General features: G+C 52.1%; 3 protein-coding genes and 1 long non-coding RNA gene across 14 annotated transcripts; 1 reads left to right on the top strand and 3 right to left on the bottom strand.

Annotated features, from left to right (window-relative positions):
• Positions 1–976: 976 nt before the first annotated feature.
• LOC309636028 (annexin A8) lies at positions 977–17,996 on the bottom strand. 8 transcript variants are annotated; one of them, XM_082408027.1, is made up of 13 exons: positions 17,835–17,993; positions 13,243–13,333; positions 12,099–12,193; positions 10,658–10,771; positions 8,516–8,606; positions 7,664–7,743; positions 7,160–7,219; positions 6,506–6,599; positions 6,154–6,249; positions 4,115–4,191; positions 2,816–2,938; positions 1,792–1,884; positions 977–1,366 (listed from the first exon to the last, which is right to left on the bottom strand). In XM_082408027.1, exons 1-12 carry the CDS (start codon positions 17,853–17,855, stop codon positions 1,825–1,827), a joined length of 1,002 nt encoding a protein of 333 aa, XP_082264153.1. In that variant the 5' UTR covers positions 17,856–17,993; the 3' UTR covers positions 977–1,366; positions 1,792–1,824. The 8 variants fall into 8 exon arrangements, 7 of the variants coding, with proteins under 7 accessions (XP_082264153.1, XP_082264152.1, XP_082264155.1 ...); XM_082408026.1 differs by having other exon boundaries at positions 977–1,504; XM_082408029.1 differs by having other exon boundaries at positions 977–1,884; positions 17,865–17,996.
• A 2,983-nt stretch (positions 17,997–20,979) lies between these two features.
• LOC309636305 lies at positions 20,980–35,907 on the top strand. 4 transcript variants are annotated; one of them, XR_014249390.1, is made up of 6 exons: positions 20,980–21,444; positions 27,680–27,822; positions 29,089–29,118; positions 29,201–30,347; positions 33,282–33,444; positions 33,954–35,664. It is a non-coding gene; the product is annotated as an uncharacterized lncRNA (long non-coding RNA). The 4 variants fall into 4 exon arrangements; XR_014249391.1 differs by having other exon boundaries at positions 30,041–30,347; positions 33,954–35,647; XR_014249389.1 differs by having other exon boundaries at positions 29,089–30,347; positions 33,954–35,665.
• Positions 35,908–36,459: 552 nt separating this feature from the next.
• On the bottom strand, positions 36,460–44,060 carry LOC309636303 (uncharacterized protein). Its single transcript, XM_082408705.1, has 4 exons — positions 42,628–44,060; positions 38,479–38,548; positions 37,811–37,901; positions 36,460–36,815 (listed from the first exon to the last, which is right to left on the bottom strand). The coding sequence occupies exons 1-4, from the start codon at positions 42,710–42,712 to the stop codon at positions 36,519–36,521; spliced, it is 543 nt and encodes a 180-aa protein (XP_082264831.1). The 5' UTR covers positions 42,713–44,060; the 3' UTR covers positions 36,460–36,518.
• A 104-nt stretch (positions 44,061–44,164) lies between these two features.
• Positions 44,165–55,761, bottom strand: LOC309636304 (anthrax toxin receptor 1-like). Its single transcript, XM_082408706.1, has 7 exons — positions 55,749–55,761; positions 53,850–53,921; positions 52,458–52,529; positions 50,069–50,150; positions 49,930–49,963; positions 48,917–48,996; positions 44,165–48,840 (listed from the first exon to the last, which is right to left on the bottom strand). Exons 2-7 carry the CDS (start codon positions 53,894–53,896, stop codon positions 48,754–48,756), a joined length of 402 nt encoding a protein of 133 aa, XP_082264832.1. The 5' UTR covers positions 53,897–53,921; positions 55,749–55,761; the 3' UTR covers positions 44,165–48,753.
• Positions 55,762–59,705: the final 3,944 nt, after the last annotated feature.

The following is a 59,705-nucleotide window of genomic DNA, read 5'->3' on the forward strand; positions in this document are numbered from 1 at the left end:
AGCTGAGCCCAGCCTTCCAGCCATCTCACCAGCACCCAGCATGTGAGTGAAGAAGCCTCCAGATGATTCCAGCATCTGCCCTAGAGTTCTCTTGACATTTGGGTCTTCTTGACAGAGTCTCCAGACTTGCTGGAGCAGAGACAAGTTATCCGCACTGGGCAACAGGTCTGAATTCCTGACCTACAGAACCCAGGAGCATCATAAAATGATAGTTTTCTACCACTACCTTTGAGGTGGTTTGAAAACAGCAACTGCAGCAGGGTTTCCACCCCTGCAGTTAAAGGTAAGGAATCTGAGGCTCAGACACACACACACACACACACACACACACACACACACACACACAAAGTGATTAGGTCAGAGTCACAAGAGCCAGTGCAGCGCAGAGCCAGAATCTACCTCTCCTCTGTGTGAGCTCAAAGCCCCACTGATCTGCCTCACTCTTTGCTCCCAGGTATTTCCTCCCCAAAGCTGCATATTAATCTGCCCTTTAATAAAGCATCATTGTTATGTGATGACCTGCATGGGGAAAGCCTGGTCCTGCCCTACAGACCCCTGGCAGGCGCTGTGATGAGATGCTTGTAAATGAATTGAAGTCCCACCAATGTGGCGTGACACCTGGACCTGACATGGACATGTATAAACATATCGTCTAGCCCTGAAAACAAACAAATGATTCTCAGGGCTGCACTCTATAAAAGTTTCTAGTTTGCAAACTAGAAAATGTTTGGAGGAGTTGACCCCAAACCGGGCTTTAAGAGGGACAGTTGAAGGGACTGGGGACACTTAGCTTTGACAGAAGAAGTCTTGGCAGAATATGTGGGCTGTCTTCAGAGATCAGAAATGTTGTTAATGGGAAAGGATAAGCTTTGTGGCCCTAGATGGCATAGTCTGGAGAGTAGGCTCTACGGGGTAGAATTTGGCTAATCAAAGTGGTCCTACTGTGGTCACCTCTAAAAATCCAAAGACACTTACGTTCCAGTGTACAAATCTTTATTGTTCTGGAAAGCACAACACAGGTATCTCAGCTTCTCCTGTAACCAGTTCCCATTGCCATTTGGCCAGGATTTAGAGATTCTCCAGGCTTGCGTCATGGGAGGAAGGAGCAGCTAATTTGATCAAGGACTAGAGAAGCCCAAGCCTCTTAGAACACAGTGTCCTTGTGTCAGGCCATTAATTTTCAGCTTTCTCTGTTGGTAGGATGATGAGAGAATTTTTCTTCTACTTACAGCCTAGTATTTTAAAATGAAGCTGGTGAATGAATGTTGGTGATAGCCCACTTGGCCTGGATATATGTGTTCCTTTCTCAGCTGCCCACAAGCATGTGATCAGAAACAAACAGGCTCTCATGGCCTTCTCTGGTTGCCTGAAAGAGAAGCATATCAGCTGAGACACTTATTAAAATTCCATATTGTCTGGTCTATTCTCTGCAGATCTCAGATTAGTAGTTGGGAGTGGGCTGAGAGCCTAGGGGACTCTGTGACCAGTCAGGCTTGGGAAGCTCCTGTGTAGGGAGAAAGAAATCATCACGAGCCCCTGTAGACCCCTTCATGCTGAGGTTATTTGTCAGATCAGATATATGCTAAGGTTGGCAATGTGCTCACACCTGAAAATGACTTGGGAAGACAGTGGAAGTAGGAGCCCCAGGCTGATCCTTACTTCTGGGTCAGAGAAAGTGGCTGGAAAGCACTGGAAGCTGGGAGATAGAGGACTGAAAGCTGTGCTGTGGCTCCCCCCACCCCCATCCCCATCCATGGCCAAGGTTGAGCAAGCAGGACCCAGTGGCTCCACCTTCTTGGCCTTTGCTCTTGTCCTTCTGAGCCTTCAGGGGTCACTGCCCACCAGGTTCAGCAGGGCATTCTTGTAGTCGCTGCTTGTGTCTTCCTGAGGACAGGAGGGACATGAGAATTAGAAGGGGGGTGGTTTGTGACATGGGCTTGACTTGGAGTCACCTCCATCAGGAGCAGCTGCTCTTATTACTAGGAGTTGTGCTTCTCTGGGGGAGACCTGGCACATTCCTCTACAGGTTCCTATGCCACAGGCCCCTCACTGTCACCCATCTTTCTTTGTTTTCCATTTCAGGCTGTTTCTATTGCCACCCCCAATCCCCCACCACCTACTGCCCCATTCTGAAACATCTTAAAGCAGAAATGTCTTTTTAACATATTGTAAGCTATGTGTGTCTTGGAAAGTGTAGTGAACAACAGGCGCTTGTAGAATAACTAGAGGCTTGACTTAATAGCCAGTGAAGACTTAGGGATATATTTCTCATGACTTGACTTCTGTTAATGAAGCTGTCAAGGCCTCATTTGGTATTAATGGCTAGAAGAGCTATTTCTCTTGAAGTTATAGCAGTGTGATAATCACTGTGTTTTCTCAGCTCTAGAACGTTCACTAATTGGAATCAGGTTAGGCAGCCCACTGGAGCTCATATGATTTACGTCCTTAAATTTTTGCTGTCAGGACTACCTATATCTGTATTTGAATGCTACGCCTCGACTCCTACTAAACTATTTACTCTCACTGACTCTTCAGATATGGTTCCTTCTGCAAGAATTCGGTGTGTCATTTTCAAAGGGGCAACCATAACTCAAATGCAAAGCTAACTTTCTGGGTGAAACATACAGGGGCCTCCACTAGCTACACCGACCTCCTTGCTGATCCCTGTACATAGCACACAGCAATGAATGCATGAGTGTGATACCCACTGAGGAGGGACGGACACGTGTGACTTATGACATTGGTCACAGCATTCAGGTTTCCCAGTAAGGTCTCTGTTTAAAACTGGGGTTAGAAATGGGAACTCATGGCTCACCATGATCATGCTGCTGAGGGTCTTGCCGTACATCTCCTTGAACTGACATTTGATGAAATTTAAGTCAATCTCACTCCTCGAAACGATGTTTCTTATCAGGGTCCCATCGTGAGTTCCTGCTCCCTGGATAAGACACAGCAGTCAACCATCACTTCTTGCCTTCCTAGTCCATCTCTGTGATAATGGACAAATCTATGTTGGGTTCAGGGGGGCTTTCGTAGGGGATGGAGGTACAGGAATGAGCCTCCGCTTTAGCAGTGAAGCACTGAGAGGGATGCGCTAAGGGATCCCTTGATCTCTTCTCACTCACTGCTCATGTTTGTCTCTTATTAGACGCCAAATGCCCCAGATTGCAGTGTGTGTTTGCTACATCAGATTCTAGAAACAAAATGTTCACTGCTCCAGGAATAAGGCCTCTTCCTAGAGCAGCAACATCATGAAATCAGCTTAACTGGCCAATTCACATGCAGGACCCTCCTGCTCGCTTTCATCCTTGATCACTCTCATGTCAGAGGGAGCCACATGACCAAGGGAATCCCATGCCCTCTCTCATTTCCTGGCCAGATGTAGCCAGAGAGCTTGGGGTTCTTGCTTCAGGTGATGTTAGCAACCATCAATCAGAGAAGGTGGGCTGACTTTAATCTCCAGGAATTATTTTCACTATCTATCTTCCAGTGTGGTTCCAGATACCAGAGCCTCCCCTGATATGAGTGTCTTGAACATCTGAGTCGCCAGTGCCGCCTTTTGGACAACAGGCAAACCCAGACGGGCACCCTGGCACATGCAGGGTTGTTGAACTGCTGTGTGTGGCAACCTCCCTCTTAAACATGCCCGTTCAAAGGATGCCTTGACCTCCTGGCAATCCTGACCTGTGCTTTGTCAAGGAGGTCACGTGGCCAATGATGCATAAATAAAATCATGAATAAAAAAGACAATTGCACTGGCTTGGACTCAGATCAACACTTTGCCACCTACTAGCTGTGTGACCTTGACCACAAGCCTTGGTTTCACCCCCTCTGGGAGGGCAGATTACTACATAAGTTTCACAGGATTGTGGTGAAAGTTCAGTACCATGAACACCTGTTGAATGCATCTACTCAAATTCAGCCTTCAGGAGCTGTGGCTTCTCTTCCCTAGCTTGGTTTGCGCTCTGAGAACTAAAGCCATTCTGGTCCACAAGAGGCTGGGATAAGAGGAGACCCAAGTGTCGAAGACTTGGGTGGTGGCTCTGAGCTCCTTGGCTTTGCAGTTGTGCCGTGCAGGACTGAGGGTCAGGCGCACAGAAGACAGAACAGTTACCTTCATAGCATAGTAAAGGCGCTCTGCAAAGTAGCTGTGGAGGTTCCGGGTGCATTTCACTGGCAAACAGGAAAGTTCTGTTAGCAACCAGAGGTTGTAGGCGACATTGTATACATGTTTATTTATTTATGTCTTGCTTTGGGTCTTAAGGGTTAGTGTTGTGCAAGTCTTGGCCTATTTATCTGTGCTCTGCCTAGTCCTAAAATGAGAGGCTTTGTGTCAGGAGGGGTGGGGCAGGGAAGGAAGCCCAGGGCACTGGGCACAGGTGCAAAGGCCGAGAGTAGGCAGACAAAAGGGCGAGGTGTGAAATGCACTGGGACCCACAGGGCTGGTCTGGCACATCAGAGCACAGCTCCATCAAGGGAGTCCCTGGGCTCTTACATTCCAGACACAGCTTCACCAAGAATCCAGCCACACAGTTCCATGGAGGAGCCACCGTTGTGGTGACCACTGGCCTCTGAGTGCCTGCTTTACATGTCACTTCTCAGAGGGCCCCTGCAGATTGAATTCCCCTGTGACAGGTGGGTTTTGGACCCAGAGCAAGAAGGCACCCAGGGCATCTGGCCCTATCCTCACTTTCATGGATGCTGTTTCAGAGACTTGGTGTCTGGGTGGGGAGGTTGGTGTTTTAATCCAAGGTGGCAGAAAGAGCGAGGGCTTTGAGGGAGGTAGGCATGAGTTTGAACCCTGCTTGATGGCACCAGGTGCCTAGTGACTTGATCTCCCTGCCTTGCACCATCCTCACGTGTGAAGTGAGTGATGTGAGTCTTCAAGGATAAGCAAACAGGAAGTGCCCAGCACACCAGGACCTGGCATAGCCTTGCTTTTCCCTGCCTGTAGATTTTATTCAGGAGTTGTTTAAATCGGATCCAGGGGCTGCCTTTGGAAGCTGAGACCGGAGCAGGAGGCATGCTTAGATGCTCCAACATAGATTGGATTTATCACAGCAGTCAAAGGCAGCTGGGAGTGTCAGATGCCCCAGTTTACCCCTGGGGACCAGGACACACTGTGTAGCCCCCCTGGCTGCTCGGCACCCAATGGGCACAGCCTGGTGTGGAGGTGACCTCCTTCCCTCATGGGAGGGAGGAGGGAAGTCCCTCTGCCCTGGGCCTCAGTTCTTCACTCTGCAATGACTCCTCTCCCTGTCACTTTGACTCTGGACCCCAGGATGTGCTCTGGAACCTGTCCTCCTACATGAATCTGACCTCATGCTTGGTGGAAGGTTCTCAGTGTTCCCCTAGTGTCAGACCACCGATCACTCAGTTTGGATTCCAACTACACATCATCATTTCTTCAATCAGCAACTGAGGCAGGGACCAAACCCCTGGCTAAAGCCCAGCTAGGTGATTTCTTCAGGGCTTCACAGTCAGAACCAGAATGTTCCTTGTGTGGCTGCTGTGGGTGAGCACAGGCCCTGGGTCCGGCACAATCCTGCAAATGTGTGCATACACACACACGCACACACTCACACCCACAACTCTTGTGCACAACTCTTGCGCACACACTCACCCGCACACACTCTCGCGCGTGCACACGCACACACTCACACTTACACGTGCACACACGCACACACACTCACGTGCATACACACTCACGCGCACACACACGCACACACACTCTCACATGCGCACACACGCACCCACTCGCGCATGCACATGCACTTGCACGCATGCACACCCTCACACTCACACGCAAGCGCACACACTCGTGCACACACTCATGCGCGCACACTCATGCACACACACATACATCATGACACACTCACATGGCACTGGGCACTCTGTGGCAGCACAGAGAACAATCTCTGGCAGGACACAGCACATTGAGGACACGAGGGTCTCCCCTAGTAGCTCCAGTGTCCTGGGTGAAGGGTACATGCTGAGAGTGGGGGCTGGTGTGGAGATTGGCTTTGAAGGTGAACATAGGGACCCAGCACTTGCTATTGCACCCTGGGCCCTTCGCCCTTTGGTGCTGCCCCACTTCTGAGCCCCAGGGCCAGCGGACACACATGAGCCTGAGCACGGAGCTCCGTCTCTTACCCACTGTGAGCATGGCCTCCTCCAGTGAGCCGTGGGTCTCACTCTTGATGCTGTCCTCAATGCTCTTGCTGGCGATTTTCTCATATTCCTCAAACACTGTGGAGAGAGGCCTTTTCTTAGGGGACACGCGCATCTCAGCATGACGCCCCCCAGCATCTCAGATAGGAGACTGCACATCAGTGCACCACCCCTGGCCTCCACTTGGTTGCTGGGGAAAGGGTCCAGGGCTCCCTGGCTCTTTCCCCAAGTCCATGATTTGACAAGGCCACACTCTGGGTATTCAGCGTGAAGGGAGAAGACCTAGAGCCAGGGTGCCTCCCTGTCCCCCAGGACCTCCCTACCTCCCCGTTACCTCTCATCAGGTGTGTGGCACTGCGCGTGCACAGGATGGTGATGAATTTCATCTCATCAGTCCCACAAATCTTCTCACCCGCTGTGTATAGATCCTGGCATTGGGACACCCATGACAACCAGTGAAGGCGAGCAAGGGGGGTGAAGAACAGTCCCCCATTCACCCTGCCAGGTCGGCATTCTCCTCTGCTTGATCATCTTTTTGACTGGGAGCCTGCTATCTCCGTGGTTAAATTCTCTTCTCGATACCGGGCTGCTCTAGGAACTGTCCCGCCTCCCCTCTGGGGCTTTGCTCTGCCTCTGGGCACCTTCAAGCGCTCTGCCAGCAGGCAGATCTATAGCGAGCTGAATGCACACATCTGGGCCTCGGAGGCCCAGCATCCCCGGGTTCGTAGGCTGTTCCTGCCCGGGCAGAGCTTCAGTGAACCCCACCCAAATCAGTCTCCTTCCTCCCCTCCACCCTCACTTCTCTCTGCAGACACCAGAGGGTAAAGGCCTGCAGAGAACTGAGCCCGGTCCCAGCCTAGCATCAGAGAAAACCCCCGCGGGCAGAGGGGCTGGGTGAGGCTTTTAGGCTTCAGCACCCCGGAGTCTAGATGGCAGAGGGTGGGACCGGGTGGCCTGCAGGGCAGAGGCTGCTGAGGCGTAGCCTTACCTGTGCATCTTGCAGGGCCAGTCCTGGGTCCACGAAGCCACACAAGTCATCTCTGCTGCCCTAGGAACAGAAGAGGCGGCTCTGTAAGGCAGGCTGGCTGAGCAGAGCAGCCGGGACAGAGGGGACAGTCAGGTAGGAAGGGAGGCAGTTATCCTCTCCAGGCCTTGGCCTCTCACCCGTAAAGGGAGAGTCATAAGGAATGCCCCGTAAGGAGCTGCGGGACTCAGTGAGCAAAAGTAAGCAACGTGCCTGGCATGGGGCCTGGTGGGAGGGACCTGCTCAGCGACGGGCCCTCTCCTCCTACTTTCTGGAGAGGTGCAGGGGCTCTGCCGTGAGGACGCTCTGAGCCCACTGGGATGTACCCAGTGAGCCCAGGCCCCAGTGGCTGTACCACACCCTTGCCCCCCACCCCACCCCAGTAGCTTTGCCCAAGAGCCACTCTCTGAGGGGGGATCTGTGGGGATCCCCCAGACAAGGGGCTCCCAGGAGCCTGGGCTGTGATACCTGCAGGAGGCACACCAGGATCCTCTCCAGGTAGCCGCTGGTGTCTGCTTGGATGTCTTCCTCCAGGCTGGACCCATAGTCTGCAGGGGATCAGGACCATGAGGCTCAGACCTGCTTTCCTCCTCCTCGCCCCGTTTCTCACCCTTTTCCTGACTAAAGCCTTCCAGGAGACATGAGTCCTTGGCACAGGGAGAGTTTGCTCTGTCCAGGTGTCTGAGTGGCAGAGGCTCCCCGCTGGTGGTTGTTCAGAACTAGGAAGCAACATGGGTTGCCAGCCAAGCTCAAAGCACAAAGATGGGCCAGGCCAGAGAGCCAGGGGCTGCTGATTGAGCCTTACTTCATCACGTGGTTCGGCAAAGCCAGGAACTTCTGGCGGACTCCCCATCAGGCAGACATTGTGGAGGATGGGCTTTGCCTTGCAGCCCATGAGAGGTGGCTAGGACTCCACACCCGCCACTGCAACGGGGCCCTGCATGGTCCCCAGGGTCAGCCTGTGCCTGGCCAGGAAGGTGTCAGCCCCGCCCACTGCTGACAGCCGGAGGCCCGCAGTGCTGCCACACTGTCAAGGGGCAGAGAACTTAATGGGTGCGTGCCCTCCCCCGCAGCAGCCCATGTGCTTAGGGAGCTCAGAGATGGATCCCGACTCACATCCAATCTCACTGTCAGGCACGGGATTTGGCACACAGAAGGTGCTCAGCATCTGTGTGTGGAAAAGCCCAGAAAGAATCCTTTCCAATGTGGCCCAGTACACGGCTTGTCTCTCATTTGCTGCTAGGCTGCCAAAGCTCATGGTCATTCCCAAGCTAGCCTTTAACTCAGGGCCCGCATCCTCCCTCTTAGCAGGCCCCTTACCCTCCTCATACGCCTTCATTATCTCCCGCAGCTGGTTCTTGGTCCGAGAAGCCAGGATTTCGATGATGACGCCCTCTCTGGTTCCTAAGCCCTGTGGATAAAAACCTCTGCCTGCTGGAGAGCTCTGTCCGCACCCTCTTTTGTCAAGAGGCAAAAGGAAGAGTCCTAGGAAGAACCAGTCACTGCTCTGCTGGGGGGCCTCCGCTGGAGGATGTTACTGGGGGAGATCACGTGCATTTGTCTCCAGTGGTGGATACTTGTGGGCAAGTGATGTGATGGGAAAGCTGCGTCTCAGCTCAGCCCTCTATAGCTGGGTGGTCCCAAACAGGTCACTCCACCTCCCTGAGCCTAAGGGTCCTCATCAGGACACAGGGATAATAAGCCACCCCCACCCCGAAGGTGAAGTGGAGATAATAGATGTAAAATGCCTGGCATGTCCACACAGTAATGCCCTTTCAATTTTTTTTTTTTCTGGCTGCACCGTGCAGCATGCGGGATCTTAGTTCCCCAACCAGGGATCGAACCCGTGCCCCCTGAATTGGGAGCATGGAGTCTTAACCACTGGACCACCAAGGAAGTCCCTTTTCAATTTTTTTCTTTTTTGGAGTAAGTGCCCTTTCTTTTTTTTTAAAATTAAATTAAATTAAATTAAAAATTTTTATACAGCAGATTCTTATTAGTTATAAGTGCCCTTTCAATGGAGATGATTATTATTACTTGGTCCTGACTCCTTCTTAATCATCTTCGAATGCAAAAGGAGCAGTGGGAAGTAACGGGAAATTGGGGGACCAGGCACGAGACAGCAGAGGCTGGTTCCTAATTTCTGCACACCTGGTCTAGCAATGTCCTGAGAAGGATGAATTTTGGCTCCATCAAGGCCAGGTGATGGCGGAGGCCAGTCTGTGTTTGGTGGCAGTCTGAGTGATAGGGACAGAGTAAAGGGACAAAGAAGGTGAGTAAATAGTTAATCCCACTAGGGCATTGTCAGTAGAGAAAAAAAGTATGGGAGACCCCTGTAAGTTAATGATCACTCAAGAAACCAGGTTTGCTTAACCACAAAACCAAGCAGGCTTGCTTAGCAACAAAACCGTGCAACAGAAGCATGGCCCCCAAACAGTAAAACAATGGTGGAATGAGACCCACATCCTGCCCAGTGAGCTCGGTAAGTTAATGATTCCTAGGACATGCTCCTCTGGGCACACTAAAAACAAAAATATAAGGGAAAGGTGATATTATACTGAAACCTGAGATGATTGACCATATTTTAGTATATGTCACAGCCTTTTTGCTTATTTCCATTGCGCCACGACATTCCTGGTTTGACCATGAAACAAGAAACAAGGGACAAGAAAACTCCCCTGCCCAACATGGAAGAGGAAACTGATGATAGAAGCGTGAAGTCTACTCAAGAACGAGGAAGAAGGTGGTCTTCTCCCCCTCCCCACTTTTCCTTTGATTATAAAACAGTAGGGCTTCCATGGTGGCACAGTGGTTAAGAGTCTGCCTGCCAGTGCAGGGGACGTGGATTCGAGCCCTGGTCTGGGAAGATCCCACATGCCGCGGAGCAACTAAGCCCGTGAGCCACAACTACTGAGCCTGCGTGCCACAACTAATGAAGCCCACGTGCCTGGAGCCTGTGCTCTGCAGCAAGAGAAGCCACCGCAATGAGAAACCCGCGCACCGCAAGGAAGAGTAGCCCCCGCTCGCCTCAACTAGAGAAAGCCCATGTGCAGCAACGAAGACCCAACTCAGCCAAAAATAAATAAAAACAAAAAAACAAAAAACAAACAAAAAAAACTGTAGCCCACTAAGTTCTTGGGGTGGCACCCTCTTGCCCTCCTACTTGTAAGCCCCACAAGCGTCCTACTCTAATAAATCACTTCTTATCTATCACTTTGCCTCTCACTGAATTCTTTCCATGCTGAGATAGAAGAACCTACGCTCTGCCAAGTCCCAAAACATGTTGTATGATTTCACGAGCAGCAGGCTGCAAGCTCGCTGGGCTCGTTCCAAACAGTGGCTCAAGGGGAGCTCAGAGCTCCCTGTGCAAGGCTCTCTGGGGAAAGCAGTCCCGGGCATCGTTCCCCCACCCAGTCCTTGTTAAGTGTTTCTGCACCTCCCTCACCCCACTTGCTTGGTTACCTTCATGGCGTCGTACAGCTCCTTGGCTTCGTATCCGTATGGAGGGTACATGAGGGCTATGATGAGCCTCTCGAAATTGCTGCTCAGCTCCGACTTCAGCGTCTCGGTGAGATCCTACGGCAGGAGCAGGGAAGGGTGGTGCTCTGTGTGCTGTGTCCACTGGAGTGCAGGCAGCGGGTGCTGGCTGGGCCCAGGGGCTCTGGCTGGATTCTCACATGGGCTCTGCCACGTGCTGGTGCTGGCTGGGGCTTCTTGGGCCAGCAACTCAGCCTCTCTAAGCATCATTACCCTCTTCTGTGAAATAGAGACCTTGGTGTTCCTGCTTCATACCGTTGCTTAGGGGATTGGCGGAGAGATGTCGAAATCGCTCTCAGCGCAGTGCCGGGCACACCATGAGCCCGAAATACAAGTCTGTCATTAAGCTCATCAAGTCCCTGTCGCTTAGCCCATAGACACTCAATGAATGAGTGAAATGAATTAAGGAATCTATCTCATGTGTGTCTCCTTCTAAGGGCACTTGTATTTGCAAGAAACCACAAGGCCACACCCAGCTGATCTCCCCTCACAGCACAGTGAAGGACCAATGGCCTTGTCAGACCTGGATTTAAATCCCAGCCTTGTTGCTTACAGGCTCTGGGATCCTGGATCCTCCACCTCTCAGAACATCAATTTCCTCTGAAGTCGAATGCAGAGAATAATGCATAGTTGTGAAGGTTAAGAGAGAGAAATTATTTTTTAGGAGAGCACACTGGTTTCTCCCATGGAGTGTCTGGGCTTCATCATTCATCTTCCTGGGTTAAGTGTCCACATTACCAATGTGTGCTAATGGAGGTTTCCGGCCACCACAGCTCTGTGTGCATTTATTCCTGTGTTTAGCTAGGATGCCAATGCCTGGCTCTGTCCTGGGGGCGGCGGGAGGAGGGACAAAGGGTCCAGGCAGCGTGCTCCCTGCCCTTGGATTTCGCCTGTGGCAGGAGGGAAGGGGCAGGGGAACAGCAGCTCCAACACGAGGAGACAGCCCTGCGGCACAGCACAGAGCAGAGCCCGGCCTGCATCTCTGGCATGTGGGAAAGAGAAGGGCCTTCCAGGCTTGGGGAATAGGACAAGCAAAGCATAGAGGCAGGGAAACAGCTCAGGGATGGGGCCGTGGAGCAACTGTAAAGGAGCAAGTGAGAGAGAAGGTGGGAAAGGAGGTTGGGGCCAGACATCAGAAGGCTGGACCAAGCCAGGGCTGTGGGGAGCCATCAGTAAGTTTTCAGAGTTAAATCTGATTTTCAGAGAAACAGTGCATCATGTTTTTAGTGTATGTCCCAAATGCCCCATGTTGCCAGTGGGCTGGGCTCTAGACCAGCTGGACCTCATCCAGCAAGGCCCTGCCTGCAAGGCTGTCTCTGGCAGCCGTGGTCCCTACAGCCCCCCGAACACAAGTGCCCCCCTTTACCTTGCCAAACTGAGCCTTGAAAGACTTGGCGATCTGCTGCCTCTGTGCGTTGCTTCTCTGCGTGAGCACATCGATGATGGCCTGCTCGTTGGTCCCTGCAGGGGGCACAGTATGAGCACCCTCATTGCCCCTGGGGGACTGATGAGGGCTGAGGAGGAGGGAAGGCAGCTGCTTGGTGGCCAAGCAGTGGGGATGCACCACCTGGAAACTCCCAAACCTGATGATTTTCATGGTGTAGACAAGACAGAAAATCCATCTGTCCACCCCCCCACATCCACACAATGTTGGGGTGCAGCCAGGCCCAGCCTCACAGAGAAAGAATCTGAGGCCCCTCTGGTTATCTGATCTGCTCTGGACACCAGCTGGAAACTCTGGAGCTCAGGCAGTGAGACCTCCTGCCCTGACCTCCCTTGTGCTGGTGGCCATGGGGGAGGATGGGGACAGAGGGTCCAGAAAAATGGATCTGAGTCCTGGCCCAGCAGCTGGGTGAGTAGAAGCCTCACCTCCCCAAGCCTCCACATTTTTCTTTGGGAAGTGGAGATAACAATAAAGATTTCACAGGAAGTAGAAGACAGAGCATGATTTCTCAGCTTGTCTGGGAATGGCAGTTTTTGTTAATGCCCCAATTCACCAGTCAGAGCCAGTTAGAGGGTAAATCCTGCCTGGGTGACAGACAGCATGAGGGCTGTCTGGGCCGGGTTATCCAAATCCCAGCGGGCCTCCAGCCAGCCCTTTCCTGCTCACAGGAAATCAGGCGCTGGAGACAGGATGGTCAGCCCTGCACAGCTCCCAACATAGTCCCATCCAAAATTCACAGTGACACGCAGGGTCCAGAGTTCTTGGGGCCATTTTATGAGGGAGAAAGCGCAGACTGAATGGGGGGAGGTCTCTTGCACAAGGACTCGCAGGAACACACAGCAGATGGCCTCCCCCTCCCCACCCCCATTACTCCCAACTGCCCTCCCCCACTCCAGTCTTGGGAGTCTGTGTAGACCTGTGCTGGGGAAGGTGGGCCCTGTGTGATTCTCTGGGTGCCAGAGGATTATGGGGAGACGCTCACTCCCAGGGCTGTGAGCAGAGGGGTCTTGAGCAGAGTGGGCAGAGCCCCAGAGAGTCACGGGGTTCCCGGGGCAAGGCCACTCACCGATCCCCTTCATAGCTTTGTAGAGGGTCTCTGCGTCGGGGTCTGGGTTGAAGTGGGGACTGCTCTTCACCGAGACACCCTTCTGTTCAATCTGCAAGAGAAGCCACGCCTGCTCAAAGCGGGAATGTGGGGAAGGCAGCGCCCCTTGCAGCCAGCCCAGCAGGGTGAGCACCAGCTTGGCCCCTGCAGACCAGCGGCTGAGCCTCTATCCGTCCTGGCCCTGCCCATCCATCCAGGGTGAGGGGAGGCCCAGGGGAGGCCGCGGCTTCTGGACATGCTAGTTTCCAGCAGGTTGTGCTGAGGAAGGGGCACCTTTGTCCACTTTGCACTAGGTTGCCATATGGTCCTCTCAGGTCAGGGCTGCAGAAGACCCACGTGCCTATTAGCCCCTTGGCCAAGGGGAGGCCTGGCCTGCCAGCTCGGCCCTCAGGCTGGAAGGAGGGGCCTCCTGAGGAGGAGTGGGTCGGCGCCACCCGGCCACCCTAAGAGATGGAATCCCAGCTCTCAGCCCCAGTGCCAGCCCTGGGGAGTTGGGGCTTGCAGGCTCAGACGGTGTAGGGAAAGATCTCAAAGGTGGCTGGCACTGTGGCCACTGCCAGAGCCTCCGTGCTGACTGTGGGGCAGCAAGAAGAGGCTCTAGAGACTGGACTCCAGCCTTCGGTGCCGGGAGCCTCATCTGTCTCCTGAGTCTCCCACGGCCAGCTGTCCTGTGGGGACCACACCTCCACCCCTCCTACACACCCAGCAGCCAGCCCCGTGCCATGTCTCCTCTGTAGCTCTGGGTCCTTAGATCCTCAGTTGGCCATTTGTTTTCTCCTTACTTGCACTTCCTGGGTTTTTGTGACGATCAATGGACTTTAAGGAAGAAAATAAAAACAACCAAAAAATTTGGAGAGATAGAGTTGGGGTAGGAGGCCTGGCCTGAAAAAAGATCAGCAGGGGTTTGGGGGGCCGCTAAAGAGGGAGAATCCTTCAGAGTCCAGTGATGGTTTTACTGCGGTGACAGGGCACAACAATGGAATCTCCTAGGAGATCTGTGAGGCCAGATGACCCAGGGGCTGTTCACTCAGAGGCGTTAGCTGTGTAGGGAAGGGTACCCCCAGAGACAGTGGCCTGACCGTGAGGGATTGCTGGTTCCCCTTGGGGCTCCGTGGGACTGCCTTGTCTCCTGTGCAGAATGGCCCCTTGTTTTAACAGGCTGGCGCCAGCCAGAGCCACAAAACCTCTCCCATCCCTGCCCCGTCCTGGGGCGTGGGCTCTGAATCAGGCTGCATCTCTCCCAGGCAGTGCCATCTGAGGGCAGGCAGCAGGAAGGGACAACCCTGCTCAAAGCTACAAGGACAACGATCAAGTAAGGAAAGGCTCAGTGGAGCTGAACATGCTGCCTCCCTACTCCTTCTATCCACCCCTCGTCCACTCATCTACTCTTCCACCTACCCACCTACCAATCCACTCATCCATCCATCCATCCATCCATCCACTCATCCATCCATCCATCCATCCATCCATCCATCCATCCATCCATCCATCCATCCATCTAATCACCACATCCATCCTTTTTTCCTCCCTTTCTTCCTTCCTTCCTGGCCCTGGTCAGATCCTGAAAATACAGAGCAGCTTCCCATCCATGGTATATCTGTAAGGATATTTCTTCTGAGTAAAAAGTAAAAAGTCTTTCCATATCCTTTGCTTGAATTTCAAATATCTGGTGACAGATTTTCCTACTTTATTTCTTAGCACCATGTTTCACAGAAGAAATTACGAGAAGTAATTCCCTGTGCAAATTTCATCCAGAGAGCCTGTGTGGTCCCAGATGTTGCCCAGCTGCATGCGTGCATCTATTGCATCCCTTTTTTGTGGAGTCATGAGCAGCTGTCACTACTGTTAGTGATTTGAGCACCTCCTATGTGCCAGGCCTTGTGTGTTAGAGGCTTTAGGTGCTTTAGATGCAATGCTCTTCTCCTTGCTGTCTCTGCCAGTCATACTAGGTAGCTACGAATGCCCCATTTTACAGGCTGGGCTCGGAGTGCCTGGCAAGGTTATGCACCTAGTAAATGGTGGTGCTGGATTTAACCCACAGCCTGACTCAGAAGCTAAGCTCTGTCTGCCACCCCCCTGCTCTCAATGACTCAACCTTTCCCAGACATTGAGTTTTCCCGGTACCCTTCACTGAAGGAAAGCTTGCCCACAGGAATGCAGGTCATTTATGAGCGTGGGGTCATCTCAGATCTCAGTGCTAAGCTCTGGAGGCCACCCAGGAGGGGCTCTCCCCCATCCCTTGCCCCAGGCTGGCACTCAGGGGGCTGTGCAGCAGTGACTGACCAGGCCGTGTGTGCCAGTCACCATGGAGTGGCCTATTCAGCGGGTCTGAGGTTGGGCTCTGGTGGCAATGTTTGTAACTAACTCCCTGGGGGTTGTGATTTCATTGCATTGAGGAGCCCCACCCTCACCTCCCACGCTAAGGTGTTAGGGGGAAAAAAGACAAATTTCTGGGAATCAGACCCCTGGATGTCAGCATAGGGTGGTGGAACTCCAGATTTTCTATCTACCCACTCCCCACCCCATGTTGGAGGAGGGGTCTGCCTAGGCCCTTGCTGGGTCTTGCACAGAGCAGGCTAGTCCAGACAGGAACATTTTCACTGAAAAGGTGACTCAGCCTGGCTTGTGACTCTGTTATGTGTCTGTGAAGGTCTCAGGGAGCTGCCACGCCTTTGCCTTTCCCCATCACAGGGCTGCCCCGGAGAACTTGGGAGGCAGAACTTCATCTCCACAAGAGAGGCACAGACGAGCCCCCCTCAAGCTGATCTTTCACGCCCCTTGGCTGCCCTTGGCTTGTGGGTGGCCGAACCCCATAGAGTTTGAGCTCTGGCGTCAGGTTGCTCAGAGTCTAATCCAGACTCCAACACTTCGTAGTGTGGCAACCTTGGGCACCGTCTTAGTCTCCTTGTGGCTCTGTTTCTTCATCTGTGGATAAGGATATTGGCATCTATATTGTACTGCAGAGGTGTACAGAGGCTCAAGTGAGATATTGACAGAGGAAGGTCCAGGGCACAGTAGGTGCTCTAGGAATGTCATTGTTATCCTTCCAGGTTGTCATCCAGCCTCTCTGCAAGGAGGCTTCTGCCTGCCTGGCTGGGTGGGCCCCAAGGATGGGTCTTTGCCCCGCCCCACTGGGAGCAAGGCCCAAAGTCAGGCCACCTTGGGCAGCAGCTGACCTTGGAAAGTGCCCAGCACTGGACTCTCCCTGCCACGTCTGCCTCCTCAAAGCCTTGCTCCCCACCAGCCAGGACGAAGCTGGAGGTCGCCCTGGCCCTTGCCCTGTCCTGGCTGTTTCGCTGGGGCCAGATGGCTGCCACACCTTGCGCCTGGTCTCCTCGCTGTCCCACCTGTCCAGGCCCAGCATGTCTGAATCTGAGGGCCCCTGGGTTGTGACGTTTGTGACAAAGAGATTTCCTGAATTAGGATAAGCCCGGGTCACCCACTAAGACTCACAGAGAGCCTGGGGGCAGGGACAGAGAGAGACCGCAGTTCACACTAGACCCCCACCTGCTAGCTGTGGGACTGTGCAAGTTACTAGATATGGCTGAGCCTTGGTTACCTCATCTGTGAAGTGGAAATAGCAGCCCTGATATCCCAGGGCTGCCTGGGGATGAAATGAAGGAAGGTGTGCAGAGCACACAACATCGTGCCTGCCCAGGGGACACCACCTGCTCCTCATCTTTGTCCCCCTTTTGTGTTTTCAACTCCTTAGCATGAGACAGCATCGGACTCAAACCCAGATGAAACACTCCTGAGAATCTGTTCATTCACTTGGACATGGGAGACTTGGGGGCAGGATGTGCTGTCCCCCCTAACTCAGCCCTCTGTCACTCTGTAAATTTCACTCATGGATTTCAAATGTGGAAGGGCCCTGTGGCCCAGGTTGCCCTCCCATCCCCTGAGGAGAAGACATTGATGAGTCCTCTAACATCAGCCTATTCAATCAGGTTATTCTCTAGCTCAGGGTCCTTCAATGGCTCCGCATTGCTCTCAGGGTGGAGCCCAAGCTCCTCAGCCTGCCATGCACAGCTCTGTAGGACCCGGCCCTGCCTGCTTCTTTAGGTACATTTCCCCCGACCCTCTACCCTCCCATCCAGGACCCCCGAGCTTACTTCTCTTTAAAGCCAAGCTTCCCAGTCTTCTGAACCTTTGCACATACTGCTCCCTCTTTAAAGACACATCTGCCTGATTCTCCCTAAACACACGCATGTGCATACAGCACACACACACACACACACACACACACACACGGACATATGACTCAACCATGACTCCCCCTTGTTTCCAGCAGCCTGACCCCTCCCTTTGGGCTCCCACAGCTCCTCAGCTTCCCCAGGTGCATTTCAAGGTTTCTTTATCTGCCCATCTCCCCTGTTCCCATCCTGGCCACCATGAATGCCTCTGGGACTGGGGCAGTATCTCCTTGTCTTCCTCCCCAGGGGGCAGCCCAGTCCAGTGCCTGGCCCGGCAGGAAACAGAGTGTTGCCGGAGCTGACCTCTCTCTAGACCAACACCATGAGGGAACCCTCCACCTCTGCTTGCTCTGCACTTACCCAGGCTTTCCACCAGGCCATCTCGTTTACCTCGCCGCGCCTTTGCCTTTCGTCAGGGAGATGAAGATGCACCGGTCAGCCCTCCCTCCGCTCTGAGACTCTGCACACTCGGCCCTGCTGCACTCAGAAGAGCAGGCGGCTTGGGGTTGGGTGTGGTGGCACCAGCATGCAGGCCCCAGGCCCCACCCAGTACCACGCCTGCACACCCCCCGCCCTGCCCCCGGGCTCTGGGTCCCTCCTGTGGCTCTCAGGCCCCACCCTGGCACCAGCCCAAATGCCCTGTGGAAACACACCACTCATCGCCAAATGTTTGAGCTGTGCTGTTACACAGACTGGGAATGCTGAGCTCCAACCTGTGAAAGCCCCACTTAGCAAACACGGGCCTTCATTCGGTCTTTGCTAGACCTGATCTATAAAAAGGAGTCTATTTATTGCACGGCTTCTCCCCAGTGAACGATGCAATGGGGAGCTCTGCAAAGGACATAAAATAATAGCAGCCTCCGCTTGTTGGGGCATCTCTATGCCTAGATCCCTCTTTAATCACTCTGTGCACTCTATCCTATTTAATCTTTGCCACAAAGATTAAATGGAAACTCTAAAGTTTAGATAATTTGCATAAATCACACTTCTTGTGGGAAGAAGCCACATGATCCAGCAGGCCTCTTGGACCTGCCTGCTCTGCCATGGGCCCTGCAGGACAAGTTGGCTGCCAAGGGAGAGAGGAACCTCTTGGAAAGAGGTTAATTTTTTTCCTTTCTGGAGTTTGCCCTCCTTGGGGCCCCTGCCTAGAACATTCCTTAGCCCCACTCTCCCCATGCCACCCCTTAACCCGCCCTTCAGGGTAAAGACCTTGTCTCAGCGACTACCCGGTAACCCCTCCATCCTGGGGTTACTTCCTCAGGGCTTCCAGAACCCCCATTGCTCCTAGAGCCCCAGAGAAAAACAGCCCCACCCTGGTGTGACTTGCATTCAGTGAAACCTCTCAGGGTGTTGATGAAAAATTAATCGGTTGATCTAAGAAAGAAATGGAAAATTTTATTCGAGCCAAATTTGAGGATTATAACCAGGGAAGAGCATCTCAGAAGGCTCTGAGAACTGTTCCGCCTGTTAGAAGTCAAGGCTATATAAGTTTTTTGAGACAGAGGGCTGTACATTAAATGACATGTCATTAATAGTTTACACAATCCAGATCTAGGCGCCATGTGGCCCCTTACAAGATCAAGAAGGAATGTTATCTTTTAAGGGACTGTCCGGCCGGTGCTAGGAGAATGTTGCTCTTTATGATCGAGCAAGTGTTTCTGCCCACGGGAGGTCTGGTTGATGCCTAACGCAGACACACAACGCACAGTGCGGGAGAGCGGAGGCCAAAGGGCAGAGAAAATTGTTTGTTTAAATTTTTCTTGTCTTGCCATAAAATATGAATTTTATTTCATAAGGGTAGCAGGTAAGAACTGTCCCCTCCTGATACCTGACCCTGGTTCCAGTGCTTCTTTCTCTACACAGTCCTCAGGCTGTTCCTTCTGGAAGTGAGGGCTGGGCGGGTGGGGAGGGAGCTGGGCCAGCGTGCAGAAGGGAGGGGAGGCAGCCGGGGCGGGGCGAGCAGCCGCTGCCCAGGGCTGCCGTGGGAATGGGGACGGGTCATCACGCAGAGCTGTGGGATGCCACCATAAGAGGAAGACTGCAGCTTGCTTCAGGTCACACGGACTGAGAAAGGGCCTGCTTGGGGCCCCAAACTCCCCACCCTCCTTGGGAGCCCTTGGGGCCAGAACCAAGGCGTCCTCACTGATGAGTCTTTCTCAGGACCTCAGCTGCTCACGGGGGCCGTGCCTACGTCATGCCATGAGGATCAGGGTCTGGGGAGTGGGTATCCTCCAGGGGGTCTGTCCAAAGTCAGTTATGAAGATGACCCTAGCTAGGTCACCGCAGTGTGGTGGCCCTGGGCCGAGCCCAGAGAGAAACTCTGGACTCTGAGACCAAGACAGGCCACAGAGCTCGGTGCAGAGAGAATGTCAGACAGGGTCCTGCCCTCTGAGGGTCCACAGTGCACAGCGACCCAGTGAGGTCGCAGGAGAAGACCTGCCTTCTGTGACCTGCTCCCTCCAGCAATTGTGCCCTCTTCTCAGGCCCCACCCTGACCAGCTCCTGCAGGCAGGACCTCACCTTCTTTTTGAAACTCTGGGCTTAGCTTCCAGGATGCCCAGCACTCCTGGCCATTCTTTTTCATCTCTTTTCTGCAACCAAACTGTCCCCTAGGACTCCTCCCTGGGCTTCCGTTCTTCCCCCTTTTTGTTGGTGGTTCTGAGCCTAGGCTGCCCTTTGGGCTCACCTGGGTACCTCCTACCCCAGAGACGAGAGCTGCAAGGTCCGCACCTGCTCTTTTGGGGTGCCCTTGGCTCAACATCCCCATTCCAGAATCACCCACTGACATCATGTCACTGTGGGTCTCTGACGTCCTGCGTCATCCCCACGTCCATTCTGGAACCTCTCACCCACACACTTGTGCCCATAGCCTGCCCTTGTGCCTACTTCCTCCTCCTGAATGGCCTTTCCTCACTCCTGGCTGGGCGTGGGCAGCCCGCCAGCCCCGGCCGTGAGCCTCTGCCCAGCAGAGTGATCCTCTTCCCCCACGTTACCTGGCTGGGATGGCCATGTGATGTCACAGAGTCAGGCAGGAAGAAGGTGCCCGAAACCATGGGGCTTGCTCAGCCCTGCTGAGTGAGCCCTGGCCTGGCGTCAGGCAGGGCTGGGTCTGGCTAGCCACACCCTGGGGTGACTGTCTGAGCACTCTGTGTGGGTCCTCATGGGTGAAATCTTTGTGGTCTGCCCTTCCCACCGCTCAGACGGGGACTGTAAGGACCACACACAACGATGAGGCTGGCAGAAGCTGGCCTGGGAGGTGCTCAGTACCTAGCCAGGCCAAGCTAGAGTTCTCGTGAGGAACGTTAGGCTCTTCTGATTGGGGAGGGGGTCTCAGGATCTCCAACCTCACATTTCACTCATGGCACAAAGAGCAATGGGCGCTGCTGTGTTCCCAGCGCTCAGCTGAGAGCGAGCCGTGCTGAGCCTGCAACCCTGGCCCGGGGGAGCAAAGACTGTCCACAAAGCCCTGTAAGCTGCAGGTGAGTGGCAGAGAGGGAGGCAGAGGATGCTGTCGGAACAGACAGCAGGGCAGGGGATTGGGTCTCATCTGGATCCCCGTGTCGGGAGGCTGCTCTGAGGAAGCGATGTTTCTCTGTGCCCTGATGAATGGTTGCAGTTAGCCCAGGAGCAGGGCTGCAGGTGGGGTAGCAGACAGGCAAAATGGAGGTAAGGGATGCCCATGGTGCGGTGCTCATGTCCAGGTCGGGTGTGTGTGCCCGGGGCTAACTACCCATTAGAACGAGGGAGGGACACGTGGGAGGGTGTGGCCTGTTCAGGATGAGAACAGCTGCAGAGTCACCAGGGAAAGTAACGGGGACTACACAGGAGCCTTGCAGGCCGTGGACAGGGTTTCTGCTTCGCCTGAGCACACTGAGGCAGTATGGACGGCGCACAAAGGAGAATGGCATGATCTGGCCCAGATTCTGGAAGCCTGCAGCTGTGTGGAGCCAGCTGGGGAGCCGGAGACCAGGCAAGTGAGGAGGAGGGGACATGGGGTTGCAGACAGACAGGGGAGAGATGGAAATGGCGGCAGGATGCGGGTGTGAGGGACAGAGATGTTTTGCAGTGCAGGGAGTTGGAGGCCAAGAGGTCAAGGATCAAGAGGTCCTGCGTCATCCTGTGGGTGTTGAAGTTCCCGGGGATAACAGTGGGCTTTGGGCTGTGGGCCAGTGTCAGCCAGGTGCCCCAGTCTGCAGTGAATGAGGAGTAGAGGATGTCCATGGGGAGAAGGGTGGAGGATGGCAGAGCAGAGCGCCGGGTCCCTGACAGCATGCGGGGTCCTTACACTTGGGCACGCTGGGCTCTGGCAGAGGGGCTGGGGCTGGCCCGCTGGCACAGACCCGGCTGCCCCAGCCGTGAGTCTACTGTTCATCACAGGAAGCTGCACATTTGGTGGGAAGCCTGTAGGTGGGACAAGGCCATGCTGAGGGCTTAGGGCAGGGTCCCCCCAACCCCCCTAGTACTCTGTCATCTCTCTAGGTTTTCAAGCAATATCTCCAGTCTCCAGAAAGGGGAGAAATAGCTCTCACCATTGACAATGTGATAGAAGGGGCCACATAATGGGCATGAAATCAACTAAGAAGTGAAACAAAAGTCTCCGTCATGCTTGTTCCATGACTCTGCTAACACTGACGTTTTAAAACTGATTTTTAAACTGGGCTAGTAGACGAACGTAAGCTCTGAACAGAGGAACAGTTTACCACATTACACCAGCTTCCTGCCATCCTGTCCTCAACAAGCCACCTGGGCACCCAATGCCTGAAGCTACAGGACAGGAAGGCCCCTGGGGGGTGAGGGTGGGACCATAGGCAATGCCTATTAGCCCCCTGGGCCCCCAGGGTTAGACTGCTGCTGGTTTAGGCCCAGCCCATCTCTGAGACAGTGCCCTGCCCTGGGTGGGGCCCCCGCCCCTGGCCTCCTTCCCCTTTATGTCCTTCTGCCTGCATGATGAGCACCTCCTGTGGCTGGCCATCTGCTCACTGAGCCAGAGTTTGCTTCCCTGGGATGCCTACCACCCATGGGTAGCAGAGAAATAAGGAATGAAAATTCCGGATTTCCAGTTACAAGGAATCGTATCTTTGGGTTGAAAACCCCTTGTCATCTTTGGGCTCATGAGCTGCAGTGCTGGGCATCCTGAGGTCCCCTGCAGCCCCAGAATCTCCACAAGGATCATGAGCGTGGGGCTGCAACACATGCTTCCTCAGCTCTTCACCTGTCAAAGGTGAGGATGAGTGGCCAAGGCCCTTCCTGATCTTGCAGCAAGTGGGTCCTGACCCAGCACTGCCTCAAACTGCCAGGAACTCATGGTGCAGGAGCTGTCTCTGAGGGGCCCCCACTGTGTATGTGAGTGCAGGGAGCTATGTACACAGTCATGTTCTGTCTTCACACAGCTGGGGGCACTACGGAGGAGAGGGTGATCTGCCTGGGGTCATCCAACTTGTCCATTACAATGGACTTGAGCAGGACCTGTGGCCTTTTTGTCTCCAAAGCTTGTAGGAGTCTTTTCCCAGGACCCCCCTCTTCCCCAGAACCCACTACTTGAAAAGAGGTGCTCCTGATAAATGGCTATTATGGGCCGAGTTGTGTCCTCCCCAAATTCACCTGTTGAAGCCCTAACCCCCAGGACCTCAGAATGTGACTGGAGATATGGTCTTTACAGAGGTAATTAAGTGAGGTCATATAGGTGGGCCTAATCCAACATGACTAGTGTCCTTATAAGAAGAGGAGATTAAGACACAGACACAGACACAGACAGAGGAAAGACCATGTGAAGACAGGGAGAAGACAACCGTCTACAGGCCAAGGAGAGAGGACTCAGAAGAAATCAACCCTGCAGACTCCTTGATCTCAGACTTCTAGCCTCTAGAATTGTAATAGATTTCTGTTGTTTAAGCCACTCAGTCTGTGGTACTTAGCTTGGGTACAGCCCAAGCAAGTGAATACAGTGGCTTTGCTGTTAACTGAACCCACACTGCACCACTCCCTGTTTCCTGTACCTAAGGGTCTCCCCTCTCCACCTCCACTGCCAAGTCAAGCCCTGTTCTCCCAGCCATCACAAGCCCAGTCTGTAGACTGGAGGCAGCAGGCAGGTGTGGGACCTTCATAGAAGGGGCAGGGGTTGGGGGCAGGGAAGAGCAGACACGAGGGGCTCTTGCTTGCCTACATGGCCCAGCTTCCTAGGGTGTCAGGAGGACAAAGTAGGTGGGAGAAATGAGTAGGAATGAAGGATGTAGGGTGACAAGGGCAACTCATGGGGAGACAGATGGGTCAGGCTCCTTAACATGCTGAAAATACATTGGAGGTGCCTGCTCGGCCTACTGTCAGACTCTCAATACTGCCCCCGGGCCCCGTGCTGGGCCTGACAGCAGCCGTGTTTGTACATGACCCTGGTGGCTGGACCAGGCATGGACATCTTTCCCCCAGTGATGGGGCACTGGGGAGCAGCCAGACAACCTGAGCGGAGGACCAGCAACCAGGAACTGTGCACAGGACGGCAGAGATGGGCGAGAAGGAGCAGACGCACAGAGAGGGGGAGGGACAGAGGCCAGTGACGACATGGTCCAGAGCGCAGGAGGTCCTGCAAGAGAAGGCCAAGCATGGACCCCATGGAGTTGGCAACATCTGGTCCCACCGGGGCCTGGCTGCCTGTCCACTCACGCGTGGGTCGGGACCCACAGCCACTCCAGCCCTGTCCTTCTGGCATCGGCTGTGGACCCTGCCTCTGCACAGCTTGGAAGCAGGTCAGGCTGGGCTCTCCTGTGTGGAGACTTCAAAGGGCAGGATTTCTTAAACTTTTCCATGAAAATCCCCGGTAGATGGAGAACATGAGTCAACTGGGCCACATTTTGACATGGTCTAGGAAATGTGTGCAAATCGTGTGGTTCACCTGAAAGATTCATGGTTTAAAAATGGGCTTGTTCACATTTACGAACGTAGTTTCTGTATGCTCCGAGAGCTCCTCCTTCTCCAGGGCCGTGGCTGCCCCTGAGTCACCCAGGGCCCGGCCTGCAGGGGCCCTGCAGTCCTGGTGGCTCTGGCGAGGCTGGGCCCCCAGTCCTGCTCACCACCCAGCCACCTCTCCGGAGTCCGGTGACGGGCAGCCCCCGTCTGACCCCAGACCTCTGCCTCCTGCCCTCTCCACTCTACTCCCTCACTCAGAGGCACAAAGCATTGCCCCTCAGGAGCTTCAGTCTTGACACAAGATGGAAAAGAGGCTGACTTCCGGCACTCGTTTCCCACTGCAAGCAGCCAGGCAATACCAAGGGCCCGGCTCCCTGCTCGGAATGTGGAAAGGAAAGCAGAATGAGAGCATGACACAGAGCGGACATGTGTGCAGATTGCCCAGCACAGCGCCACTGGGAGCCCCGGGCAGTGCTTGAGAAACGGAGTTCCCTTCTGCCACCCCGACCTCCTCTGCATCCTGGGCACACTCGGGGTCCTGACGCACAGACAAGAGGGTGGGAGGACTGCTGTTAAGGCCACAGCTTTGCCAGGTACCCAAGTTCCCTCGCGGGGGCACGTGTGCATGGCTTCTACTTGTGTGCTTGTGGAGGAGGCCTGTGGCTGACCCTGCGGGGGTCTCAGGGAGGTTCCCGGCTTCCAGAGGCTCAAGCCTTTGGCCCAGGCTTGGAGGTCCATCTGAGTCTACAGGGGCTGCTTTACACGACACCAAGAGGCACTCAGAAAATGTGCGTTTTTGTTGCCCTGGTCTAAAATAAGGAAGAAGCACTGCCCAGTATATTCCTCTGTGTACAGGTCTCAGCTTGGGGCAGCTCAGATGTGAGACCTGTTACGTAAAGCTATCCTGCTCCATGCCAGGACTCAGACAGAAGGGGGATCTGGGACAAAAGGCCGCCCTACAAGTCAGGTATCAGCTGAGGGCTGTGCCCCCTTTCCTCTTTACTAGGGTGAGGAGCCCGTAGTTAATGCCAAACCAGAGGGATTGGATGAGCTAGAACGAAGGAAGGCAGGGGGACAGAGGGGCCCAGGGGGAGACTGCTGAGGAAACTCCCTTTTCCTGCTGTCTCCTGTTACGGTCCACCGTAGAAAGGGAGGCCGGGGTCAGTGGGTGTGGGTGCCGAGCTGCGGGCTTGTGTCCCTCCCAGATCTCCCCTGACCTGATGAAAGTGATGACTGCCTCCCTCCTCAGTTCAGGGGTCAGGAAGGAGTGATGGGCTAAAAATGAGAAGGCTCTCAACATCCATTAATAAACAGACATGCGGATTTCAGCCAGGGTCACATTAGGCTCGTTATGAAATCACAGATATACTTCTTCATTTAGGGTCACAGAGTCTCAGAGACGGGCATGTACTATTTTACAGGTATCCACAGACACATAGATATAATGTAGGAGCACAGAACCAGTTTCAGAAAAGTGTCCCTGACCCTCTCAGGCCTGGACAATGCTTTCGCCAGTTACAAACAATCTAAAATATTCCACTTCTAAGGAAGAGATAAAATCTCTCTATAGGATTTCACATTATCTAAACCCCCTTTCTGCCTAAAAAAAAAAAGTTTCACACACTTTCCTTGGTATGGTGAGTACATTTTCTTTTTTTGAACATAGGGAAAGTTATGGTCATCACTACCCATCCACTTCAATCAGTACAGATGAGAAACCCAAACCTGATATATTTTTACCTCTAGTTGTCTTACAGAAATGCAACTGAAAGGCATAAATATAACATTCAAAGAGATGGGAGTGAGGGTGGAGAGCAGTTCAACTTACTATCAATACGGATTAGGGACAACTAGTTATTGCCCCAGGCCCCCAACCCCGGGGGACCCCTCCTTGAGTGCTCCCGTGGGCCGTATGCAAGGTGCTGGAGTATCATACAGACCCCCTGGGTGGTGGGGAGGACACGGCATGCTGAAACATCTCTGTCGGAGCACGGTTTCTTCTATGGTGGCAGATGGCAAATAGGGGAGGTGGAACTTTATGGAAAGGGAGAGACTCCTCTAAAATTCCCCTGGGCCTAGGGACCGGTTGGTTTACCTGGAAAGAGAAGATGCATTTCTGGAAGATGCACTTCCAGCTGGTGAACTGTAGAGGGCCTCGTCTCTTTCTGAGACACGTTCGCAATGGAGGTAGCCAAAAAATGGAAACCAGGAGCACGGAGTGAAGGAGGTGAGAAATTCAAGTACTTCTCTCTGCGTCAGATTAGGGAAGGAGACACAGGATAGTATTCATGTTTCAAAGATGTTTTGGGCTTTGTTCAAAGAGCAGAATTTGACTAAAACCCCACGCGTCCCAGCCCTTGGTGACAGATGAAGACCAGGCTTTGGGGAGTGGGGCTCATCATGTCTACATCCACAGGATGCCGGGGTGCTTTGTCCTGGCAGGAGCAGTATAGATACGTCTCACCAGGTAACAAACTCTGATCAGCAACAAATTCCAACGCCTTTTGACTGTAAACCAAGTCTCAGTATATATGTCTAATTCAGCAAACAAAGGGCTCTTAACAATCTTGGGCTCTTGGTGCTTTAGAGGTTGGGCTACGGGGGCTGGAGTGACAAAGTGGCTCCGCAGCGTGGCCGGGCAGGGGGAGAGACGAGCGGCTGCATCCTGGAGGGAAGCCTGGAGCACACGGGCGGGGGGCATTGGCACCGTGAGCAGCAGCTGTTGACGGAGAAGCACTCCCGGCTGGGTTGAAGGCAGACCTTAGGGCTGCAGTGCAATTGCCCACAGTGGGGCTTCATTAGGGCGAAGTTGAGGCACTTCCCCTGCAGGGGACAGAAGAGAGAGAAGGTCACTAGAAGCCACTGGAATTGGGAGCAGAAGGTTGCGGTTTCCCTGGCCTCTGGGGCCTGCCGAGCTCCTTCTCTGTCTCAAGCCCACCTTCTCCTGCTGCCCAGAGTTCCCTGATCCCCCTGCTGGGTCTGTCTGGGCCTGTTGGTCCCTATAGGTGCTCCACGTGGTGTGCAGACTTCAGGCTTCCGTGAGCCTGCCATTCACGCGTGAAGTATTACCTTGAGTGCCTGTGAGGGACAAAGGCCACTGAACGCTGCCTGCTCCTCCTGAGGCTGTCATTTTCATCACCCTAGGTTTTAAAATCCTTAGTAACCCTTTAGAATGATCGTGGTTTTCCCTGCTAATGTAGCCACATTAGGAAAAGAGAACACCTGACCCCCCTTGAATTTGAAAGAATGTTCTTAACAAATCTTCGACACCTTGAGCCTGACCTTGTCCTCTTCCATACCCACAGGGATGTCTGATCCGATGAAACTTTCAGGAAATACACCCTGCTTTGGGACCTGCACCCCTTGGCGCAGAGCAGAACCAGACCCAGAGATGGGAAGGGATTTCTCACTCTGACTTTCCCCGGCATGACAAGCCTGAGATAGTTTGGTAAATGTCATAGTTTGGTAAATGTCACTTTCTAGCAACTTTCTATGTAAAATCACCTTAGGCTTCAATAAATTAATATTTTCTCTTTTACAGATAAACATTTTTACTTTTCCTGATTATAAAAGTAGTACCTGCCCATTATAGAGAACCTAAGCAACACAGGAAAATATTCACGAGGAAATACATGCTTCTTTTCCAACCACCCACGATAACCACTATGAAGAGGGTCCTGAACTCTCTGCAGACAGCAACTTCTTTGATCATTTATCAGCAATTCCCCTTTTCTGATCTCCACCCCCAGCTGGCCGTTCTCCCTTCCAGATGCACGGCCCAGGTTTGCCCTCTCCTGCCACCTTCCTGCGGGTCCTGTGTCGTCCAAGCTCACCTCCCCTGCCTCCTACTCTGCAGGCCTCTTCAGCCTCTAGGTCCCCAGGCCCAGCCTCGGGGCCCACTCTGCCCGAACCCTGTCCTGAGCCACGAGTGTCTCCGGCTGCCCATCCGTGCTCTGTACCCACTGCCTGCCCAGGCCCTCAGCTCCCTTCCTAGGCCAACTCAAGTGTCTCCTCTCCCCTGGTCACCTGGCCCTTCCCCTCCTCCCCTCCCCACCCCCAATCCAGGCCTCACGGAATCAACTTCCTCTGGCTTCCTCTTCCTCAACTCACACCTTGAGCTGTGCTTCCTCACTGTCTGGGAATCCAGCCCCAGTGCCCAGCCTGGCCCACCAGGCCACCCAACCGCCGGCTCCTGGCCCATTGCCAACATTGCCCGCATGCACCCAAAGTGTCCCTGTGTTTCAGCTGCACCCTCCGTGCTTCTCAGCTGCACCCTCCGTGCTCCTCTGCTCCAGGGTTGTCCTCCCCGCCTCTCCGTTTCCCATATCCAGACTACCCATCCTCTGAGGCCGCCTCTGCCCTCCCGCAAGCCAGTCTGGGAGCGCCTGGGCCACACAACCCCCAGGGCACTGGAGCTGGTTCCCTCTTCTCTCAAGCCCACCAGCAGGGTCTCCCTCACTGGCAGGACCTTCACCCTTCCTGCCCTAGGACTGCACCCCAAATTCCTTAACTACTCTTAACAGTTCATTTACTCAGGTAAATTTTAGAATCATTTTGATCAAATTCCCTAAAAATATTCATTACAATTTTCACTAAAGCAGGATTAAGCCCATGAATTCTTTTGGGAAAAGCTGACATTGTGGTCTAGGTTTTTGTATTTTCAAGTCTTCCTTTATAGCAAAGAGTAAAGTTTTGTGGTTTCTTTTTATTACAGGTCAGCACACATTGTCACACCTGTGCGTGGGTAAGTTCTTTTATTGCTGTGAATAGACTGGGATCTTCTATTTTTATTTCTAACCTCCTTTATTTCTGCTTATTTACTCCAGAATGTGAACAGACCGTTCTAGACCTAGTGTCTACCATCTGCTGTGGGATCCCTTCGATTTCCTCAAAGCACGACTGCAGGGCACCTGTGCTGAGGCCTGGCTCCTCTCCCTCAGCCGCAGCCCGTCACTGGGAGCTGCAGGGGGGACGTGTACATGGGCTGAGGGAGAGGAGTGAGTGGCTCCAGGTGGTGGTGGAGGCCCCTGGGTAGTGGCAGAGCCCCTGAGTCTGTTGTGTGATCGTAAGGGGGTGAGGGAGGTGACTAGGGGCTGAGGGGGGTCTCCCTCCCCTCTGGTTTTCTATTAATGAAGAGATCTAAGCCAGTGACCAATTACTTCTTACATCAACTCAGCGACTCCACAGTGAAGGGATGTTTAAGAGATTGGCAAATGGTTGATTGAACCTTAATCTCCAGTGCTTTGGAGCTTTGGTTCCATTTCTGGATTTCCTGCTTATTACAGAGGGAAGTATGTGTGCACGTGTACGTGTGAGTGTGTTTGTATGTGTGAATGTGTGTGAGAGAGTCTGTGTGTGTGTGAAGAGTAGGGGGTGAGGGTTGTCGAGGATGGAGGAGCAGCCTGCCATCACTGTCCCAAAGTTATGATCTGGGACTTTCACAAAGGTCACTGTCTTGAAGGACATCTGTCAACTTGGGACTTCCTGGAGGGCTGAAGTCCTGCCCCAGCTTTATCACACACACCTTGGTGCTCCCTCTGTGGGTGGGGTCAAAAGATAGGAACTCAGGAGCTCCTTGGCCATGAATGCATCATATGGCCTCTCTGCAGCTCTGATCGTTACCCAGGACAATTGTTTCCAGTAAATATTTATGTGTTCATATTTAGAGGAGGTCTGCAAGCAACACAGTGTGAAAATAAGAAATTATCATTCATAATTGTTTGCACATCTAACACACTGCACAGAGGAAGGAATTACTTTCCAGTTGTTTCCCTATCACCGTGATAGCAGGTTACAGGAGCCGCAGGCTGGACTTGGAAGTGAGCCTCCCTGGGCTCTGTTCACAGCCCTGCTCTACCCCTCCAGAACCCTGTCACATTGAGCCCATCGTGAAACATCAGAACCTCGGTTTCTTCAGCTTCAAAATGCAGAGGAGTGATCACCTGGCAGGACAGAGAGGCAACCAAGCACGGGGTGAGGTCTGGGCCCTGGGCTGTTGGTACTGGCCTTACTGCTTCATGGCTGTGTGGCTGGGCAGGTGACTTAACTGCGCAGGGGTCAGCTTCCTCCCCCGCAGAGTGTTGGGAGGATGAAAAGAGTGAGCCTGTGTAAAGTACTCAGTGTCTGGCGATCCCTACTCTGTATAAACGGCCGCTGTTGGGAGAATGAATGAGATCCTTGTGTAAAGGGCCTTGCATGGTGGTGGCACCCAGGTCACACTCTCTTGGAGACAGTTGTATCACTGTCAGCATCACATTCAGTGAGAAGTGGAAGGTTTCCCATTTTTACCGATTTTCCTGAACTGAGAACTGATTTCCATGAACTGAAGGGGCTGCCCTGGAAAAGGCAGGGAAGGAAGAGAATCAGGACCTTGGATGGGGGGCAGGGTTTGGCTCAAGACTAAGAAACTAAACTGAGTCTTGCTGCGTCATTTTGTATATGTGTGTAGGGAGAGATGGTCTGGAAGGGACCATTATTAGAAAACTTCCTCTGGGGATGAGAAGGCGGTGGGGCAGAGAGACACAGTCGTTTCACAGAAGGTTACAGTAAACAAGAATGACTGCTTCTGCTACAAAAACACTGAGATTTTTGGTAAATTGAGTCTTTGAGAGTTTTCTGCATTGTATTGTGCTGAAGTGCAGAAACATCTGGATTCATTGAAACGAGCAGCTGACTGAGGTTTTAGAAGGCAGTAGCTCCTACAAGTTCACCCCCAGACTCCACTGTTCACATTCTGAACACGTTCACATCCGCAGGCCTGACTGCAATTCCAGTCCAGGCTGAGGAGTTTGGAAACAACCTCCCTGTGGATCGGGAACTGGAAGGAGGAGAGGTTGTGCGCCTGTGCTGCTGGGAACCCCCTCTCCTGCGGCTTCTGTTTTCCAGCACAGCCTGGTGAAGAGGGTCTGGGCAAGGTTCTGTCTGAGCAGAACACGGGGTGGTCTGCAGTGAGCAGACGAAAGGCTTATGTCTGCACATTCAGGGCTGGGGTTGGGGGCTGACTCTGGTCTGCAGAGACTGCAGGTCTCAGCTGACACCATGTCTTGGTTCATGATTAACTTTAAGCCTGGGACCAGAGCACTGAGGGCTTCAAGAAAGGAATCAGGACTCACTCCTGCACCTACTGGAATACTGGGGTATCCACAGAAATCCTACAACACTAGGGTCTCCAGGACTAAGGCTGTGAGGGACAAGGTCAAATGGGATGGGGGCAGAGGAGTGGGAGGGGTCACATCTACCAGGCACAGTTACAGGCTCCCAGCCCCTCTCAGGATAAGCAGGGTTGATTTCAGGTAGCTCTGGCTGCTGCCACTTACTCTCTGGGTGGTCCTGGCAACTCCCTTGACGTGTCAGGCCTCAGTTTTGCCTCCAGCGAGCACACAGGTCACTGTGAGCCACAGACTGCTGGGCGGACTCGAGAGCTGGCATTGCAGGGGCCTGGCAGAGCCCTGGGCAGCTATAAGGCCCCCTAATCCATCACTCTGCCACTTCCCCAACCTGAGCTTCGAAGAGTGGCCCTGGGAATGGGACCATTTCAGAGAGGTGCTCAGCGCCCCTGCCCTTACCTTGCTGGGCAGGAAGGCCATACCTGGCATCTTCCCTTTGTCCACCCTTTTGTCTCTTGCCTCCCTCTGCTTCGGCCCTCTGTCTTGCTCTGTCCCTCCTGATCCTGAGTGAGCATCTCTGGGTGGGTGTGTCCACTGTTCAGGGCATAAGGCTGGGGTGGGGCTCTTATGACTATAAAGGGGCTGGTTCTGGGAGAGGCTCCAGGAGAATCAGGTGGAAAATGGAGCTTCTGTGCAATCAAGGCTGGGACTCAGAGCTCGATTCAGACCCAGAACTGGGAGCCCAGCTGCCAAAGGAGCTCTGACACCACTGTCACCAGACAGTGTCTCTGCTGGGTGTGAGCATGCCTCAGGTATGTAACTAGCAGTGTCCAGAGGCTTTCAGGCCTGTCTAGAGTTTCCAAACGCCCACCTGCCCAGCCACCAAGAGCCAGTGTTTTCCTGATTCAGTGAAGGTGGTGAGCGCAGCCCTCACTATAGACCCTGGGACCACAGCATCCTCTAGGCCGCTGGCCCGGTCTATGCAACGGGTCTGAGTTTGGAATGGCCAGGCAGATGATTTTCAGGCAAACCACTGCTCTCCTTGGGCCGCAGGGGCCTGAGTAGGGCAGCGTCTGGTAGTTTGGGGGTAACCATCATGAGACCATGAGTGCTGACCCAAAAGCAGGGCAGAGCAGTTAAGAAAGGTGGGCCCAGACTCAGAATTCAAGTCCAGCTCTGCCCCTCCCAGCCGTTGTGACCTGGGACAAGTCACTTAGCCTCTCTGCGGGTCAGTACCCCCTTGGTAAAGCTGGGATAATAGTTGTATCTACCTGTACAGTTACTGGGAGGATTAAAGCACTGAAAACATGTAAAGTTCTTAGGTTAGCAACTGGCCCACAGAAAGGACTCAATAACATCGGTCATTATTGTTAAACAACAAGGATGACAACTAGAACAATTTAGCTTCTCCCCACTGTCACAGGCACTGACACAAGGAGGGCATCTTTACTGCCTGGTAAAACCAGTCATTGCTGGCCAGACAACATTGGGGAGGGGGTGTCACCATGTCCTCCACCACTCCTGCACCTGAGTGACCAGCCCAGGAGGGTCTCATGGATGGGGTGCAGCCAGCAGTCCCACAGGGTTGGGTGGGCAGTGGGGAGGGATGATGGACGGGAGGCCAATAGGCCTCTTCAGCCCTTTTCACTTAAGATTGGAATTGCTGGGCATTGCTCTGGAGAAGAAACGTCTTGACACCCTTGAGACAAGGATGCAGGGGAAATGCACGGGCGCCATGTTGAGAATCGTCTGGAGGCTCATGAGCTCCAGGTCTCCACGCCTTGGGTGTTCTTCTCAGCAGATGCCCGGAGAGGGCTCTCTGACCCACAGTCCCGGGGGCAACTGTCAAGGGCAAAAGCAAGACCCCAGGCCACGGGGAGCATCCCTGTGCCCTGCTTACCATGTCCCTGGGCGGACACCACATCAATGACATCTGGTTGCAGCGCTGGACAAAGTCACACAAGGTATCCAGTTTTCCCTGAAAAGCAGATGTGGTTGTGAGGAAGCTACAGGCATAGATGCTGCCTCTAGAGGGGTAGTGTCCCCTCTGACTTGAGATGGCCTGTCAGGGCTCTGTCCCCACAAATTCCATGAGACAGCACGGCAGCCACCCTTTGGGGCCACCCACCAACATCCAGAAACTTGGGCCCATGCCAAGGGGGAAACCCTGGTGGTGATGGGAACATGAGCCCTCATACTTTTTGGCCTCCCCTGGGCCACTGGGTCGGGAGGGCTTTGGCTTTTCTCTGGCACCAAGTGACCGTAGTCCAGTACCCATAGCTCATTTCCATGCCTTATGGGTCCAGACCTGTGCATGAACCAGCTACCCTCACCTCCTGCTCCCCAGCCTTGGCGTCATCACTCCTTCCCAAGGGCCTTTCTCACCTCCATTCGTTTCATCCTGCCTCCTTGGCACCCACAAGGGACAATCACTGTGGGGCATGACATTTGACATGTCTCCTCTGGCTCCTAGGAAGAGAAAACACCGTCTGCGTCCTTGTCTGGCAGCTCCTCGGTGCAGACAAATGACATCTGTTGCCCCGGCACCTGTCAAGTACTGGCCACTCAGCAAATGTTTGTTGGAGAATCAAGGACAAATGAGCAGCACCCAGCACAGTAAGAGAGTGGCCTCCCTGCGAAAAACACACCAACTCCTTTTGGTTTATAAAGATGGCTCTTCTCCAAATATCAACAAACTCTATCCTGTCCCCTTGGTTCCTGGCGGCCACCCTTGCAGGAGAAGCTGGGCGTGAGGCTGTGCCATGTGATGGAGGCTGGCAGGGGTGCGGGCATTAGTAGATGACAGGGTTGTATTCACCCGACTCTGGCAGATCCAGCCTCCCCAGGCCACACTGCAGCCAGTGTAGACGTCAGCCCGGGCAGTGACCCTGTTTCCCACCAGATCTCAGGCCCAGGTCCCCCTGTCTCGGGACACGGCACCCCTGCTCTAACTACTTCTTATGGGCCCTGGGTTGGGCCCCACCCCGGGTCAGCCCCAGCCTCCTCACCTGACCCTTGGTCCCTGTGCTCACCCGGGCTGTGCCTCCCTCAAAGCTCAATGCCCGGTAAGAGTCCCTCCACCCTCCTCAGCTCCCCAGTCCCTAAAGGCCAACCCTGCCAAGACCCTCACCCTGACATGAGACAAGGATAAAGACCAAGGAAATGGAGCCCAACATACATCAGAGGCTGGGGAGGGAGACCAGGTCCCTAAAACCTGAGGATCCTTTCTCAAAAACTCACCTGAGTCCTGGGAAGGACCATCCTACAAACAGTCCTTTGGGAATTGACAAAAAGCCCATTTATACCAGGAGGGATCACAGCTGTGATAAAGGTCCTGGATCAGGCCGTGCTAGGAGTTCAGGAATGATATTGTCTGGGTGACATTTTCTGAGCCCACTTCTTCATCTGCATCCCTTCCTGCCCTCTGTCACTCTCTTCTTTCTGCCAGCTCTCTCTGCCCAGATAGGTGGGAGCTGGAGGGGTGGGGGAAGTCATATCCCCATACACAGCAGGGGGCCTCTCTGTGCAGGTGAGTGTGTACATCAGGCATGCTGACAACATCAGGACCAAACATACCACTTACCCTTTCTGGTTTCTGCACTGGTGGCGGCTCCTTGGTAGTCTAGAAAGGAAATGGTCAAAACTGAAGTGGTCAAAGTTTAGTGCCCATAAAACTCATCTCTACTGAAGCGATGCCTTCTGGGACCAGGTCTTTGCAGCATGAATTGGCTTCCCTCAAATCTCACACCCTAGCCTGGGGATCACAGCTCCTCCCTAACGGCTTTTTTCACCTCCATCCATCTTTTCCTTCTTACTTGGTACCCACAGCAAGAGACGATCACTGTGGGGTATGGTGATAATCACAGGTTAGAAGGCATGTGGAGGGCTCCGGCTCAGCCATGCAGACAGGAGGGGACCATGCTCAGCAGCAGTAGGGGGACAGAACATGGCCTTTTGGGGTATCAACCTAGGTGCCCACTGTCTGTGGGTCTGCAACCAACAGGCTCCACCTCCCTGAGCCTCAGGCTCCTCAGTCATCAAAGGGGAATCGGTACATCCGTGGAGGGTCAAGGGGGAGACAGGCAGACTAAGGCCCCTGGTCCCTGGTAGAGTTTTCAGCAGCAGCCCTGACATCATATGAAGACAAGAGAACACTCCCCACACCCCTCCTCCTCTCCCCTTCCCTCCCTCCCGCTGCAGCCCTCCCTGCCTCCCAGCCCTCAGGGATGACAGGCCACCTCCCTCTCCCCCACCCAGCTTTCTCTCCTCACTTCTCGCCCTTTGCAGAAATCTGACCTGCTGGCTTCTATGCTGCTTTGCTTGTCCTTTCTCACTCTGCTTCTTCCTCTTCTTCACCTACCTCTGGCCTGTGTCCTTGCAAACCCAGCCGGCCAGCGCCTCTGCCTTCCCATCCACCTGGGGCCAGTCTCTGTCCTTTATCATTATCAGGACACCTGCCACACCCTCTGAAGGTGACATTTACCCTCAATGCTCCCCAGCTACCAACACCAGACCACACACCAGATGGTGAGCTCCTGTGGGCAAGGGTAGTGGCTGCTTCATTTCTGCCCCTCTGTGCCCAGCACGGGGCCCTGCACATCCTGGTGACTTAGTGGTGACTGACGACGGGATGACGGAAGGCACCAGAGATGGACAGGGATCCATGCTGCTTTCAAAGGCGCAGCTGCCCCCGGGGTTAGCATCCTCCCGGCCAGCATCCTTCTCCCTTTGGGCCATCAGTGCCCTTGCAGACCCCTCTTTGTCCCCCAACAGTGGAGATTCCTGGGGCCTTGGTCTACCTGAGTCCTTCAGAAGCCTGACTGCTGTGGGGCAGCCCTGGTCTCAGGAGGTCTGGGGTCCTTTTGCCCCAGGGGCCAGGACAGCCCATAGGCCACCTCCCTGTGAAGGTGAAAGCACGAAGCAGGTGGCCCCCTAGAAGCCCAGGCTGTGTCTATGCCCGGGATGGGAGGACAGAGTTTGTGCCTTGTTTGGTTGTGTGTTGGCCCTGGAGCTGATGGGAACCCGCCCACAGGCAAGATCATGGGGCAGGCATGGGAGTGGTCCCTTGGGGGTTGGCGAGGGCTGGACGCAGGCTGTGCGGGCAGGGGTCACTCACCTTCCTGCGGCACAGCCACCAGATGCACCAGAGCACCAGGAGGAACAGGAGCAGGGCTGGGATGAGGGCAGAGAAGTAGAGAGGGTTGACATAGGGGATGAACTGTGGGGGTGGTGATGAGGGAGGCTCCTCGGGAGGCTGCTGGGCAGTTGGTGGGGCAGCTGGTGGGGCAGCTGGTGGGGCAGCTGGTGGGGCACTCTTGTCATCTGGTCCCCATTCCTACAGAAAAAACACACAGCAGAGTCCCGGCATGGACCAGGCGCCTGCTACATGGATCCCATACCAGCCCACCCTGTCCTCCCAGGCCCCCTTCTACTTGGTTGCCCCACCTGAGGAGACAGATTCTAGGAGGTCGGGGCTGGTACCCAGAGAGCCACTGTGGAGCTCTGGGCCACAGACCCCACCGCTGGCCCTGTTCCGAGACTCTCCCTAGAGCCCTGTCAAGGAAGCCCAGTCCTCCGTGCAGTGACAACCCAGCCGTCACTGCCTGCCTTGGCTGAGAGTACAGGGGTTTTGTGAGTATCACAAAATGCTACGACACACAGACGGGTGAGGGAGGGGCTCTGGGGCCCCAGAGAGGTGTGGGTGCAAGAGCAGAGGCAGGACACCTTGCTCACCTCCCCGTAGCCTCTCCCCGCTACTTCCCCGCTCTGCAACCTCGGGCCAAGCTGACTAAGCACGGTCACAGCTGCTCCCACCCTCCTGACCCCTGTGCCGGGGACCCCGACTTGGAGGGCCCAGGTGTCCCAGAGGCCCTGGACCCTGTCCCCTAGTACACAGTGCCCCAGCCTCTCCCGCTCACCCCGGCTGGAATCCAGGATGGAGCCTTGAGCTCCCCACCACAAGACTGGGGCCAGGGGAGGTGGCAAGGTGGATCCAGGGTGGGCAGAGCCTCAGCACTGTTTCTGGACTCTGCTTAGGGCTCTAATTGGTCTCTTCCATGTGCCTTCAGTGACACTTGGTTCACAGAGAGAGCAAAGGTTTGCAAGGCCAGGACGGTAAGGTGTCCCCCAGGTGCACTCTCAAGGCACTACCCAAGCCTCATGGGGGTTCAGATCCTGGAGGTAGGGCTAAGGGCTCCGAGCTACCTGTGAGATGCTGCTCAGGGGCCTGTCTGCACAGGCTACCTGCTGGGCCTGCCTGGGGCGTTGTTCCCTTCACTTGCCTCCCCAGGGTGCAGGGTGTCAGGACAGCCTTAGATGCTAGAGCCTTACCCTGGTACTCGCACAGTTCTTGCTGGTGATGCTAACATTGTTGTTGATGATGCTGACACCATTGTTCAGGCTAACTTCAACAAAGACCTCCCTAAAGCATAGAAGGGGCAGACAGTGACTACCAGGCCAGACAGACATAGTTCTAACACTTGGCTCAAATTGTAGCTTATAATATCTCCTCACTGTAATGACTTTGAACATCAGGCATTCAGGGCTACCAGAGAGCAGACGGCAGGGGTAAGGGGAGCTCATCCCAAAGTACTACGAGGTCAGCTTCTGCAGTGAAGGCTGACCAAGCAGTGAGGATCCCTGCATGGGGTCAGATGTCCTCGTGGCTATGAGTGAAGTGACCAGGGATGGCGGTATGATGTCACCATCCCGACTCCTCTGTATGTACAGAGTATGTGAATTTAGCTCCAAAAGGCTGCCTGGAGCAAAGGTACCATCCCTGGGGCACATCATCTCCTGCATCCTATGCTCCTCAGCAGAGCCTGGGCCACAGCAGATCGCTGAGCACCTCCGGGGACCACCAACCAGGGCAGGTGTGAAGGATGCCCTCAGTCCTCCTGGAGACAGACATGTGCTGCCCCAGTAGAGGTGGCTTCCTAAATTTTTTACACCTCATGGTAGCAAAAACTGCCCACTTGGTCCCTGGGCTGGGCACTTACTGATCTGGCTTCTCTATCTTTACTCCTGGGCACGTTATACTGGTATCTTTCACAGACTTGGCTTTCATATCTGAAAGACAATCACATGAGAAGAATGTCAGTGGACTTGTCCACCCATCCGCCCCTCCCCTTCTGCCTGTGCTTGGAAGCAGAGCTACCACTTTGGCAGAAGCAGCTTCTCTTCTCTGCCTTCTTCTGACACCTACTGTGCACCAGGCACTGTCAGGGCTCTGGCGTTTAGTGGGAACAAGGCAGGCAGAGGCCCTGCTCTCAAGGACCTGACATTTGCAGGACTGGAGAAGGAGACAGACAATAAAGTAACAAACAATGAACAAAATAAGCGTCGGAGTGAAAAGTGCAGTGACATCAATAAGCAAGGGACAGTATAGAGAAGGGAGGGGAAGGGACAGCTTCTTAGGAGCAGGTGACCTGTCCTGTCTTTTAGAGACTCAATTTCTCTTTAAGAGAAAGAGAAATATTTATACAGGACATGATGGGATGTCTGGGATTTGATTCACAATAATCAATGGTGAGAGTATCAGCAAAACCAGGTTGGCCAGGATTGGTAATTACTGAAAGTAGGGGAAGGCTGCTTCAAGGGCATTATATGATTTTTGCTACTTTTGTATGTTATTGAAAATTCCCATTAAAGATAAGGTCTCTCTGAGGCGGTGTTCCTGGAGCTGAAACCAGATGAGGGGAAAGGGAGGGAAAGGTCTACGGAAGAGGGTCCGGGCTGTGGACACCTGTTCCGAGGCCTGAGGCATAACTAGCTGAGCTTGTTGTGGGAAAGAGGTGAGTGAAGAGAGGGGGCGGGGCCTCGTGGGCCCTGGGAAGGGGTTTGGGCTTTATTCTAAGTTCAGTGAGCCTGTGGCGTGGCTGGCCAGGTTCGGGTAAGTTTGGACACAGAGGTAGCAGGGCCTGCAGGTGGACTGGATGTGGGATGAGAGCAAAGAGGAGTCAAGGACGACGTGCAGGTGAGTGAGCAGAGCGCCTGGGTGGGTGGTGGTGCCATTTATGGACACAGGGAAGCCTGAGGGGAACAGGGCTTCTGTGTTCGTGCTTGTTCTGTAACTTTGTGGGAGCTGGGAGGTGGCACGCCGGAGGCTCAGACAGTCTGTAACTAGTAGCTGTGGAACCTTCTCCTCTCCTGAGCCCTAACTCTTTACATTCTTGTAAAAAAAGATGGGAAGGCCCAGCTGCTTTGACTGCTGGCTTTCCTACCAGCTTTCTCCCCACCCTGCTCAAACTTCCCCAGGTCCCAGACTACCCCTCTGAAAGTTAGAATCAATGGTCCCACAGGGCTGCAGCAGTTCTGACATCGGTGATTTGGGAGGAGAGTCCTTTCACTGGCCTTTTTCATGACACAGGCTTCCCAAGGCCCTAGGAGCTAGGTCACCACTTCCCGGGGTCTGGAACCACAGCTCTGCACCTGCTGCCCTGTGTGGACAGATGCTGGCCTGCACATTTTTGCTGTGTAGGATGAAAGCAGGTTCTCTCCTAGACTTGCACCCACAGGGTTGTGATCCAAGGTTAGGGATGAAGTTCTACAGGAGGGGCCATGCTCAGGGCCACGCCTCTAGGGACATGTTCCCGAGCATCTCCCTAAAAGTGGAGACAGTTTTAAATGTTCTTCTTTGAAATTTATTCAAAAATAGGCTTGTCGTCTGTTTAGAAATATTCTCTAATTTTTACAAGACTGGAGTCTAGGTGTCACTACCTGGACACTTAAACTTCAAAAGCACACAGATCATAATCAAACTAAAGATTTTCCTCTTACATTCCTAATCTGTTAGTGTTTTTATAGTCTCCTTTTAACTTAGGGGCATTTTTTGGGGAACTAATACGTCTCATGAAGAAGGCTCTGTGTGACGCTCAATACTTTCCTCAATTCCACTTCAGTTTTTCTTCTATCATTCAGGAAAACTGGGGTTTACCAGCTGTATTTGAGGTGTTACAGGCACTTATCTGTGGCTTTGGAATCAGGGGTAATGTTTTATTCTTTACTTTTTTGTACTTCCTGCTTTCTACTGTGTAGCATTGTTATAATCAACAATCTCTAATAATTTTTATTGTTTTTTGCCGCAGGTCAGGGCTATTCGCTACAGAATGGTTCATTTCCATGTGGAAAGGTTTTTGGACCTAACTCAACTGTCAGATTAGCTGTGAACTTTGGACGGTGTTAGTCCTTTGTTGGGACTGAAAATGAAAACTAATCGCCGAGTATAGTTAGGGGAAAGGATCTGCATCCGAAGGATAGGATGGTTGAGATTAGTGTAAAAAAAATTCCAGAGGGGAGCAACTTACTTTCCATAGGCTGTTCACAATCCAGAACAGGGAGAGGGAGGTGACGGCAGGCACCCCACATACTAAGGGCCCAGAAAAGCATGGTTGACTGGAAAGCAGTTTCCAATATTAACGGATTAACTAAATACTTCACTTGCCACATTTAAAAAACTTTGTCTTAAAATATGAAAACTTTACATACTAGCGACAGACAAAACGTATAGAAACCTTGATTAAAATATTTCTTCTTTATGCTTCTCTATATTTTCTAAACTGTTTTGCCATATGTTTTAATCAGAGGAAAATGTAATTAAAAAGAACCAAATCAATCCCAATCAGTGCATCAGGGCCCCTGGCGATAAACAGCCCTGTACAGTCACTTCTGGTCAGCCTTGACTACGTGCAGTGAGGCGGTCAGCAGAGGAGCCCAGGACTGTGGGATGGGCTCTCCCGTGTGAGATCCTGGTGCTGGTCCACCTCAGAGAGAAACACTGGTGACATCTAGAGTGGGAAAGCAATATAGCCATGGACCACAGGGGAACATCTGAACACATTTCCTGGAGGATAGGTTGAGTCCCACCTTCCTCAAGAACTCATCTCAGTGAGGTCAAAGGCCCAGACTGGGCAATCACATCACCTATGTCTACTTTCCAGTTCTTCCTGAACCAGCTTGTGACCTTGGGCAAGCTCTTGAATTGACCCTGACTCTGGTTTCAGATCTACACAAAGGAATAACAATTGGTTTCTTTTGAGAATTAACTGGGATAGTGCATGTAAGACACTTAGCACATTAGCAGATGTAGTAGGTGCTCAATAAACATTAGCTCTCCACATAAATATGTTACTGAGTCCTAATCACTCCTGAGAAATTACACACCAAGGGAAATCTAGCTCCCTGAGGCCATCTGCACACTATGTAGTGTAACAGTGTGGCAATGGCAGAGCTCTGCGCATTCTATGCACCCGTGGAAGAAGGAGATATGGCCCAGAAGTGTGATGGGGCAGAGGACTCGCTCTGGGTTTACCAGATGGCCCTGGAATGAGGAGTGTCATTGAACATAATATAATCATATTAAATCAATGCATCAGGGGAGGGTTGAGGAGGAAGAGGAAGTTCAACTGTCCCCAGGCACTCTGTGGGGGAGATCAGGCCCACCTCAGCACTGAGGACACATCTGCTTCCCCAACTGTGTGCTTCCTCAGGCCTCTCACCCTTCCTGGAGGGACACCTGGTGCCTGAGTATTTCCAAACAGTAGCTTTACATATGTGATAGGGCTTAGTTAGTGCATCTACCATACTGGCCCCATTTCACAGTACAGATAATAGAGGCTGAGAACAGAACACTCATTAGGTCAAGATCACACATGTAATGTGGGCCAGAGCCAGGATTCCGGGGCCCAGGCCTGGCAGTTGGCATCCTCTCTCAATCCCAGGTGACCACACGGTCCTGGGAGAGCTCAGTGCACCTGGCCCAGACTCAGGAACCTGGGGCCGCCTCCACTTCCCACCAGCAGACTCGTGAGATTCAAGTCCTTGTCTCTCAAGGGAAGTGAGGGCCGAGGAAAGTGTGGGGGGAGTGTAGCAGTGAGGACAGACCCAGCATACCCAACCCAGCCTTGAAAGGTGTACGCCCTGACCCAAGATGCTCTTGATGTGCTAGGGATTGATCACTTCCTGGCCTGAGATGAAGGGAGCCGTGGCCAGGCTTCCCAGCCAGGTCCCTCCTTCCATTGTCCATGCTGCCTCTATCCTACAGTGTCCACAGTGAGTGGTGAGCAAGGGCTTCGACGGCCTAGCTGGCTCAGGGAACGCAGTGCGGTGTGGGAAGTGTGTCACTTGGCGGCATCAAGGGGGTTACTTACCAAAGAACTGCTTGTCGCTGAACTTAAATCTACAAATAACTTCATCCTTCTTCTTTGCATTATTAAATCCTTTTCCAGAAATCATCAATTCATTTTCATCTGCAAGGGCAACACCCAAAGGTCTGTGTTAGGAGGGGCTGAGTGCTGTCTTCCCTCTGATCTTGCAGTTATGACAGGCCACTCCATAACTGAATTACCAGGGACTCTGATGAGGAAGCATATGTGTCTGAACCAATACCTGTGTGCACACTGGGCCTCACCTGGTATCACAAAGGGTACAACTGAGATGGCTGGGCCTTGAGCACCCGGGGGCTTCTCACTACTGCCCCTGACCCATCCAACTCATTAAAGGCACCCAGTCTCATACCCTCCACGGGGGCAAACCCAGCCATAGGTTTCTGACTCTGAAGCCAAGGTCTTCCCTAAAAGGCGCAGGCAGTGCTCTCCACCAGGCCCTCCCTTACACAAATGACAGGAACCCAGATAACGCAGGCTGAAGACAGTCCTGACTCTTCTCTGAGGTGAGCACACAAGCCTGGGTGCCTGTAGGGCTTTGTGACACTAGGGGGTCTGCTCCTCCTCCCTGTGTTCCTCTCTGCCTATGGCAGGCTGGAGACCCCAGGCACAAGGCCAGGACCCGGGTGAGGCAAGGAGGAAGCGAGGACCCTGCCCCGGAGAATCCCCCATGGAAGGTGAAATCCTGTCTCAGCTGTGGTTCTGAAGTCTGCAATGAGTGCTCTTCCCCTCCCTCTTCCTGCCCCTTCATGTGCCTCACACAACCCCCCAGGGATTCACCAAGCACCTCCTTCTGTCAGGGTGGGAGACACTGATTTGCTAAGATGCAGTTCTGGGCCATAGCCCCTCTGCAGGCTGCTGGGTCCCCACTGCTGCTTCCTGGCAACTGAAACAAACACTAGGGGATCCAGAAAAGGCAGCTAGTGGGCCTGACTTCTGAGGAACTGGCTAGGATAAATGCAAGTCTTCCTGCTGCTAGCCCGAGGTCATTAGCCTCCAACTCTGTCTCCTGGTCAAGGTCAATTAATTACTTGAGGTCAGTTAACTCTGAGGGACATGCCTCAGAATGCCAGCACAACCTTAGACCTGGCAGTCCTGATTCCTCCTGCAATTCTTCATGCAGTTCCCATCAGATCAAGGCTAAGTTTGCAAATTCTCTGTTTTGAGGCAATTAGATTCTTGGGCTGTAGGCTGAAGCTGGCCTGCTAACATGTTTTGATAGGCTTTTGGAAGCAGAAAGCCCCCATAGAGGACCTGGCGGTCCCGGCCTCATGGTGAAGATTGGACGCAGCCTCCTCTTCCACGTAGCTGACAGGAGGGAGGGCGGCAGCTGAGGGCAGGGCCGTCTGATAGCCCAGCGCACAGCCCATGCCACATCCTCAGGAGCAGCCCACGCTGCCCTCCGCCCGGACACCCTCCTTCCTCCTTGTGTCTCCTGCTGCCCTCAGCCTCGCTTGCATGCTGCTTCACCTTTGCAGCAGAGCCCCCTGTGCCCCAGGCACTGCCACTCCCAAAGGGGGGGCTTCTGAACTCCGGCAAGTCTCCAAAGTTGAAGGCAGGGTGATGGTTTCAATATTTCAGCAAAAGAGACTTCCAGGTAAAGGACTTTTGCTTTGTCCAGAAAGCTGCTCCTTTTGCTTCCCAAACCCCTCCCCCTGCACCGCAATTCCTCCAACAGTATCAACCACAGGAAGAAAATGAAGTCACAGGAAGGTCTAAAATCGCCTTGCAGGGCTGCATGTCCCACGTACAGTCCACTGCCCACCGGCTCTGAGGCAGCAGGATGAACAGTCCCGGGAAGGGAGATGGATCCTTTCTGGAACAGAGAGCTTTCTCTCTGGAAGAAAAGTTGTACACCAGGCCAGCCGGGGGCTCCAGAGAGTGGAGCTGGGAAGGCAGGCGTCTCCCTGAGCAGGCTGGTGGAGCTGAGCATGAAAAGGGCATCTAGCCTGCCTGAGACTGACACGGGCGCACAGGTGGACGTGACCTGCCCTGGGGCGGGTGTGTCTGGGAGCACCACATGCTGCTTGGGACAGTCACTTTGAGAGAAACTGGACACTGACCAACTGTGACCAGGGTGTCCCTTTAAGGCAGCAGGTCTACGTCTGGTCTTGACCCCAGGGAATTCCTTTCCCAAGCTCGCAGTGGTAAGCATCAGGATGGTCCTACAGTATGACTTCTAGTATCGACTTACTAGGAACAATCTGTATATTGATCAAGGGAGACCCATGAAATAAATTGTTCCATCCATGCAATGGAATACTGTGTAGATGGCTGGAAAGTACTACGTACTGTACGATCCATTAATGTAAAAATATCCTTGTAAAGTACACTTAGGTAGGTCTTTACATATAAAAGCTGAACTCTTCGTGGTTGTTATCTCTGGAGAGAGTAGGATGGGACAAGGGGGACCTTATCACGGTGGGGGGACAGCCTGGACCCAGGCTGGTTGCAGGAGTGTCCCCGTCTGCGCAGTGTGTCCTGCCTTCATCCCGCAGGTCCTCCTGCCCCGCACAACCTGCCCCCCCCCACCCCCCCAGAGGGTCTCTGGCCGAGACGCAGAGCTGGATGCTGGGCCTCAGAGGGAAGCCCTGCTCTGCACTGTGTCCTCCTATGGCCACCACTGCTGGGACCCACCTGCTGGGCTTCTTGCAGACACTCACTCTGGCCCAGTCACATACAGGAAAAGGAGTGACCAGGTGCCGCCTCCAGCCTGCCTCTGGGGTCCAAGCCCCGGGCAAAGCCAGCAACACACAGGAGGGATGAATCCCCAAACCACGGTGCCGAGTGCCCCAGGCCAGGCCCCGCGCTCACCCCCTGTGAGTCCCTGAGGAGAGGTTCTAAAGCAGCAAACTAGCCTGTGGAGGAAGAAATCAGGGAGTAGCTGCCTCCAGGGGGTGGGGCAGGGATTGCCTGGGAAGGGAGCTGAGGGGACTTTCTGGGGGCAAATGTAGTGTCTGAGTCTTCATAGGGTTGGGGGTTACACAGGTGTGTGCATTTGTCAGAAGTCATCAAATGATACATTTGTTTGCTGCATTTCAAAAAGAGAAATCTTAACAAAAATTGTTTCCCAGGTAAAGAAACGTGGTGCGGTAACCTGATGACTGTAAGTTATTTTGAAATGCATCAAGATATAAGATGGGGACTTCCCTGGTGGTGCAGTGGTTAGGAATCCGCCTGCCAATGCAGGAGACAAGGGTTCGAGTCCTAGTCCGGGAAGATCCCACATGCTGTGGAGCAACTAAGCCCGTGCACCACAACTACGGAGCCTGAGCTCTAGAGCCCGCAAGCCACAACTACTGAGCTTGTGAGCCTAAAGCCCGTGCTCCGCAACAAGAGAAGCCACGGCAATGAGAAGCCCGCGCACCGCAACAAGGAGTGGCCCCTGCTCGCCACAACTAGAGAAAGCCCGCAGCAATGGAGAACCAATGCAGCCAAAAAAAGAAATAAGATGAATTGATGAAAACAGAGAGTCAAGAAAGAGAGAGGAGTTAGATAAATAAATGATAAAGGAAATACGGTCAGGTATTAATTGCAGATCCAGGTAGTGGAGAGAGGGGTATCCATTGTACAATCATTTCCACTTTGCTAGGATTGAAATCTTCCGTAATAAAAAGCTGGAATAAAAACAATGAATTGAATGATAAAAATAAAAAAAACAAAGCTGTGGACACAGCCAAGCAGAAGTCATGGTTCATACTGGGTGACAAGTGACTAATGACAGGAACAGAGCAAGGGCTGTGAGAAGCCAGAGGGACCAGTTGACTAGGAAAGGCTTTGGGATTGAGGTGCCCTGAGAATAAGGTCTAAAAGGATGGTGGGCTGGACCCTGTAAAGCTGAGGAAGGTTTTGCAGGGAGCCCAGTCCCGCCAGCCCCCAGCCTCTGCAGCAGGTGGGCTTAGAGCAGAGGCTGGACCTTGGAGGGTCTGGTTGTCTGGCTCAGGGGTCTCAGCCTCCATGGTCAGGCTGGGGTAGGGAAGTGGCCTTCTCTGCCCCTTGGGTCCTGTGCAGAGAATGGGCTGGAGCACAGGCCTGGAGGCAGGGAGGCCAGCAGAGGCCTCTGCCTAGTCCTGGAGGGAGGCCGAGAGACTGAAGAGGGCCTCCCCACTCCCGGCTTCCTCACACCCGGCCCACTGACTTATTCAGAACAACAGCCTGATGAACAGCTTCTGCTTTATTTGGGGTCCAGGTTCCTGCCTTGAGCTTTCGCTCCAAGTGACAGTCATGCTGTGTGGCAGCTTTTGACAAGATGACAGCAGCTGTAAAGGTCAGAGCAGCACTGCTGGGCCACGCTTGCAGAGGGTGTGCAGTGAGCACCTGTCACCTCAGCTGGGCCACCACAGGGCATGAATGACAATGGGCATCTTCCTCTATGGTTTGACAGGCCTGTGTATGTCCCAGGGACGTAATCAGAGAATTGAAGCTGTCAGGCTACTGCACGGCTGGTACGTGACACCAGAGAAGCCCTGGTTTCATGTCTGGGGGCAGCAGAGCTCAGATATGAACACTGTTGTGTCTGACCCCATGGCCTACTGTGCTGTAGCCTTGCAGTTCAGAGCACCGCGGCCAGGACCAGCTTCCTGGGTCTGCGTCCAGCTGCATCCAGCTGTGTGCTGTTACCAGTGGGAGCGTGTGCTTATCCACCCACCTCAACTCCACAAATCCCAGTGATGTGGACGTACGAGCCGGCACACACAGAGCTCACTGAGAGAGAGAGGGCTTCTACCAGACAAGCAACTGCACAGGATCCTCCCCACACTGATGCAGGGACCCTCCCAGGGGAGAGAGGGCATCCTTGTCAAGTTCCAGATCTCAGGGAGAGGTCGACCCCGTTGAACCACTGGGTGTAGTGATAGCTGTGAGTATTTGTTGGATGCCTTTGTCAGTCTGTGTTGCTAGTATGACACTGACCGTGAACTATGTCCAATTCTTTTCTTCATCCACTGAAATAATCATATTTTTCTTCTCCATTTTGCTGATGAGGAAAATCACATTGATATTTCATATACTGAACCAGGCTTGCATTTCAGAGGTGAGCCCTAATTATTCTTGATGTATTGTCCTTTTTTTATGTTGTTGGATTCTATTTGCTAGTGTTTTGTTGAGGGTTTTTAAAATAAAGTTTTTCTTATTTCTTAATTAAACTTTTGGCTTTGAGTTTAAAAAATATGTACACTAAACTTATCATTTTGCAATATTTTTGTGTCAAGTCATTTTGTGGCATACATCAAATGTATACAGAGCTGTATGTCAATTACATCTCAGTAAAACTGGAAGAAAGAAGTAATTATACAAATACACACACACACACAACCAACACTCGGCATGCACACCCCACATAAACATTCCCTTATATGCCCAATGTAGTCATATGCCCACAATTTCTATACAATCACCCCACACACTCAGACACCACACTCACACACACCATACACACTACACGCACAACCACACATAGTGAAACCATGTGCTCACAGCACACCTGCAACGCACACTGGGCACATTCACCACTCACACAAACACACACCCCTGTGTTTAAAACAGCACTCCAGCTCTTACCTCCTGTACAGACACTGGAAGGCTCCACAGCTGTAATTTCAATACAGGACTTAGTTCCAAGCTAGAATAGGGAGATGAGGGGCAGGGGCTTGAATGCGGGGGCTTGGCGAGAAGCTTCCCCTTCCCACTTCTCACGTCCAGCCCTCACTCACTGGCTCAACGATGTATTTAAGAGCCTTGAATCCTTGGTCCACTCCAAAGACGTGACGGGGGCTGTCTGCAATTTCCAATAACTACAGCAGAGAGGAGATGGTTGGCACACAGTCAGGGGTTGAGGATGCAGCAGGTCCCATCCCAGAAGACAGGCTCTTGCCTCCTGCCATGCTGGATTCCAAGGTCACGTGCTGGCATCTGCTAGCAGCCCACCCTTAGGGAGTGGAAAGCTCCTCCACCCGTACCTCTGCTGTGCAGGTTTACACAACACTTGCTATTCATCTGCAGTGGCTACCTGTTGTCCAGACACTTGGGGTGGGTAGAGGGCCATCCTCTCGGAGACCCTGGGACAGGTGCCTTTGAAAAATTTCCCCACCTGGGCTCAAAAGTGGCACCTGGTTACCTGTTCTGTATTACCTGGTCTTCCTCAAAGTCTTTTACACCCACACAGTATACTGTTGCTCCCATTTTCCGAGCCTTGTCAGCCTAAGAGGGAAAAAGCGTTGAGTACAATTCACAAAACAGGTGGAGCACAAAGCTGGTAACGATGGTCTGGACTCACTTCTTCCTTAGTCATTTCAAACGGTGCTTCCTCCAGGGTTCCATCGGTCAAGGAGATAATCACAGAGGGAACCTTGTTTTCTGCAGAAGGAGGGAGTGGCCTGGTCAGCAAGGCACCTGGAATGACCTGCCTCAGGCTGCCGGGCCCACAGCACTGCTCCCACACCTCCTCCTCCTGGGGAGAGGTCACCCTGACCCGAGCACCCACTACCCAGAATGCCTGGAGGGAGAAGGGGCCTCAGCCCAGGGCCCACTTGACAGACGAGGAGCCTGAGACCAGATCAGAGCCCTTCCTAGTGGACCCTCACTATGGGCAGGTGGCACAGCCTTTGCCCTGAAAGGCAACTGCAGCTACTTCACTGGACGAGGACAAGCCTCTCAGGTGAGCACAGGGAGGAGCAGCCAGAATGACTGTCAAGGTGCTTGGGCAGCAGCCCCCGCCCAGCTCCCCGCCTTTCCCCAGCAGCCCATGCATCTTTCCTGACAAGGGCTGCAACCCTACAGTCTAGATGCAGGTGGTCTGGGCCAAGTACAGCCATTTCCACAGTCGGAGGCACAGTCACAGGATGAGAGTCAACCAGAGGGAAGAGGCTCAAGGGAAAGGAGGCAGAGCCAGAACTGTGGTGGACAAAGTGTGGGCAGCCAGGGGGACGCCAAGGTCTCTGTTCCCTAAACCGAACTCCGTCTGCTCGCCGTCCCTGGAAGTTCTCTTTTCTTTTTCATGCAGCCCAACCATAGGTCAAGCACTTGCTATCTAGTGAGAACCAGGAATGTAATGCATGATGCCATGTGGTTCTCGGAAGCATCCCTGGGGGTGGTTTTCATCCTCACTGAGCAGAGGAGGAACCTGCATCACAGAGAGGGCAAGGGACTCGCTCCGAGGGTCAGTGCTAGGAATTGGCCGAGGGGGTCTGCACCAGCCCTCGCTGAGGCCCTGGGTCTGCACCAGCCCTCGCTGAGGCCCGCACCTGGCTCTGTCCCACCTGAGCACACTGACGTCAGCAGGCAGCTTACCTCCTGAGTTAGCTTGTTGAATCTGTTCATTTGCCTGCAACAAAATGAAGGAAAGTTGGGGGAGGGCAGTGAGATGACCCAATAATACTCTAAGAACTTGATAAAGCAGAATAAAGTCTCAGAGCTGTAGGATCTGTACCTTTTTAAATCCTTCCTGCATGTGTGTGGCTCCACTAGGTACTATATTCTGAAGTCTGCTAAGACCATCACGAATTTCATTTCTGAAAAAAATCAGTAAAGGGGGTTGAGGAGGAATGAGGGTTGACTGTTAACAAAACAGACCACTTGTCCTGGTGCCATTCTGCCCTGTGGAGACCTGCCTGGACCAGAGGGGACACAAGTGGCCCTGTGGTGACCTCTCTGCCTGTGTCTTTGACACTGACAGGCCTTGGTCAACGCTTCTCTGTCTCCCATTCAGTGGGTGTGGAGGATGCTGCTTTGCTGGTCCCATGGGTGGGGCCTGGCTTTCAATGTGCTCATCCCTGTCTCAGCATGCAGACCTCAGGGGACTCAGCAAGGGCCCTGCCTTGACCGTCTGTGGTGAGGGGGGAGCACCCATGGATGTGCACCTGTGAATCCAGCACCCCCAATGTGACTGGCGGTACTGCTGGCACCTAAGTGGTCCCTGGTGAGGGCACATCATCCTCCAACAGGCAAGGCTGAGTTTGGAAAGGTCACTCTGCTGATACCCCTGCCCTGTCCCCTCCTCCCCTGCCACAGACTCCTGAGGTGGACTTGGTCCCTCCAAGCCACTTCCCCTTCTGGATCGGTGCTAAAGGAAGTAGTCAGGATGCTCCGTTAGAGTCTAGGGCTCCTGGGCTTCATGTGCTCCTGAAGAAAGAGACCACAAGCTGGAAAAGAGGCCTGAGGCCCATCCATGTGGGAGGAAGAGCAGTGACCCCAGGATGCCATGGGGATGGGCTGTCAGCCTCTGTTAAAGCAGATAGCAGGGGATGGGACTGGGACACACCAGGGCTGGGGCATAGGTTCAGGCTAATCCAGGGTGATGGGCTGAGCAGTCACAGCAACTCTAAGGAGAACGTGGTCCCTGAAGGCTGGCTCTCGCTTTGCGCAGGAGGGATTCTGCCCTGAGGTGCGATCTGAGAGCCCCAGGTCCTGCCCTGCCTGATCCAGCCCAGGAGCTGAGGAGGCTGTGACCCCGGGCCAGTGGAGGCCAAACCAGGCCCTGCCCACCCCAGCACAAACACCCTCCCCTCTTCCTGACACTTTTGGGAAGATTTCTGTTTTGTTGACAGCACCCCCAAATATGCTGGAGCTCTCATCTCTCCCCAGCCTTCGGCCCGGGACTGAGCTTGGCCAGGCTTCACTCCTGCCTGAGTGGGCCTTTTTCTTGGGCTGCCTCCCCCATCCCTACTCCCAGCTCTGTGCACTAGGCTGCTTATGCCCTCATCAGGCCCTTCACTTCTTAAGATTCCACCCCATTTTTCACTCCCCTGAGCCCCACTCCCACTTCTGACACCTTCCCTTGAGGAAGACATCGTCACCTCCAATTTCCAGAGAGGACCCCGGAGACCCTCAAGAGCCTCCCCACAGCTCCCTTGGTTTAGGCTCTGAACCCCTGCCTTGGAGGAGGCAGTGGTCCTCCTCTCCCCGACGGGCAGCTCTTCCCCCTGAGGCCCCCACCCAGCCCCCGCCTCTCTTTCTACCACCTCCCTGACAGCCCCCCACTGACTTGCTGTCTTCCACCTCAACCCCACTCAGGTCTCTCTCTCTGAAATGCAGAAGACAGGGACACCCAAAACCACGCCTTCCCCTAGCTCACCTAACAAGAAGCACAGCCCCTGCTTCTCCTGGGAGCCAGGCATGGGGAGTGCTGTGTCCACGCACTGGCACCAACACACTCCCTGGGTTCCGATCATTTGCGTCATGGGCATCTTAACCTCCCGGCTACTCAGGAGCTCCATATCTTCCCACCTCCAGGGCTTTGGGCACATCGCTGGGCCCTCCGAATGGCCCACCTAGGATGCTGGCGTGTCATGCTTCCCTCCTGCACCCCAGCCCACACTCATGGGCTCCCTTGTCTCAGACCCACCGAGGGACCAAGCTCCCCTCCACTGAAGCTCCAGCACTTCAGCACTGCCCATCCCTGCCTCCTGGTTCTGACTGTGCCTCCCCTCTTCCCCCACTGGCCCAGAGCAGAGAGTGACACACAGAGCAGGTGCCCAACACACACCAGTGTTCACAAAGGGCCCACACATCTGCTCTACCAGATCCCAGGAGTCCTTGCAGTGAGCCAGTTCTCAGAAAAGGGAAGAGTGCTGAGAGGACACAGGACAGGCGGAGGGCAGGGCTTAGAGGGGGCAGAGATGGTCTAGCAGCACGGGGTCTGCCAGGGCCAGCGCAGTCAGGGGTCAGTGGGAGCCACGGAGCTGGGGTTGGGGGTCAGAGTGGACAATGAGGGGAGCCCGGGACGGCCCAGCCTGCTCCCAGTGGGAACTGTCAGCTCCCTGGGCTCTCAATGGACCCCATCCACCAGGCCTGCCTTGGGGGATTAAAGCAGCACTTACCTGTCTGAGGTGAGCTTCATGAGGGTGTGACCCAGTGTGGAGTAAGTGATGAAGGACATCCGCAGGTTAGGGCTGGGGAGGAAGCACGTGCTCATGAGAAGGTATACATGACACAGGCTCAAAATGAAACCAATGAGCAGCCAGAAAGAAGGTGCATCTCAATTTCTCTGTTCCTCACCCCAACTCTTCTGCTTTGGGGTCCATTTCCCAAACCCTGGAAGCTCCTATATCTTTAGTGAAGGATTTTAGGAATCTTGGTGAAGGAGGCCTGTGGAGAGGTGGTGCCTTCTTGGAAGAAAGTGCCAGGATGGCATCCTGCTCCAACCCTATGCTCCCAACACCCCCCCACCCAAAGTGTCTTTCTCTCAAACACACACACACACCCATGCACACACGCACACAGGTGCACATGCACACACCAGGAGACAGACACCTATGCCTCTGGCATGAGGGCCTCCCAACTGGCTTCTCCTCTTCTATAAAATTCTTTGTACCTTCACTCCTCTTCCCTCCTTTATAGCCCTCCCTGTCTTATCTCCTCTCATCTAGAAAAATCATTCTCTTTCTTGGCAGCTATTCATATACATCCCTCCCTTTCCTCTCCCTGGCCACTGCCTTTTGGTCCATGGACCCTCATTATCTTTTAGGTAAATTGCTACAATAGGTTCATGGATAAGCTCCGTACTGCTCCTCGTTCTTGTTACAAAACATTTTACCCACAATATCAGACTTTCCTTCCTGGGACACAACCTTGATCATGTCAGACCCCTGACCAAGAATCATCTATAGCTCCCTATTGTTCACAGCAGGAAATACAAGTCCCTTGGCCTGGCATTATAAGCCCTGATGACCTTGGTCCAAATCTGTCCTGTCCAGCCTCACCTCCTAGCCTTCTCCTAAGTTAACCCTACTCTCCAGCTGAACAGACCACTCACTGCACAAGAAGTCTCCTTGACGGTTCCTGTTACCCTGTCTTTCCCCATTCTTCAAGACCTAGTTCAAAATTCCACATCCTCTGAGAAACCATCCTTGACTTTTTTCCTAAGAGTTCTTGCTTTTTCCTTTTAATTTGACTTATAAGTCCTTCTCCCTTTTCTTTTGGCCCTTGGCACCATTTAACCTGGTGTTTAGTTATTGTGTTACTGGTTTGCCTGTTTCCTCATCTATGAGGTCCTCAAGGGCAGACTGTGTCCCCTACAATATGGCCTGACTTCCAGGTAGGAGCTAAGAAAGCTGCTGAGACCTGATGGAACCAGCGTGATCTCTTATGCTTCAGAACACCCCCCTGGGCTCTGTGCTCCTGACCTGAGGGGCTCCCATGGCCACTGAGTCTAAACAGCTGTGTACTCTGCCTGGCAGGGGTAAACACCCTGCAACTTGGAGAAGCCGTACTTGTCAAACTTCTTGACCAAATCCTCCACAAAGGTGTAAATGTCCATCCAGTTGTTGTTCACACTGCCTGACCTGAAAATGCAGAAGACCTGAGTCAGACAGATGAGGTGCATCCATTGTGTGGGCAGAATTTCTGTCTCCCCAGCTTCCAGCAGACCCTTTAGCAACTCCCCCCCGCCACCAATGTAGCTGAAGGCTGCCACACTCCCTCAGAGACCTCAGTGGGTCACCGTGGTGATGACTTCATCCGTGTGAATGTGGGAAGGGTGACCAACCAGACCTGTGTGCTTGGGACTCAAGAACTTTTAGGGGTGAGGGACTTCTGGTGGCAAACTAGGATGGTTGGGCAGGCTTGGTGGAGCTGTTCCACAGGAAATGATGTAGGATGCATTGGTTGGAAAAGCCTCCAGTGATTCTGATATGACTCTTTTGGTCCCTCAATTCCCCTTGGGAATAAACCATTCCCAGCTGTCTGCTCCTCTCCTGCTCCTTGAAAAGGTGTGGGGGTGGGTAGGGGTCAGGGCTCTTTGGCACACCATTCCCACAAAAGTCTCTTAGTTGGTCCTATCATTCATTCTGCGTCCTCTAGGCTGCATCTAAATCTCTCAAGAAATAGTGATGAAACTAAGAATAGATTCTTTTAACATTATCAGGATTATCATTCATTGAGATTTATGTACCAGGCACTTTACATACATGATTTCCAATTCCAGAACAACCCCATGATATCAGCATTATTTTCATTTTCATTATTTTCATTTTCATACGAAAGTTGAGGCTCTCACAAGTCATGGAATTTTCCACAATTTCCATAGCTAACATGGATCTGAATCCAGATCTCGCCTCAAAACCCATGCTCTACCCATTGCACTGGGCAGATGTGTGTGACACGGCTATGTCCAACAATTGCTGGGTAGCAAACACTAGACTCTGACAACTCCCACAATATAAACTTTCTATCAGAAGCTTCCATGCTAAAGTGCAAGACAACTTTTTAAACTAATGGTAACACCTGAAACTAATATAATATTGTAAGTCAACTATACTTCAATTAAAAAATAGAACTATGTACTCAACTCAAAAAAAGAGAACACATCCAAATAATTATACACCATGTCCTAATGAGATTTATCCTTGGAATGCGAGCATGGTTCAACACATGCAAATTAAAAAGTGGGATACACTACATTAATAGAATGAAAGATAACAATCAGATGATCATCTCAATAGATGCATAAAAAGCATCTGACAAATTACAACAACACTTCATGCTAAAAACTTCAAACAGATTGGGTATAGAAGGAACATACCGCAACATAATTAAGGCCATATACAACAAACCCACAGTTAACATTACACTCGATCGTGGAAAGTTGAAAGCTCTGCTTCTAAGATCAGGTACAAGACAAGGATTCCCATTCTTACCACTCTTATTCAACATAGTACTGGAAGTCCTAGCTAGAGCTAATTGGCGTAACAAAGAAACAAAAGGCATTCAAACTGGAAATGAAGAAGTAAGCTTGTCATTATTTGCAGATGATTTGATTTTGTATATAGAGAATCCCAAAGACTCAACCAAAGACCTGTTGGAACTAAACAATGAATTCTGTAAAGCTGCAGGATATAAAATCAACATACAGAAATCGGGGGTGTGGGGCACGGAGGAACGGAAGGGAACGGGGCCAGTGCTTTCCCTGTCCACTTAGGCACCAGGGAACCTGTTGGGCTCCAGGGCCTAATCCTCTGCCCTCGGAGCCTCCCTCCTACCGCGCAGAGCCCAAGCTCCGCCCCTACACCCACAGCCAGGGTCCTACATCTGTATTTGGAGACCCCCTCTGAGACCGCCTCCAACCCCGCTGGGCCTAAACCCCACCCACATACCCTCACCCAGGGCCTTACCTCCAAACCCCAGAACTTCACACTCCAGAGACCCCCCCTTTGGACGAACTGTCTCTCTGCTACCGGGCAGGTCCTAAGCAGAGGCCCCACCCCACACTTGAACGTCGCCCCACCTAGGGCCCGCCCCCAAGGCCTCTTCCGGCTGCGGCTGTGTGGGTCCTGAGCCTAGGACCCACCCCACACTCAAACATCACCACCCCCTCCCGCCTACGTCCCGTCCCACCCTAAACCCTGCCCCTGCCTAAGTTCCACCTCTGCCTAAACTCTGCCCAAACTCCTCCCCCGTCATAGCCAAGGCTTTTTTTTTTGTTTTTCCTTTTTTCGGCTTTTATTTTTTTTTTTTGAATTTTTAGAATTTTATTTATTTTTTTATACAGCAGGTTCTTATTAGTTATCCATTTTATACATATTAGTGTATATATGTCAATCCCAATCCCTTTTTTCCGTTTTTAGATTGGGGTTCTGTTCTACCTTGTTGTTGATTCATTGTTGTTGATTCATTTATATTTTTATTTTTCCTAATAAATCTTTTATTTTTCTAATTTTATTTTATTCTTTATACTTCATTATTGTTTTGCTCCTTTTGGCTTGTTGTCCCCCCCCCCCCTTTTTTTTTCTTTTTTCTGTTGTGGTTTTGTTTTACCTTGTTGCAGTTGTTTCAATATTTTTATTTTTCCTAACATACTTTTATCTTTATAATTTTCTTTTGTTTTTTCTTCTTTGTTATTGTACTGCTCCTGTTTTTCTTTTCTTTTTTTCCCTCACCACGCAGCTTGTGGGATCTTCGTTCCCAGGCCAGAGGTAGGGCCCAAGCTCCTGTGGTGAGAGCTCTGAGTTCAAACCACTGGACTAGCAGAGAACCTAGACCCCAGGGAATATTGAATGGAGTGAGGCCTTCTGGAGGTCCTCATCTCCACATCAAGACCAGGCTCTATCCAGCTGTCTGCAAACTCCAGTGCTGGACGCCTCAAGCCAAACAACCAGTAAGACTCCTGTCCACAGCCCCACCCATCAAAAAAAAAATGAAATGATAAAAAAAATATGTTACAGATGAAGGAGCAAGGTAAAAACCTGTAAGACCAAATAAATAAAGATGAAATAGGCAACCTACCTGAAAAAGAATTCAAAGTAATGATAGAAAGATGATCTCAAATCTCAGAAACAGAGTGGAGAAAATATAAGAAACATTTAACAAGGATCTAGAAGAACTAAAGAGCAAACAAACAGTGATGAACAACACAATAACTGAAATTAAAAATACTCTAGAAGGAATCAATAGCACAATAACTGAGGCAGAAGAACGGATAAGAGAGCTGGAAGATAAAATGGTGGAAAAAACTGCCAGGGAGCAGAATAAAGAAAAAAGAATGAAAAGAATTGAGGACAGTCTCAGAGACCTCTGGGACAACATTAAATGTACCAGCATTCGAATTATGGGGGTCCCAGAAAAAGAAGAGAAATAGAAAGGGTCTGAGAAAATATTTGAAGAGATTATAGTCAAAAATTTGCCTAACATGGGAAAGGAAATAGTCAATCAAGTCCAGGAAGTGCAGAGAGTCCCAGACAGGATAAATCCAAGGGGAAACATGCCAAGACACATAGTAATCAAATTGGCAAAAATTAAATGCAAAGAAAAAATGTTAAAAGCAGCAAGGGAAAAGCAAAAAATAACATACAAGGGAATCCCCATAAGGTTAACAGCTGATCTTTCAGCAGAAACTCTGCAAGCCAGAAGGGAGTGGCAGGACATATTTAAAATGATGAAAGGGAAAAACCTACAACCAAGATTACTCTACCCGGCAAGGATCTCATTCAGATTAGATGGAGAAATCAAAAGCTTTACAGACAAGCAAAAGCTACAAGAATTCAGCACCACCAAACCAGCTTTACAACAAATGCTAAGGGAAGTTCTCTAAGTGGGAAACACAAGAGAAGAAAAAGACACACAAAAACAAACCCAAATCAATTAAGAAAATGGTAATAGGAACATACATATCAATAATCGCCTTGAATGTAAATGGATTAAATGCTCCAACCAAAAGACACAGGCTCGCTGAATGGATACAATAACAAGACCCATCTATATGCTGTCTACAAGAGACCCACTTCAGACCTAGGGACACATTCAGACTGAAAGTGAGGGGATGGAAAAAGATATTCCATGCAAATGGAAATCAAAAGAAAGCTGGAGTAGCAATCCTCATATCAGACAAAATAGACTTTAAAATAAAGACAGTTACAAGAGATAAGGAAGGACACTACATAATGATCAAGGGATCAATCCAAGAAGAAAACATAACAATTATAAGTATTTATGCACCCAACATAGGAGCACCTCAATACATAAGGCAAATGCTAACAGCCATAAAAGGAGAAATCGACAGTAACACATTAATAGTGGGGGACTTTAACTCCCCACTTACACTAATAGACAGATTATCCAGACAGAAAGTAAATAAGGAAACACAAGCTTTAAATGACACAATAGACCAGATAGACTTAATTGATATTTTTAGGACATTCCACCTGAAAGCAGAAGAATACACTTTCTTCTCAAGTGGACACAGAATGTTCTCCAGAATAGATCACATCTTGGGTAACAAATCAAGCCTTGGAAAATTTAAGAAAATTGAAATTGTATCAAGCATCTTTTCTGACCACAACACTATGAGATTAGAAATCAATTACAGGAAAAAAAAACAGTAAAAAACACAAATACTTGGAGACTAAACAGTGCACTGCTAAATAATCAAGAGATCACTGAAGAAATCAAAGAGAAAATCAAAAAAATACCTAGAAACAAATGACAATGAAAACACGACAATCCAAACCTATGGGACGAAGCAAAAGCAGTTCTAGGAGGGAAGTTCACAGCAATTCAAGCTCACCTCAGGAAACAAGAAAAATCTCAAATAAACAATCTAACCTTACATCTAAAGCAACTAGAAAAAGAAGAACAAAGAAAACCCAAAGTTAGCAGAAGGAAAGAAATCATAAAGATCAGGGCAGAAATAAATGAAATAGAAACAAAGAAAACAATAGCAAAGATCAATAAAACTAAAGGCTGGTTCTCTGAGAAGATAAACAAAATTGATAAACCTTTAGCCAGACTCATCAAGAAAGAAAGGGAGAGGACTCAAATCAAAATTAGAAATGAAAAAGGAGAGGTTACAACTGACACCGCAGAAATACAAAAGGTCATAAGAGACTACTATAAATAAATATATGCCAATAAAATGGACAACCTAAGAAATGGACAAATTCTTGGAAAAGTACAACCTTCCAAGACTGAACCAGGAAGAATTAGAAAATACAGACCAATCACAAGTAATGAAGTTGAAACTGTAATTAAAAATCTTCCAACAAACAAAAGTCCAGGACCAGATGGCTTCACAGGCAAATTCTATCAAAGATTTAGAGAAGAGTTAACACCTATCCTCAAACTCTTCCAAAAAATTCAGAGGGAGGAACACTCCCAAACTCATTCTACGAGGCCACCATCACCCTGATACCAAAACCAGACAAAGATATCACAAAAAAAGAAAATTATAGACCAATATCACTGATGAACATAGATGCAAAAATCCTCAACAAAATACTAGCAAACAGAATCCAGCAACACACTTAAAGGATCATAAACCATGATCAAGTGGGATTTATCCCTGGGATGCAAGGATTCTTCAATATACGCAAAACAATCAATGTGATACACCATATTAACAAATTAAGGAATAAAAACCATATGATCATCTCAACAGATGCAGAAAAAGCATCTGACAAAATTCAACACCCATTTATGATAAAAACTCTCCAGAAAGTGGGCATAGAGGGAGCCTACTTCAACATAATAAAAGCTGTATACAACAAACCCACAGCAAACATCACTCTCAATGGTAAAAAACTGAAACCATTTCCTCTAAGATCAGGAACAAGACAAGGATGTCCACTCTCGCCACT

This window comes from Balaenoptera borealis, assembly GCF_965194805.1.
Source record: "Balaenoptera borealis genome assembly, chromosome: 10".
In the NCBI taxonomy this organism is placed as follows: domain Eukaryota; kingdom Metazoa; phylum Chordata; class Mammalia; order Artiodactyla; family Balaenopteridae; genus Balaenoptera; species Balaenoptera borealis.

Coding starts and splice junctions, on each gene's coding strand:
- LOC309636028 (XM_082408027.1), bottom strand. CDS start 17,855: ATGGCCTGGTGGAAAGCCTGG. Junction 8,607..10,657: donor AGCTGTACGACGCCATGAAG/GTAACCAAGCAA, acceptor TTTTATCCACAG/GGCTTAGGAACCAGAGAGGG. Junction 2,939..4,114: donor GCCTTTACTATGCTATGAAG/GTAACTGTTCTG, acceptor TGTCTTATCCAG/GGAGCAGGAACTCACGATGG.
- LOC309636303 (XM_082408705.1), bottom strand. CDS start 42,712: ATGATTTCTGGAAAAGGATTTAATAATGCAAAGAAGAAGGATGAAGTT. Junction 37,902..38,478: donor AAGATAGAGAAGCCAGATCA/GTAAGTGCCCAG, acceptor TCTATGCTTTAG/GGAGGTCTTTGTTGAAGTTA. Junction 36,816..37,810: donor AGAACTGTGCGAGTACCAGG/GTAAGGCTCTAG, acceptor TTTTTTCTGTAG/GAATGGGGACCAGATGACAA.
- LOC309636304 (XM_082408706.1), bottom strand. CDS start 53,896: ATGGACATTTACACCTTTGTGGAGGATTTGGTCAAGAAGTTTGACAA. Junction 50,151..52,457: donor ATGAAGCTCACCTCAGACAG/GTAAGTGCTGCT, acceptor GATTTTTTTCAG/AAATGAAATTCGTGATGGTC. Junction 49,964..50,068: donor TGCAGGAAGGATTTAAAAAG/GTACAGATCCTA, acceptor ATTTTGTTGCAG/GCAAATGAACAGATTCAACA.